We start from the raw sequence: 72,089 nt of genomic DNA on the forward strand, positions 1-72,089 counted from the left end.
ATGTATGCATGCAGGGTAATTACTGGTTCCTCTGTATATATCCCACACATGCTGGGCAGCTTTATTATTACACTGCATGGAGCACATACATGTATTATGTGTGCATGCAGGGTAATTAATGGCTGCTCTGTATGTATCCTACACATGCTGGGCAGCTTTATTATTACACTGCAGGGAGCACATACATGTATTATGTGTGCATGCATGGTAATTACTGGCTGCTCTGTATGTATCCCACACATGCTGGGCAGCTTTATTATTACACTGCAGGGGGCACATACATGTATTATGTGTGCATGCAGGGTAATTAATGGCTGCTCTGTATGTATCCCACACATGCTGGGCAGCTTTATTATTACACTGCAGGGGGCACATACATGTATTATGTGTGCATGCAGGGTAATTACTGGCTGCTTCTGTATGTATCACACACATGCTGGGCAGCGTTATTATTACACTGCAGGGGGCACATACATGTATTATGTGTGCATGCAGGGTAATTACTGGCTGCTCTGTATGTATCACACACAAGCTGGACAGCTTTATTATAATACGGCAGGGAGCACATACATGTATTATGTGTGTATGCAGGGTAATTACTGGCTGCTCTGTATGTATCCCACACATGCTTGGCAGCTTTATTATTACACTGCAGGGGGCACTTACATGTATTATGTGTACATGCAGGGTAATTACTGGCTGCTCTATATGTATCCCACACTTGCTGGGCAGTTTTATTATTACACTGCAGGGGGCATATATATGTATTATGTGTGCATGCAGGGTAATTACTTGCTGCTTCTGTATGTATCCCACACATGCTGGCCAGCTTTGTTATTACACTACAGGGGCACATACATGTATTATGTTTGCATGCAGGGTAATTACTGGCTGCTCTGTATGTATCCCACACATGCTGGGCAGCTTTGTTTTTACACTGCAAGGGGCATATATATATGTATTATGTGTGCATGCAGGGTAATTACTGGCTGCTCTGTATGTATCCCACACATGCTGGGCAGCTTTATTATTACACTGCAGGGAGCACATACGTGTATTATCTATGCATGCAGGGTAATTACTGGCTGCTCTGTATGTATCCCACACATGCTGGGCAGCTTTATTATTACACTGCAGGGAGCACATACGTGTATTATGTGTGCATGCAGTGTAATTACTGGCTGCTCTGTATGTATCCCACACATGCTGGGCAGCTTTATTATTACACTGCAGGGAGCACATACGTGTATTATGTGTGCAAGCAGTGTAATTACTGGCTGCTCTGTATGTATCCCACACATGCTGGGCAGCTAAATTATTACACTGCAGGGGGCACATACATGTATTATCTATGCATGCAGGGTAATTACTGGCTGCTCTGTATGTATCCCACACATGCTGGGCATCTTTATTATTACACGGCAGGGAGCACATACATGTATTATCTATGCATGCAGGGTAATTACTGGCTGCTCTGTATGTATCCCACACATGCTGGGCAGCTTTATTATTACACTGCAGGGAGCACATACGTGTATTATGTGTGCATGCAGTGTAATTACTGGCTGCTCTGTATGTATCCCACACATGCTGGGCAGCTAAATTATTACACTGCAGGGGGCACATACATGTATTATCTATGCATGCAGGGTAATTACTGGCTGCTCTGTATGTATCCCACACATGCTGGGCAGCTTTATTATTACACTGCAGGGAGCACATACGTGTATTATCTATGCATGCAGGGTAATTACTGGCTGCTCTGTATGTATCCCACACATGCTGGGCAGCTTTATTATTACACTGCAGGGAGCACATACGTGTATTATGTGTGCATGCAGTGTAATTACTGGCTGCTCTGTATGTATCCCACACATGCTGGGCAGCTAAATTATTACACTGCAGGGAGCACATACATGTATTATGTGTACATGCAGGGTAATTACTGGCTGCTCTGTATGTATCCCACACATGCTGGGCAGCTTTATTATTACACCACAGGGGGCACATACATGTATTACATGTGTAAGCAGGGTAATTACTGGCTGCTCTGTATGTATCCCACACATGCTGGGCAGCTTTATTATTACACTGCAGGGGGCACATACATGTATTATGTGTACATGCAGGGTAATTACTGGCTGTACTGTATTTATCACACACATGCTGGGCAGCTTTATTATTACACTGCAGGGGGCACATACATGTATTATGTGTGCATGCAGGGTAATTACTGGCTGCTCTGTATGTATCACACACATGCCGGGCAGCTTTATTATTACACTGCAGGGGGCACATACATGTATTATGTGTGCATGCAGGGTAATTACTGGCTGCTCTGTATGTATCCCACACATGCTGGGCAGCTTTATTATTACACTGCAGGGGGCACATACATGTATTATGTGTACATGCAGGGTAATTACTGGCTGTACTGTATTTATCACACACATGCTGGGCAGCTTTATTATTACACTGCAGGGGGCACATACATGTATTATGTGTGTATGCAGGGTAATTACTGGCTGCTCTGTATGTATCACACACATACCGGGCAGCTTTATTATTACACTGCAGGGGGCACATACATGTATTATGTGTGTATGCAGGGTAATTACTGGCTGCTCTGTATGTATCACACACATGCCGGGCAGCTTTATTATTACACTGCAGGGGGCACATACATGTATTATGTGTACATGCAGGGTAATTACTGGATGCTTCTGTATGTATCCCACACATGCTGGGCAGCATTATTCTTACACTGCAGGGAGCACATACATGTATTATGTGTGCATGCAGGGTAATTACTGGCTGCTCTATATGTGTCCCACACATGCTGGGCAGTTTTATTATTACACTGCAGGGGGCACATACATGTATTATGTGTACATGCTGGGTAATTACTGACTGCTCTGTATGTATCCCACACATGCTGGACATCAATATTATTACACTGCAGGGAGCACATACATGTATTATCTATGCATGCAGGGTAATTACTGGCTGCTCTGTATGTATCCCACACATGCTGGGCAGCTTTATTATTACACTGCAGGGAGCACATACGTGTATTATGTGTGCATGCAGTGTAATTACTGGCTGCTCTGTATGTATCCCACACATGCTGGGCAGCTAAATTATTACACTGCAGGGGGCACATACATGTATTATGTGTACATGCAGGGTAATTACTGGCTGCTCTGTATGTATCCCACACATGCTGGGCAGCTTTATTATTACACCACAGGGGGCACATACATGTATTACATGTGTAAGCAGGGTAATTACTGGCTGCTTCTGTATGTATCACACACATGCTGGGCAGCATTATTCTTTCACTGCAGGGGGCACATACATGTATTATGTGTGCATGCAGGGTAATTACTGGCTGCTTCTGTATGTATCCCACACATGCTGGGCAGCTTTATTATTACACTGCAGGGGACACATACATGTATTATGTGTGCATGCAGGGTAATTACTGGCTGCTCTGTATGTATCCCACACATGCTGGGCAGCTTTATTATTACACTGCAGGGGGCACATACATGTATTATGTGTGCATGCAGGGTAATTACTGGCTGCTCTATATGTATCCCACACATGCTGGACAGCTTTATTATTACACGGCAGGGAGCACATACATGTATTATGTGTGCATGCAGGGTAATTACTGGCTGCTCTGTATGTATCCCACACATGCTGGGCAGCTTTATTATTACACTGCAGGGAGCACATACATGTATTATGTGTACATGCAGGGTAATTACTGGCTGCTCTGTATGTATCCAACACATGCTGGGCAGCTTTATTATTACACTGCAGGAAGCACATACATGTAATATGTGTGCATGCAGGGTAATTACTGGCTGCTTCTGTATGTATCCCACACATGCTGAGCAACTTTATTATTACACTGCAGGGGGCACATACATGTATTATGTGTACATGCAGGGTAATTACTGGCTGCTCTGTATGTATCCCACACATGCTGGGCAGCTTTGTTATTACACTGCAGGGAGCACATACATGTATTATGTGTACATGCAGGGTAATTACTGGCTGCTCTGTATGTATCCCACACATGCTGAGCAACTTTATTATTACACTGCAGGGGGCACATACATGTATTATGTGTACATGCAGGGTAATTACTGGCTGCTCTGTATGTATCCCACACATGCTGGGCAGCTTTATTATTACACTGCAGGGGGCACATACATGTATAATGTGTGCATGCAGGGTAATTACTGGCTGGTCTGTATGTATCCCACACATGCAGGGCAGCTTAATTTTTGCACTGCAGGGGGCACATACATGTAGTATGTGTGCATGCTGGGCGATTATTGGCTGCTCGGTATGTATCCCACACATGCTGAACAGCTTAATTATTGCACTGCAGGGGGCACATACATGTAGTATGTGTGCATGCAGGGTAATTACAGGCTGCTCTGTATGTATCCCACACATGCTGGGCAGCTTTATTATTACACTGCAGGGGGCACATACATGTATTATCTATGCATGCAGGGTAATTACTGGCTGTTTCTGTATGTATCCCACACATGCTGGGCAGCTTTTTTATTACACTGCAGGAGGCACATGCATGTATTATGTGTGCATGCAGGGTAATTACTGGCTGCTCTGTATGTATCCCACACATGCTGGACAGCTTTATTATTACACGGCAGGGAGCACATACATGTATTATGTGTGCATGCAGGGTAATTACTGGCTGTTCTGTATGTATCCCACACATGCTGGGCAGCTTTATTATTACACTGCAGGGGGCACATACATGTGCTATGTGTGCATGCATGGTAATTACTGGCTGCTTCTGTATGTATCCCACACATGCTGTACAGCTTTATTATTACACTGCAGTGAGCACATACATTTATTATGTGTACATGCAGGGTAATTACTGGCTGCTCTGTATTTATCCAACACATGCTGGGCATCTTTATTATTACACGGCAGGGAGCACATACATGTATTATGTGTGCATGCAGGGTAATTACTGGCTGTTCTGTATGTATCCCACACATGCTGGGCAGCTTTATTATTACACTGCAGGGGGCACATACATGTGCTATGTGTGCATGCAGGGTAATTACTGGCTGCTTCTGTATGTATCCCACACATGCTGGGCAGCTTTATTATTACACTGCAGGGGACACATACATGTATTATGTGTCCATGCAGGGTAATTACTGGCTGCTCTATATGTATCCCACACATGCTGGACAGCTTTATTATTACACGGCAGGGAGCACATACATGTATTATGTGTGCATGCAAGGTAATTACTGGCTGCTCTGTATGTATCCCACACATGCTGGGCAGCTTTATTATTACACTGCAGGGAGCACATACATGTATTATGTGTGCATGCAGGGTAATTACTGGCTACTCTGAATGTATCCCACACATGCTGGGAAGCATTATTATTACAATGCAGGGGACACATACATGTATTATGTGTGCATGCAGGGTAATTACTGGCTGCTTCTGTATGTATACCACACATGCAGGGCAGCTTTATTATTACACTGCAGGGGGCACATACATGTATTATGTGTACATGCAGGGTAATTACTGGCTGCTCTGTATGTATCCCACACATGCTGCGCAGCTTAATTATTGCACTGCAGGGGGCACATACATGTAGTATGTGTGCATGCAGGGTGATTATTGGCTGCTCGGTATGTATCCCACACTTGCTGAACAGCTTAATTATTGCACTGCAGGGGGCACATACATGTAGTATGTGTGCATGCAGGGTAATTACTGGCTGCTCTGTATGTATCACACACATGCCTGGCAGCTTTATTATTACACTGCAGGGGGAACATACATGTATTATGTGTGCATGCAGGGTAATTACTGGCTGCTCTATATGTATCACACACATACCGGGCAGCTTTATTATTACACTGCAGGGGGCACATACATGTATTATGTGTGTATGCAGGGTAATTACTGGCTGCTCTGTATGTATCACACACATGCCGGGCAGCTTTATTATTACACTGCAGGGGGCACATACATGTATTATGTGTACATGCAGGGTAATTACTGGATGCTTCTGTATGTATCCCACACATGCTGGGCAGCATTATTCTTACACTGCAGGGAGCACATACATGTATTATGTGTGCATGCAGGGTAATTACTGGCTGCTCTATATGTGTCCCACACATGCTGGGCAGTTTTATTATTACACTGCAGGGGGCACATACATGTATTATGTGTACATGCTGGGTAATTACTGACTGCTCTGTATGTATCCCACACATGCTGGACATCAATATTATTACACTGCAGGGAGCACATACATGTATTATCTATGCATGCAGGGTAATTACTGGCTGCTCTGTATGTATCCCACACATGCTGGGCAGCTTTATTATTACACTGCAGGGAGCACATACGTGTATTATGTGTGCATTCAGTGTAATTACTGGCTGCTCTGTATGTATCCCACACATGCTGGGCAGCTAAATTATTACACTGCAGGGGGCACATACATGTATTATGTGTACATGCAGGGTAATTACTGGCTGCTCTGTATGTATCCCACACATGCTGGGCAGCTTTATTATTACACCACAGGGGGCACATACATGTATTACATGTGTAAGCAGGGTAATTACTGGCTGCTTCTGTATGTATCACACACATGCTGGGCAGCATTATTCTTTCACTGCAGGGGGCACATACATGTATTATGTGTGCATGCAGGGTAATTACTGGCTGCTTCTGTATGTATCCCACACATGCTGGGCAGCTTTATTATTACACTGCAGGGGACACATACATGTATTATGTGTGCATGCAGGGTAATTACTGGCTGCTCTGTATGTATCCCACACATGCTGGGCAGCTTTATTATTACACTGCAGGGGGCACATACATGTATTATGTGTGCATGCAGGGTAATTACTGGCTGCTCTATATGTATCCCACACATGCTGGACAGCTTTATTATTACACGGCAGGAAGCACATTCATGTATTATGTGTGCATGCAGGGTAATTACTGGCTGCTCTGTATGTATCCCACACATGCTGGGCAGCTTTATTATTACACTGCAGGGAGCACATACATGTATTATGTGTACATGCAGGGTAATTACTGGCTGCTCTGTATGTATCCAACACATGCTGGGCAGCTTTATTATTACACTGCAGGAAGCACATACATGTAATATGTGTGCATGCAGGGTAATTACTGGCTGCTATGAATGTATCCCACACATGCTGGGAAGCATGATTATTAAAATGCAGGGGACACATACATGTATTATGTGTGCATGCAGGGTAATTACTGGCTGCTTCTGTATGTATCCCACACATGCTGAGCAACTTTATTATTACACTGCAGGGGGCACATACATGTATTATGTGTCCATGAAGTGTAATTACTGGCTGCTCTGTATGTATCCCACACATGCTGGGCAGCTTTGTTATTACACTGCAGGGAGCACATACATGTATTATGTGTACATGCAGGGTAATTACTGGCTGCTCTGTATGTATCCCACACATGCTGAGCAACTTTATTATTACACTGCAGGGGGCACATACATGTATTATGTGTACATGCAGGGTAATTACTGGCTGCTCTGTATGTATCCCACACATGCTGGGCAGCTTTATTATTACACTGCAGGGGGCACATACATGTATATTGTGTGCATGCAGGGTAATTACTGGCTGGTCTGTATGTATCCCACACATGCAGGGCAGCTTAATTTTTGCACTGCAGGGGGCACATACATGTATTATCTATGCATGCAGGGTAATTACTGGCTGTTTCTGTATGTATCCCACACATGCTGGGCAGCTTTTTTATTACACTGCAGGAGGCACATGCATGTATTATGTGTGCATGCAGGGTAATTACTGGCTGCTCTGTATGTATCCCACACATGCTGGGCAGCTTTATTATTACACTGCAGGGGGCACATACATGTATTATCTATGCATGCAGGGTAATTACTGGCTGTTTCTGTATGTATCCCACACATGCTGGGCAGCTTTTTTATTACACTGCAGGAGGCACATGCATGTATTATGTGTGCATGCAGGGTAATTACTGGCTGCTCTGTATGTATCCCACACATGCTGGGCAGCTTTATTATTACACTGCAGGGGGCACATACATGTATTATGTGTGCATGAAGGGTAATTACTGGCTGCTCTATATGTATCCCACACATGCTGGACAGCTTTATTATTACACGGCAGGGAGCACATACATGTATTATGTGTGCATGCAGGGTAATTACTGGCTGCTCTATATGTATCCCACAGATGCTGGGCAGCTTTATTATTACACTGCAGGGGGCACATACATGTATTATGTGTGCATGCAGGGTAATTACTGGCTGCTCTATATGTATCCCACACATGCTGGACAGCTTTATTATTACACGGCAGGGAGCACATACATGTATTATGTGTGCATGCAGGGTAATTACTGGCTGTTCTGTATGTATCCCACACATGCTGGGCAGCTTTATTATTACACTGCAGGGGGCACATACATGTGCTATGTGTGCATGCATGGTAATTACTGGCTGCTTCTGTATGTATCCCACACATGCTGTACAGCTTTATTATTACACTGCAGTGAGCACATACATGTATTATGTGTACATGCAGGGTAATTACTGGCTGCTCTGTATTTATCCAACACATGCTGGGCATCTTTATTATTACACGGCAGGGAGCACATACATGTATTATGTGTGCATGCAGGGTAATTACTGGCTGTTCTGTATGTATCCCACACATGCTGGGCAGCTTTATTATTACACTGCAGGGGGCACATACATGTGCTATGTGTGCATGCAGGGTAATTACTGGCTGCTTCTGTATGTATCCCACACATGCTGGGCAGCTTTATTATTACACTGCAGGGGACACATACATGTATTATGTGTCCATGCAGGGTAATTACTGGCTGCTCTATATGTATCCCACACATGCTGGACAGCTTTATTATTACACGGCAGGGAGCACATACATGTATTATGTGTGCATGCAAGGTAATTACTGGCTGCTCTGTATGTATCCCACACATGCTGGGCAGCTTTATTATTACACTGCAGGGAGCACATACATGTATTATGTGTGCATGCAGGGTAATTACTGGCTGCTCTGAATGTATCCCACACATGCTGGGAAGCATTATTATTACAATGCAGGGGACACATACATGTATTATGTGTGCATGCAGGGTTATTACTGGCTGCTTCTGTATGTATACCACACATGCAGGGCAGCTTTATTATTACACTGCAGGGGGCACATACATGTATTATGTGTACATGCAGGGTAATTACTGGCTGCTCTGTATGTATCCCACACATGCTGCGCAGCTTAATTATTGCACTGCAGGGGGCACATACATGTAGTATGTGTGCATGCAGGGTGATTATTGGCTGCTCGGTATGTATCCCACACTTGCTGAACAGCTTAATTATTGCACTGCAGGGGGCACATACATGTAGTATGTGTGCATGCAGGGTAATTACTGGCTGTTTCTGTATGTATCCCACACATGCTGGGCAGCTTTTTTATTACACTGCAGGAGGCACATGCATGTATTATGTGTGCATGAAGGGTAATTACTGGCTGCTCTGTATGTATCCCACACATGCTGGGCAGCTTTATTATTACACTGCAGGGGGCACATACATGTATTATGTGTGCATGAAGGGTAATTACTGGCTGCTCTATATGTATCCCACACATGCTGGACAGCTTTATTATTACACGGCAGGGAGCACATACATGTATTATGTGTGCATGCAGGGTAATTACTGGCTGCTCTATATGTATCCCACAGATGCTGGGCAGCTTTATTATTACACTGCAGGGGGCACATACATGTATTATGTGTGCATGCAGGGTAATTACTGGCTGCTCTATATGTATCCCACACATGCTGGACAGCTTTATTATTACACGGCAGGGAGCACATACATGTATTATGTGTGCATGCAGGGTAATTACTGGCTGTTCTGTATGTATCCCACACATGCTGGGCAGCTTTATTATTACACTGCAGGGGGCACATACATGTGCTATGTGTGCATGCAGGGTAATTACTGGCTGCTTCTGTATGTATCCCACACATGCTGTACAGCTTTATTATTACACTACAGGGGGCACATACATGTATTATGTGTAAATGCAGGGTAATTACTGGCTGCTCTGTATGTATCCCACACATGCTGTACAGCTTTATTATTACACTGCAGGGGGCACATACATGTATTATGTGTACATGCAGGGTAATTACTGGCTGCTCTGTATGTATCCAACACATGCTGGGCATCTTTATTATTACACGGCAGGGAGCACATACATGTATTATGTGTGCATGCAGGGTAATTACTGGCTGCTCTGTATGTATCCCACACATGCTGGGCAGCTTTATTATTACACTGCAGGGAGCACATACATGTATTATGTGTACATGTAGGGTAATTACTGGCTGCTCTGTATGTATCCAACACATGCTGGGCAGCTTTATTATTACACTGCAGGGAGCACATACATGTATTATGTGTGCATGCAAGGTAATTACTGGCTGCTCTGTATGTATCACACACATGCTGGGCAGCTTTATTATTACACTGCAGTTTACGCTAGGACACATCTTACCTCTGCCCAGAATTGCCAACTCTCCCGCAATACCCGGGAGGCTACCAAAGAATGGGTTCCACTCCAGGTCCCCCCCAGGGGATGGCAAGTCTCAGGGTTCGGGGGCCACTGGATGATATTCCCTCCTGGCAGCCATCCACTTTAGAGTGATAGTGAGCGGTCTATCGAAGTGGGTTCAATGACGCAATTCGCCCTGAATCACGTTGTAGTAGCACCCCCCCTGATTTACAATGCCGGAAGTGTCAGCGTCACTAATAGTCATACATTACTAATAGTCATACATTGCTAATAGTCATACTTTACTAATAGTCATACATTACTAATAGTCATACATTACTAACAGTCATACATTACTAATAGTCATACATTACTAACAGTCATACATTACTAATAGTCATACAGTACTAACAGTCGTACATCACTAATAGTCGTACATTACTAACAGTTGTACATTACTAACAGTCATACATTACTAATAGTCATACATTACTAACAGTCATACATAACTAACAGTCGTACATCACTAATAGTCGTACAGTACTAACAGTCATACATTACTAACAGTCATACATTACTAATAGTCATACAGTACTAACAGTCGTACATCACTAATAGTCGTACATTACTAACAGTCATACATTACTAACAGTCATACATTACTAATAGTCATACATTACTAATAGTCATACATTACTAACACTCATATATTACTAACAGTCATACATTACTAGTAGTCATACATTACTAACACTCATATATTACTAACAGTCATACATTACTAACAGTCATACATTACTAACACTCATATATTACTAACAGTCATACATTACTAATAGTCATACATTACTAACAGTCATACATTACTAACAGTCGTACATCACTAATAGTCGTACATAACTAACAGTCATACATTACTAACAGTCATACATTACTAACACTCATATATTACTAACAGTCATACATTACTAATAGTCATACATTACTAACAGTCATACATTACTAACAGTCATACATTACTAATAGTCATACTTTACTAATAGTCATACATTACTAACAGTCATACATTACTAACAGTCATACATTACTAATAGTCATACTTTACTAATAGTCATACATTACTAACAGTCATACATTACTAATAGTCATACAGTACTAATAGTCATACATTACTAATAGTCATACATTACTAACAGTCATACATTACTAATAGTCATACATCACTAATAGTCGTACATAACTAACAGTCATACATTACTAACAGTCATACATTACTAACACTCATATATTACTAACAGTCATACATTCCTAATAGTCATACATTACTAACAGTCATACATTACTAACAGTCATACATTACTAATAGTCATACTTTACTAATAGTCATACATTACTAACAGTCATACATTACTAACAGTCATACATTACTAATAGTCATACAGTACTAACAGTCATACATTACTAATAGTCATACATTACTAATAGTCATACATTACTAACAGTCATACATTACTAATTTGAGCCCAAGAAAAACTAAAATGATTTCAGAATCTTTTTGCTAGCTCTATATTTTGAGCTACACTACTTGCACTATACTGTATGTACATTGGTAATATAGTCATAGTGAAAAGCTATTTTAAAATAATCTGATATTTTGTTCAAAACGAAACAAACATACAGCATACGAAGCAAAAATACAGCATAGGAAACAAACATACAGCATACAAAACAAACATACAGCATAGGAAACAAACATACAGAATACGAAACAATCATACAGCATACGAAACAAACATACAGCATATGAAACAAACATACAGCATACGAAACAAACATACAGCATACAAAACAAACATTCAGCATAGGATACAACCATACAGCATAGGACACAAACATACAGCATAGGAAACACACATACAGCATAGGAAACAAACATACAGCATAGGAAAGAAACATACAGCATAGGAAAGAAACATACAGCATACGAAATGAACATACAGCACATGAAACAAACATACAGCATAGGAAAGAAACATACAGCATAGGAAACAAACATACAGCATAGGAATGAGACATACAGCATAGGAAACAAACATACAGCATAGGAAACAAACATACAGCATAGGAAAGAAACATACAGCATATGAAACAGCCATACAGCATAGGAAATAAACATACAACATAGGAAACAAACATACAGCATAGGAAACACACATACAGCATAGGAAACAAACATACGGCATAGGAAAGAAACATACAGCATACGAAATAAACATACAGCATACGAAATAAACATACAGCACATGAAACAAACATACTGCAAAGGAAACAAACATACAGCATAGGAAAGAAACATACAGCATACGAAACAAACATACAGCATACAAAACAAACATACAGCATAGGAAACAAACATACAGCATAGGAAACATACATACAGCAGAGGAAACAGACATACAGCATAGGAAACAAACATACAGCATAGGAAACAAACATACAGCATAGGAAACAAACATACAGCATAGGAAACAAACATGCAGCATAGGAAACAGACATACAGCATACAAAACAAACATACAGCATAGGAAACAAACATACAGCATAGGAAACAGACATACAGCATAGGAAACAAACATACAGCATAGGAAACAAACATACAGCATAGGAAACAAACATACAGCATAATAAACGAACATACAGCATAGGAAACAGACATACAGCATACAAAACAAACATACATACAGCATAGGAAACATACATACAGCATAGGAAACAAACATACAGCATAGGAAACAGACATACAGCATAGGAAACAAACATACAGCATAGATAACAAAAATACAGCATAGGAAACAAACATACAGCATAAGAAAGTACTATGTAATATAGAGGCCTATACATGGGGGTGCTTTCTCTTTGCTTGTCGCTTGTACTCCTCTTCTGGGGCGTCTCTTGTCATTGTCACCTGCCCTGATATCTTTGTTCCATTGCTGAAATGTCTTGGTGGAATCGCTCCCTATGCTGTCACTCAGTGCACCACAGGTATCTTGTGTGGGTAATCCCGTGAATTGCATATAATTGAATAGGGGAGGGGACAAATAATTGATTCATTTAATTGGGTCATTAGACCCCGCCCCCTCTGTGCAGAACGCAGATTGCTGGTAAGATTCTCTCCATTCTGCCAACGTCACTAGGAATACCCCTACATCGTCATAAATGGGCTATATCTCGGAACTCAGAGCTAATTGAGAGTTTTAAATGTCATATTTATTCTTTGCATGCTGACATCAATTAGAAGTAACTTCACATCGGAAACATTTTCATTGTTGTGCAGTGTAATAGATACTATATGGCATATCCTTAATGATCTATTGCTTCCTCAAAGACAGGGATCTGGAGCATATTTGAGAATAGACTTAAAAAAGGAACATTTTATTTACAAAGGAATGTTTAGTTACAGAAATTATGTAACTAAAAAGGATCTTAGATTACATACACAAACAACCAAAACTTCCACAGAATTTAAACTCCACTGAGTCTGGCCTGAGGGTTATCTGCAGGAAATGCAGATCCCGGCTTCAACTTAGAATTCATCCCCCAAGTCTGACACTGTGCAAATTGCTCCCATAACTTTTATCAGCTTTTCTCACACTATGTGATGCCATGAACAAGTTCCTGATGACTGGCTGGCTTGTTAATTAACCCTGGGGTCCATACCAGGGCCGCCCACATAACTTTATACCTACAGTAAGTACAAATAACTGTACATTGTTTCCCATGAGTAATTGTCACATGAAATTTGGTATGTTCACATTAATCTCTATTATTTCAGCTTTACAATAAAAGCAAATATTACTGCTTGGGGGGGTGTGATTGGTTTGATTTCTAATTCTCCCAAACCATACCTTCTTGATGCGCCCGAATCACACCAGTCCAGCAACAGACTTTAGGTTATTTTCTATGATTTTGGGAACGCCTAGGGGTAAATGAATACCGCTTTTATACCTAAATTCTGGGTCTGACCCAGAGGTTGGAACAGGGTTCCAATCCGGATCAGACCTGGAATTTCACTGGCACGACCCAGGATATTCCCGAGTTGGCACCGTTCACACCGGAGACAGGTCTGCAGTGACCCGGCTCTTCCGACATTGAAGTGGATGCTTGTCGATGACGTTATCTCCAAGCACCACTTTAGCCGGGCAATCGGAAGCCATGCGGCACGATTCAGGTTATCGTGACCCGGATCACAACGTTTACACTGCATTCCCATGTTAAACCTTCCAAGATACCTGGGTTGGATTGCCAGGTAATTCGACCCGGTAATCCAAGCCTGTCCCCTTTTACATCAAGAAGCTACCCAGGTTTATCCTGCAATAACCCGGGTTTTAGCTCTGGTGTAAAAGGGGTTTTACTAAAGTCAGAGTCTTTAGAAGTGGAGATGTTGCCCAAAGCAACAAATCAGATTCTACTTAACATTTAACTAGCACCTTCTAGAAGATAATAGCAAGAATCTGATTGGTTGCTATGGGCAACATATCCACATCTAATAACTCTCACATTAGTAAATGTACTCCCTAGCTGTTACAGAAATATCAAATTTATATAAAAACCAAATAAAATATGGTGAGGTCTTTGATCCCTGCTTATGCTAATTCACACCTTTTGACCAGACTGCTGTTTGAATACCCCTCGCTGTTTTAGTGCCAAAAGACCATTCTCAAGTAATCTACAGTATATGCAGATGTAGACAAATGCCTTTTGCTTGCCAATCTCCTCTCCCAGGAGTGCCTGGACTGCACAGGTAATTGCTTTCCTGCTCACAGGTTCATAAAAGATGTACTGTACATGTTAATGAAACTACACCAGCCCCGATCTGGTTTCCTGAGTGTAATTAATATTGCATTGACCTGTGTAGGCAGAATTATAACCTAACCTCAAAAGAACATAATGTGCAATATGCCCCAATACTGTATATCTATGTATATCTATAATCTCTACATGTACTGTATTAATTGATATTCCATGTACGGACTGGTATTCATGTCATAATGGGGATGTTTATTCTTCTCTCCATTTCTCACAGGTTGCAGAATGATTGTCATCATGTCTCTTATTAACGGACTGGTAAGACCCCACAACACGAGCAGTAACCACAGCATGGACCATATAGTATTAGATGGGGGTGGGGGGATTACACTGCGGATGTGTAGAAAAAGTAGGTACAGTAAATTGTGCTTAAACTAGAAGTAAATTAACTCCATATTCTGTAAATATATCATTAGGACTATTCCCTCCACTTTGTCCTTCCTACATATTTATACATTATTCCTTACAGGCTCTTACACACATATACAATCACACATACACACTCTCTCGCTCACACACACACTAACACACACACACACACACACACACACACACACACACACACACACATACAATCACACATACACACTCTCTCGCTCACACACACACTAACACACACACATACACACACACACATACAATCACACATACACACTCTCTCGCTCACACACACACTAACACAATCACACATACACTCAATCACACATACACACTCTCTCGCTCACACACACGATCCCCTTACACACACACTCACACACTGACACACACACAATCACACATACACACTCTCTCGCTCACACACACACTAACACACATACACACTATCTCGCTCACGCACACGATCCCCTAACACACACACTCACACACTGACACACATACATACTCTCGGACTCACACATATACACTCTCTCGCTCACACACACACTAACACACACACACACAATCACACATACACACTATCTCGCTCACACACACGATCCCCTAACATACACACTCACACACTGACACACACACATACATACTCTCGGACTCACACATAAACACTCTCTCGCACACACACACCACGCACACACACACACACACACACACACACACACACACACACACACACACACACACACACACTGCCATTATCTCCAGTTATCAGCAGTAATCACCTTTTATCATGTTTCCTTAGATCTTATTGGTACTGTACCCGTTCTGTATTTTGGGTTTCGCAATCAAATTCATTCTGTCTCCGATAAGCAGAACAACCAAACAATGTGGAGCTAAGTAATCTGTCTACCGTATGGTCTTATTATAGAGGATGGAAACCGTCACCCGAACCAATGACTGTAATGAATTTCTGCTAATTGGACTAATACTGGCTGCTGTGTATAACGTTATAGAAGAGCATCATTGTGACGCTATAAACCCCCTGTGACAGGAGGATCTGCATGTGATTCAGGAGACATTCTCTCATCTCCCGTTTCCATATTCCCATAGAATTGGGGCGTGAATGTAAACTGCGGCAAATAAGGACCCTGGCGCAGTCTGTCCATCAGTCTGTGTCAGTAAGAGCCACAGCCTGCACCAGTTACATATACACTTCAGACTGAAGGATTATGTATTGGGAAGAGGTGAGTTTTTTAAATAACTATTCCTATCAAATTTGGGGTACATGAAAATGGGGGTAAGCATATTTTTAAGTCCCTAAAGGGCATTTTTAAAATTCTGCAAAAATGCACCTGCTGCTACCACCCACATTCTTTTAAACACCTGCCGCATACTTGGGAACCCCCCTGAATTAATTTTGTTATTTAAAAATGTGTTCCCCATTTTTTTAATTTTTTTTACTCCAGAATTAAATAAAATTTTTTGGGGTGTCCCTATTTTTTTACTTTTTTTGACACAGTTAACTTTTAAATGACATTTCCCAGAGGTGCACCGGCGAAAAGTCTTTGAAATTGAATAAGGGGATAATTGAAACATGCGAAAATGACTTTTTCACAGCCTAATTGAATATGGCCCTATGAGCCATAGGAAATGGGGCTCCCGTCTCTGCCAGCCAATCATAAGTACTTGATACCTGAGAGAGGTGAGAAGTGACTGACTTCACAAGGAGAGAGAGAGAGAGAGATAAGGAGGGAGAGAGAGAGAGAGAGAGAGAGAGAGAGAGAAGGAGGGAGAGAGATAGAGAGAGAGAGAGAGAGAGAGAAGGAGAGAGAGGGAGGGAGAGAGAGAGAGAGAAGGAGGAAGAGAGAGAGAGAGAAGGAGGGAGAGAGAGAGAGAGAGAGAGAGAGAGAGAGAAGGAGAGAGAGAGGGAGGGAGAGAGAGAGAAGGAGGGAGAGAGAGAGAGAGAGAGAGAAGGAGAGAGAGGGAGGGAGAGAGAGAGAGAGAAGGAGGAAGAGAGAGAGAGAGGGACGGAGAAAGAGAGAGAGAGAGAGACAGAGAGACAGAGAACTCATATGCAAAGTCAGTTTACTGTGCTGTAAGTCTTTCTCTGTCTCTCACTCTCTCTCAGTTTCTCTCTTTCTCTCCAACTTATCTCTCTCTCTCTCTCTCTCTCTCTCTCTCTCTCTCTCTCCTTCTCAACCTACTGTATCTATTCCATCTCCCTGTCTCTCTCAACCTCTCTTTATCTCACACACACACACACATATAAACACACACGCGGACACACACACATATAAACACACACACAGACACACACAGACACACACACAGATAAACACACACACAGACACACACACATATAAACACACACACACACATAAACACACACACACACACACACACACACACACACACACACACACACACACACACACAGACACACACACATATAAACACACACACACACATAAACACACACACAGACACACACACATATAAACACACACACACACATATAAACACACACAGACACACACACACACATATAAACACACACATATAAACACACAGACACACACACATAAACACACACACAGACACACACACACATATAAACACACACATATAATAAGCACACACACTGGCACACACACACTCATAAAAACACAGACACAGTCTCACAAACAGTTATTTTTTAAAAAACAATAAACTACAGTGAATCTTATGCTGGGTACACACTGACAGATATATAGGCCAATCAATTGGTCGGCCAACATATCCGCTGCCCGTCGGCCAGTGTGTACCAGCGATATGTCTGTGAATGGCGTTGTTCACCGACATATCGCATTGGCTGCGCTGCACAGCCGATGGACACACAGCTTCAGCCACGGGGAGGGGCGGGACATGCCCCCCGCCCACCGGGACACGCCCCTGACACCTCCCCACGACCCACCGCAGCATGCAGATTATGGTCGTTCAGTGTGTATGAAGGACCATTATCTGCAGATATATCCCTTAGGTATGTACCCACCTTTAGGGTATGTGTTTGTTCAAAATACACCAGGAATATTTTCAAACACAACTTAATTAATAAAGAATGAATTATAAATATTTATTGGTGGTGGTAAACACACATTGGCTTTTATTTCGCTGTCTTTCATTATAAACAAAACACTTTTTTGACAATTTTGGGCAGATCAGAAAATCCAAAGGTCAGGGGGGAGTTATGTAGCCTCTCTGCGCCCTGTATCATGTCATCATCGCCACATGAGGCTGTTGATAATTTGCAGAATTATCAGTCATTAATTGTATTCTAAAGAAACAAATCTAAGAAAATGGTAAATACCAGCAAGTAATATCCTTTTCAGACTATAAAAATAACCCACCCAGGTCACGTCCTAAAAAAAAACCGAGGTCGAGCATTTCCTCCCGGGTAGTGACCAGGGTTGGACCATGGTGTGACGCGGGTCACGGTGCAGTGCGATACCCTTTCACACCAAAATCCTCCTTATGAACCAGTAAAAGAAAAACTTGATACTGGCAAATAAAAAAATAAATTTGTCAGTAGTCCAATTATAGGGATCTCTGTGGGGAAAGTCAGGTCATATACTGTATGTGTGTAATAAGGTAAGTACAGTACAGTAGGTTACAGAAAGACATCTCCTCAATAATACTCACTACTTATAACTCTTCCTCTGATTCCAGCCACAGCCAGTGACAAGAGGGAGCTCCGATAATGTGACTCTGTCACTATGAAGATGACACTGGGCTGTATACGCCATGTAGGGTGGGAAAACAAAGGGCCTGACTCATCTTGGTTTGCAGTTACAAATCCGCACACGATCGGCCGATTGTTGCATTCTGCGCATGTGTATGTATCGCAGTGTACGTGCGTGAACTAGCAACTGCAAACAAAATTGTGATGCAGAGGCTACGCAGAGTGATTGACAAGAAGTGCCGTTTGTGGGCGGTGACGGGGGGTGGTCGGGTGAACGCAGGCGTGTCTGTATTGCAACAAGTTTCCAGGGGCGTGCATAAATTAGCCACTGCGTGGCCAAAAGCAGCAATAGCGCTAATAGCGTGCGTGGATACTAACAATTTCTGAGTAAGGTCAGGGCTTGTGCAAGTGTGCATATGGGTCCGATGTTACTGATTGTTTCGCTCTGTTCCCCCAGTATACAGATGTGAGGAAGGGGTAGTGGGCGTCCTTATGTCAGGCTGCGTTCGCAATGTGAATGCAAACATTTAAATATCACCGCTGATATAAACGCCTGCAGTGCGTGTGTATAAGCAGAATTCTGTTCCGTAGTGAATCAAGCCCCATAGTTCCATGATCTCTTACGGTAATCCAGCCAATTGGCACAGGTAGTATCCTCAGTGAGTTAGGCCACACCGGCCATCCAGAGTGAGAGTCTGCGTGCAGCCAATAGTGATCACCAGTGAGTCTCCAACAGCCGGACAATTCAGAGCAGGAGGTAGCTTCAGTACTAAGCATTGCTACGGATGGAGGTGAGCACCTGTAACCTTTAACGTGTTTCTCCGTACCTAGACGGCTATCTCAAGAAGCAGGCATACATCTAAATCAAACTCTTACCTTTACCTAGTATTGGAGAATATTATTATATTGTGTGGATTTATAGACACAGGGTCTGATTCAGACCCACTCGCGAGCGCTATGCGGGTCGATGTTTGGCCACAGCGCATTTGCACGCCTGAGCCGGCTCCGATTTTCGCAAGCACAAGATCCGGCTAGCTCCGTTGCTACGGGTCTTGCACCAAAGGGGGCGAGCTGTCGATGGTGATTGACGGCTCGCCCAATTTGGGAGGCGGGCAGGGGGGGTGGCTGGCCAAACGGAGGCATTCCCTTGCGAACCCCTGCCATTTGAGGGTGGCCCCACTGACATCATGAGTGATGTCAGTGGGAGAGCTTCTGGCTCTATTAGAGCCGGAAGCTCTCAGGGGCTTGCGGCCACAAGCCCCTACCACAAGGTCTTGACCATCGCGACCATCAACCTGGCCGCTTACAATAGCTATGGGTGGTCACCCACAGCTATGCGAGCGGCCAGGAGGCCGCACAAAAATAAAACAAAAACGCCCTGATTCAGAGCGAGCGCTCTTTCAGAGCGTCCGGCTCTGAATCAGGCCCCCTGTGTGCTACATTTACATTGGAGAAACAATATTACAATTGTGTATTCTTATGCTTGTACTTTAGAATTAAGAATTGTCATATATTAGTCACTCTGGAGCTGCGTGTGTTTAATATGTGAGATTAATATTTTTATATACTCCCGAGAGCAATTAGATTTTTTCATTATTTTTTCATAAATGATTCTTATAAAGTTAATGATGTACTGTGTGAGGTTCTACGCGCCACTGCACAAATTTTGTTTTACCCATTTACTCTGCACCTTTGACCTGAGTTATTCCCAGGTAAGCCCCATTCACATGAAACCCAGGTCTGCCCTGATTAACTTGTGAGGTCATAAAAAGTGGTTGGCGACTGCTCCACACCCGCCAATCAGCTAAATTTAGGCATAACCTGGGTCAGATAACCTGGGTCAGACTGTGCACACTGTGCCGTGACCTGGGTCGATCCCGTATCCAACCCAGTCAGCCCATCAGGAGCAGTTATAACACTAGTGCTGGTGATCAGGATCAGGTTGGCTTGGCAGAACAGCCATCCCGTACCTTACGGTGGTGAAATCTTTTCTCCGGTGACTTGTATGACTTGGTGAGATACAGTACTCTCTCTTGGAACATTGGACAACAAAGGATGAATATAAATCTCCTAAGGTGAAAACATGTCACACCTGGACTACAGACAGTCTCTTCCCACCTGATCTTCAGGCATCAAACCTGGGATGGCAAGTTGACCAGGCCGGTCTCCTGCATCCCCCACTTCCCGACTATAGTGGGTGGTCTGGGGTTTTAATGACACCATTTGCATTGCATCACATTATCATAGCCACACCCCTGCTTTATAATGCCACAAATCACAGCTTGGCATGGAATGGAACAGGGCCACAGTCAAACAAGTGTGACACCTACTTCCTGGCTGCTTCCTCCAGGATTCTAGTGGAGGGGGATCACTGAATGGGGGTAATGCAATTAAATATATCTATGCATGCAGGATATACTGTACATCCCAAATATTGAGGGACTCCTAGTACGATGGTGGGATGGGAGCACAACTGCGCAATTCTCAGCAAAGCCTGTCGTTATAGACCCAACCCCTCTGTTTTTATTTTTTTATTTTTTGGGGAAAAAAAGAAAGAAAAAAAATCAAGAAATTATTGTAATTAAATTTCTGTTTCCTTTTCAGAACAGAATGTGTCTGACATTGATTCTTCGCATCTGGAACACACTTATCAGGAATTGTTCATCTCTTCCATACAAACTTCTTAGAATACAAATAAGAAAAACTAAAGTTGTTGGGATACTTTCCCGGGAAGGAGCGAGTAGTTACGGTTTTCTCCAAGACTTTCTCACATCATCGCGTAGGGTGGTCGGAGAAGTGCGGCCATTCATCATAACTAACAATGGTCAACGGGAGTTCTGCGCGGAGGTGCAGAGGTGCGATGTCGCCATCCTGTATCACTCCAAGAAGAGAGGGAGAGTGAATATCACAGATGTGACGGACTGTCTGTATACTCAGGAGCTGGACTATCTGCACAGGATACTGGGTAAGAGAGACTGAGGCACATCACACACATGAGGTAGGACAGGTTGTGTTATGCATTTGCTGTTTATCGAGTCATCTCCAATTGATAAGTCACATTATTTATAGCTATTCATTAAGTGGATCCAACCAAAGACACTGAGGGGTACATTTACTAAGAATCGTGTTTTGCTTGAGTTTGCCTGAATTACATGCTCCGAATCGCAGGCACACGGAGAGATTTGTCAGCCGAAACTACCAAATTTACCAAGAATCATGTTTTTGTTGAATCGATTTTTCGATGGTGTGTGAGATTGTGTTTCCTGCTCATGTTCCCTGTGTCTGACCATAGCCAAACACTCCCAAACATGCAGCCTGCACATATCAGTGAGATCCATGTAGGCTAGTACATGTATATAGTGTAAACATTTATGGTAAAAAACAAATAGCATGGAGTCCCACCTCCCAAGCATTACTAGCTTTGGGCTTTGTGACCCAGTCCTAGTTCAGGAAATAGGGGGGAAAATGGCATGGGGCTCCCCATATTTCAATGAACCAGCACCTGGCTCCTAAAGCAGTCCTGACTGAGGAAATATGGGGGAATTGGCTGATATTTATTTCTATTTGTGTTTTCACCCATGTTTTACAGAGAGAATCATGATTTCACACCCAATATTGCCAAACACACCCCTGAATGTGATCTCAGACCATCACGATCCTTAGTAAATTTACCCGATACTCTATGCTCTAATCCATCCACTGTATTCTCACAGTGTAACAGCTATAGCAAGTTACAATGTAAGCAGCAATTCACAGCACATGAAGTGGGAAGGGTTTATAAGCAGTGGGAGACAGACAGACAGACAGATAGTTCTATACAGTTATATTTATATGTATATATATATATATATTAGGGGTGTGCACCGGCCACTTTTCGTGTTTTGTGTTTTGGTTTTGGATCTGGATCTTTCTTCGTGTTTTGGATCTGGATTGGTTTTGCCAAAACCACCCTTCCGTGTTTTGGGTTCTGGGTTTTGTGTTTTGGATCTGTATTTTTTTGAAAAAAAGCATAAAAACAGCTAAAATCACAGAATTTGTAGGTTTTTCTGCTCCTATGCTATTATTAACCTCAATAACCTTAATTTCCACTCATTTCCAGTCTATTCTGAACACCTCACACCTCACAATAGTGTTTTTATGTCCAAAAGGTTGCACCGAGGTAGCTGGATGACTATGCTAAGCGACACGAGTGGGCGGCACAAACACGTGACCCATCTAGGAGTGACACTGCAGTGGCAGGCAGGATGGCAGTTAGAAAAACTAGGCCCCAAACTGTACATAATGCAAAGAAAAAAAGAGGTGCAAGATGGAATTGTCCTTGGGCCCTCCCACCCACCCTTATGTTGTATAAACAGGACATGCACACTTTAACAAATCAATCATTTCAGCGCCAGGGTCTGCCACACAACTGTGGCTGAAATGATTGGTTCGTTTGGGCCCCCACAAAACAAGCTGGCAATTAATGTGTCCCTGCACAAACTGGCTCTACGGAGGCAAGATGTCATCCTCATCCTCCTCATCCACCGATTCCTCACCCTCTTCAGTGTGTACATCCTCATCCTCACAAAGTATTAACTCGTCCCCACTTGAATCCACCACCACAGGTCCCTCTGTACCTTCTGGAGGCTGGTCTCCCTGGAAGAGCTGATAATTCATTTTGATGAACATCATCTTCTCCACATTCTGTGGAAGCAACCTCCTACGCCTTTCGCTGACAAGGTTCCCGGCTGCACTAAACACTCTTTCGGAGTACACACTGGAGGGGGGGCAACTCAGGTAAAATAGAGCCAGTTTGTACAGGGGCCTCCAAATTGCCTCTTTTTCCTGCCAGTACAGGTATGGACTGTCTGACATGCCTACTTGGATGCTGTCACCGATGTAATCCTCCACCATTCTGTCAATGGTGACAGTATCATATGCAGTGACAGTAGACATGTCAGAAATTGTTGCCAGGTCCTTCAGTCCGGACCAGATGTCCAAACTTGGTCCTGCCTGCCCTGCATCACCGCCAGCGGGTTGCTTAGGATACCTAAGTTTTTTCCTGGCAGCCCCAGTTGCGGGAGAAAATGAAGAAGGAGCCGTTGACGTGTCACGTTCCGCTTCAGCTGACAGTGTGTTCACCAGCAGGTCTTTGCACCTCTGCAGGCTTGTGTCGGCCGGAAAGAGAGACACCACATAGGCTTTAAACCTAGGATCGAGCACGGTGGCCAAAATGTAGTGGTCTGATTTCAACAGATTGACCACCCTGGAATCCTGGCAAAGCGAATGAAGGGCTTCATCCACAAGTCCCACATGCCGAGCGGAATCGCTCCGTCTTAGCTCCTCCTTCACTTTCTCCAGCTGCTTCTGCAAAAGCCTGATGAGGGGAATGACCTGACTCAAGCTGGCAGTGTCTGAACTGACTTCACGTGTGGCAAGTTCGAAGGGCTGAAGAACCTTGCACAACACGGAAATCATTCTCCACTGCGCTTGAGTCAGGTGCATACCCCCTCCTTTGCCTATGTCATAGGTGGATGTATAGGCTTGTATGGCCTTTTGCTGCTCCTCCATCCTCTGAAGCATATAGAGGGTTGAGTTCCACCGCGTCACAACCTCTTGCTTCAGGTGATGGCGGGGCAGGTTCAAGAGTGTTTGCTGGCGCTCCAGTCTTCGGCACGCAGTCGCTGAATGGCGAAAGTGGCCAGAAATTTTTCGGGCCACCCAAAGCGTCTCCTGCACGCCCCTGTCGCTTTTCAGAAAATTCTGCACCACCAAGTTTATTGTGTGAGCAAAACATGGGACGTGCTGGAATTTGCCCAGATGTAATGCCCGCACAATATTGGTGGCGTTGTCAGATATCACAAATCCCCAGGAGAGTCTAAGTGGGGTAAGCCACTGGGCGATGATTTCCCTCAGTTTCTCTAAGAGGTTGTCGGCGGTGTGCCTCTTACTGAAACCGGTGATACACAGCGTAGCCTGCCTTGTAACGAGCTGGCGTTTCTGAGATGCTGCTACTGGTGACGCTGCTGCTGTTGCTGCGTAAGGTGATACATCTACCCAGTGGGCTGTCACAGTCATATAGTCCTTAGTCTGCCCTGTTCCACTTGTCCACATGTCCGTGGTTAAGTGGACATTGTGTACAACGGCATTTTTCAGGACACTGAGGACACTTTTTCTGACGTTTCTGTACAGTCTCGGTATCGCCTGCCTAGTGAAGTGGAATCTAGACGGGATTTGGAACCGGGGACACACTACCTCCATCAATTGTCTAAATCCCACTGCACTAATGGCGGATACCGGACGCACGTCTAACACCAACATAGCAGTCAAGGCCTCAGTTATACGTTTTGCTTCAGGATGACTGCTGTCGTACTTCATCCTCCTCGCTAAGGACTGTTGGAGGGTCAATTGTTTAGTAAAAGTAGTGGTGTTCCTACTTCCTCTCTGGGATGATGAACGACTCCCAGCAGCAGCAGCAACAGCAGCAGCGGCAGCAGTAGGCGTAGCAATGCAGGATCCTCCGGAGGAATCCCGGATAGGAGAGTCAGTCATGCCAGTGATATGGCCTGCAGGACTACTTCCGATCCTGACTAAGGAGGAAATTGACGAGGAGGGAGTTGACGGTGTGGTTTGCAGGCACTTGGATACAACAGGACAACGGGATTTAGGTGTCCCTGGACTGCTTACGGTCTGAGCCAAAGTTTCTGAACTTGACAGTAACTTTTTATGAACGCGCTGCAGGTGCCGTATAAGGGAGGATGTTCCTAGGTGGTTGACGTCCCTACCCCTACTTATTTCACCTTTACATATGGTACATATGGCAAGACAGTTGTTGTCCGGATTTGGATAGAAATATTGCCAGACCAAAGAGGTGGAATGTTTGGTCTTCTGCCCAGGCATGACCGTGATGGGCTTTTTCATCCCACGGACAACAACTGTCTCCCCCGGAGCCTGATTTAAACAAACCACATCACCATCAGAATCCTCCTCACCAACTTCCTCCTCAGCGCCAGCTACACCAGTATCCTCATCCTGTTGTACTTCAACAGTGACATCTTCAATTTGCATATCAGCAAGTGGACTGTGGGTGCTCCTTTCAGCACTTGCAGGGGGCGTGCAAATGGTGGAAAGAGCCACCTCTTCCCGTCCAGTGCTGGGAAGGTCAGGCATCGCAACCACCACCACACTTGGACTCTCTTTGGGGATTTGTGATATCTTCTTAGAAAGCACAGTTCTTCGCTGTGCTTTTGCCAGCTTAACTCTTTTGATTTTTTTAGTGGGAGGAGTGCTTCCATCGTCATGTGAAGCTGAACCACTAGTCATGAACATACTAGGGATCGACCTTAGCCGTTCCTTGCCACTCCGTGTCGTAAATGGCATATTGGCAAGTTTACGTTTCTCTTCAGCTGATTTAAATGTCTTTTTCAAGGTCATTTTCCTGAACTTTGCCATTTGGGATTGTATGTGCCCTCTACTATGACATTGGGCATCGGCCTTGGCAGACGACGTTGATGGCATGTTATCGTCTATGTCATGACTAGTGGCAGCAGCTTCAGCACTAGGAGGAAGTGGTTCTTGATCTTTCTCTATTTTATTTTTATCGGAGAAAGTTTGGTCCTCCATTTATGTTATATCGATTTGATATATACGTGCGGCTAAACACAGAAAATAAATTTTTTTTTGGTTCGGACTGGAGTGTACTTTGTGGGTTACAGCACCCTTTAACGGTCAAGCCAGCCGGCCCTTTACTTATGACACAGGCGCACGCTTGGCACTACTTTGTTGATGCACGTGCGGCTACTGCGCACACAATTCACAAACACAGAAAATAATTTTTTTTTTGGTTTGGACTGGAGTGTACTTTCGGGGGTTACAGCACCCTTAACGGTCAAGCCAGCCGGCCCTTTACTTATGACACAGGCGAACGCTTGACACTACTTTGTTGATGCACGTGCGGCTACTGCGCACACAATTCACAAACACAGAAAATAATTTTTTTTTGGTTTGGACTGGAGTGTACTTTCAGGGGTTACAGCACCCTTTAACGGTCAAGCCAGCCGGCCCTTTACTTATGACACAGGCGCACGCTTGGCACTACTTTGTTGATGCACGTGCGGCTACTGCGCACACAATTCACAAACACAGAAAATAATTTTTTTTTGGTTTGGACTGGAGTGTACTTTCGGGGGTTACAGCACCCTTTAACGGTCAAGCCAGCCGGCCCTTTACTTATGACACAGGGGCACTCTTGGCACTACTTTGTTGATGCACGTGCGGCTACTGCGCACACAATTCACAAACACAGAAAATAATTTTTTTTTAGGTTTGGACTGGAGTGTACTTTCGGGGGTTACAGCACCCTTAACGGTCAAGCCAGCCGGCCCTTTACTTATGACACAGGCGCACGCTTGGCACTACTTTGTTGATGCACGTGCGGCTACTGCGCACACAATTCACAAACACAGAAAATAATTTTTTTTTGGTTTGGACTGGAGTGTACTTTCGGGGGTTACAGCACCCTTTAACGGTCAAGCCAGCCGGCCCTTTACTTATGACACAGGCGCACGCTTGGCACTACTTTGTTGATGCACGTGCGGCTACTGCGCACACAATTCACAAACACAGAAAATAATTTTTTTTTAGGTTTGGACTGGAGTGTACTTTCGGGGGTTACAGCACCCTTAACGGTCAAGCCAGCCGGCCCTTTACTTATGACACAGGCGCACGCTTGGCACTACTTTGTTGATGCACGTGCTGCTACTGCGCACACAATTCACAAACACAGAAAATAATTTTTTTTTTGGTTTGGACTGGAGTGTACTTTCGGGGGTTACAGCACCCTTAACGGTCAAGCCAGCCGGCCCTTTACTTATGACACAGGCGCACGCTTGGCACTACTTTGTTGATGCACGTGCGGCTACTGCGCACACAATTCACAAACACAGAAAATAATTTTTTTTTTGGTTTGGACTGGAGTGTACTTTCGGGGGTTACAGCACCCTTAACGGTCAAGCCAGCCGGCCCTTTACTTATGACACAGGCGAACGCTTGACACTACTTTGTTGATGCACGTGCGGCTACTGCGCACACAATTCACAAACACAGAAAATAATTTTTTTTTGGTTTGGACTGGAGTGTACTTTCAGGGGTTACAGCACCCTTTAACGGTCAAGCCAGCCGGCCCTTTACTTATGACACAGGCGCACGCTTGGCACTACTTTGTTGATGCAAGTGCGGCTACTGCGCACACAATTCACAAACACAGAAAATAATTTTTTTTTGGTTTGGACTGGAGTGTACTTTCGGGGGTTACAGCACCCTTTAACGGTCAAGCCAGCCGGCCCTTTACTTATGACACAGGTGCACTCTTGGCACTACTTTGTTGATGCACGTGCGGCTACTGCGCACACAATTCACAAACACAGAAAATAATTTTTTTTTAGGTTTGGACTGGAGTGTACTTTCGGGGGTTACAGCACCCTTAACGGTCAAGCCAGCCGGCCCTTTACTTATGACACAGGCGCACGCTTGGCACTACTTTGTTGATGCACGTGCGGCTACTGCGCACACAATTCACAAACACAGAAAATAATTTTTTTTTGGTTTGGACTGGAGTGTACTTTCGGGGGTTACAGCACCCTTTAACGGTCAAGCCAGCCGGCCCTTTACTTATGACACAGGCGCACGCTTGGCACTACTTTGTTGATGCACGTGCGGCTACTGCGCACACAATTCACAAACACAGAAAATAATTTTTTTTTAGGTTTGGACTGGAGTGTACTTTCGGGGGTTACAGCACCCTTAACGGTCAAGCCAGCCGGCCCTTTACTTATGACACAGGCGCACGCTTGGCACTACTTTGTTGATGCACGTGCGGCTACTGCGCACACAATTCACAAACACAGAAAATAATTTTTTTTTTGGTTTGGACTGGAGTGTACTTTCGGGGGTTACAGCACCCTTAACGGTCAAGCCAGCCGGCCCTTTACTTATGACACAGGCGCACGCTTGGCACTACTTTGTTGATGCACGTGCGGCTACTGCGCACACAATTCACAAACACAGAAAATAATTTTTTTTTTGGTTTGGACTGGAGTGTACTTTCGGGGGTTACAGCACCCTTAACGGTCAAGCCAGCCGGCCCTTTACTTATGACACAGGCGCACGCTTGGCACTACTTTGTTGATGCACGTGCGGCTACTGCGCACACAATTCACAAACACAGAAAATATATTATTTTTTTAGCACTTGGGGGGAGCACCCCTGATGGACAGAGCACCCCCTGGACAACACTACAGCACCCCTTTAGGACTGGGACACTGCACAGGACTTTGGAGTGGACACAGCCCCTATGGAGAACTGACTGCACAACACAGTCCAGCCAGCCCCTATGGACTTTGAAGTAGTGGACACAGCCCCTATTAACAACAGCAGCACAGCACAACACAGCCAGCCCCTATGGACTTTGAAGTAGTGGACAACAGCAGCACTACACTACACTACACTACACAGCACTAACTCCCACCCTCCCTCTTCACTGTCCACAGCCGAGTGAGAAAATGGCGCCGACGTGGGTACCTTATATAGGATCCAAAACCCGCGAGACTCGGAAGGCGGGATGATGACGTTTTGCCTCGATGTCAGATCCGAGTCAGGCGGGAAAAGTCGAGCCTGACTCGGATCGGACTCGGATCGGGGGGGCTCGGGGGGGTTCGGATTTCAGAAATCCGAACCCGCTCACCCCTAATATATATATATATATATATATGACATATTTTGGTATTGAGATGAAGTGTTTTATGTTGCACTGTAAGAATAGACTTGTGTTTCTTTGAGCTATCTATCTGTAATAGTGAGGCTATTTAAACAGTTTATACTGTATAAATTTTTTTGTTATATGAAAAATTGTTTGATGCTTTTGTTATGAAATATCACAAAGTAGAGTAATATGGAATCCTCTCCTCCGGGAACGGTGTGCCGTACAGTGTATTGGGGTGACTGGTGTAAGTGGCAATATGGTAATAGCAGCTCTATTCTTTATAGGGAAGAGTAAGGTGATTGTAGTGGCCGATGACTTGGATTCCAGCTCTACATTGGAAAAGCAGAGGATACTCCAAGATCAGCCTCAGATTCAGCAAATGGCCCAAGATCTCTTTCTCTTCAGCGAGGAGGAGAAACAGGAAAGTGCACGTGACCACATGAATGAGAAGCTGCAAGACATATTATCTATCATTAACCAGGCTTTCTACATCGATATAGGTAAGTGCTGTCTAACCATTCATGTATAGCGTCCTGTGTTTCATGTTGCTAAACAGCCGGTGCGGTCACGGAAACTTAATGGTGAGAGAAGCCGCTTGGCCCGACAGCCTCATACAGCTCCGATGCGGTGAAGTTATCTTGTCACTGATTCTCACTCCAAGGTTCTTACTAAGACAAGACTGAAGCTACAGTAATGTACCAGATAGGTTCATCCTCCGAGCCAGGGCCGGTGCAAGGTTTCTTGGCACCCTAGGCATTTCTTCACCCTTGTATAGCTTCACAAGCTTTTATACAGTGCCCCCAGTAGTGGCCCCTATGCAGTGCCCCCAGTAGTAGTCCTCCTATGCAGTGCCCCTTATATAATGCAGTTGTAGACCCACCTACACCTACTGCAAAGGCATTGTAGTAGTGATCTCCCCCCCAGCCATGCCCCCAGTAGTGATCTCCCCCCAGCAGTGCCCCCAGTAGTGATCTCCCCCCAGCAGTGCCCCCAGTAGTGATCTCCCCCCAGCAGTGCCCCCATTAGTGATCACCCCCCAGCAGTGCACCCAGTAGTGATCTCCCCCCCAGCAGTGCCCCCAGTAGTGATCTCTCCCCAGCAGTGCCCCCAGTAGTGATCTCCCCCCCAGCAGTGCCCCCAGTAGTGATCTCCCCCCCAGCAGTGCCCCCAGTAGTGATCTCCCCCCCAGCAGTGCACCCAGTAGTGATAACCCCCCAGCAGTGCCCCCAGTAGTGATAACCCCCCAGCAGTGCCCCCAGTAGTGATCTCCCCCCAGCAGTGCCCCCAGTAGTGATCTCCCTCCCAGCAGTGCCCCAGTAGTGATCTCCCCCCAGCAGTTCCCCCAGTAGTGATCTCCCCCCAGCAGTGCCCCCAGTAGTGATCTACCCAGTAGTGATCACCCCCCAGCAGTGCCCCCAGTAGTGATCTCCCCCCCAGGAGTGCCCCCAGTAGTTGTCTCCTCCCCAGTAGTGCCCCCCAGTAGTGATCTCCCTCCCAGCAGTGCCCCCAGTAGTGATCTCCCTCCCAGCAGTGCCCCCAGTAGTGATCTCCCTCCCAGCAGTGCCCCCAGTAGTAATCTCCCCCCCAACAGTGCCCCCAGCAGTGATCTCCCCCCCAGCAGTGCTCCCAGTAGTGATATCCCCCCCAGCAGTGCCCCTAGCAGTGATCTCCCCCCCAGCAGTGCCCCAGTAGTGATCCCTCCAGCAGTGCCCCAGCAGTGATCTCCCCTTTATCTCAGGAGCTCTCTCAGTTTAGATACTTATGGTCTAGGTAGAAATTAAGGAATCAGACATCAGTTTACCAAGATCTATAACATTTACAACCATCCAAAATGAAATAACCAAACACTTCCCAGTAACTACTGTATAACAACATGACACCAAGAGGGATGTGGGGAGGGAGCAACCTAGAAAGGAACATCCTGTGGGAAATTAAATGGTATTAATGATAAATTGTATGACAAAGTGGCAGGTTAATCTGGATTCTCCACAGCTATATATTAAATACATTTAGCTTGGAAAAGCTCCTGAAAGTTTAAATATATATTTGTGACTGTAGTTTAGTATTTATTCCTTTGTACTTTGGGTTTATTGGCCTATAAAATAGAATGTTTGTACCTAAAGTATAACTTACCTCAAAACTCAAATTTACCTGGATCACTCATTCAAGAGGTCTGGCAGCTTGTCCAACTGCTTGTTCTGTACTCTACAGAGCTCCATCTAGCTCTCTTCTCCTCTATCCTGCTCTGTCCTGATCCCACCTGCTCCCTCCTGCTCTGTCCTGATCCCACCTACTCCCTCTTTCTCTGTTCTGATCCCACCTGCCCCCTCCTGCAATGTCCTGAGCCCACCTGCTCCCTCCTGCTCTGTCCTGATCCCACCTGCTCCCTCCTGCTCTGTCCTGATCCCACCTGCTCCCTCTTGCTCTGTTCTGATCCCACCTGATCCCACCTGCTCTGTACTGATTCCACCTGTTCCCTCCCACTCTATCCTGCTCTGTCCTAATCCCACCTGCTCCCTCCTGTGTCCTCCTGCACACTCCTGTTTCCTCCTGCACACTCCTGTTTCCTCCTGCACACTCCTGTTTCCTCCTGCTCCCTCTTATTCCCTTCTGTTTTCTCCTGATCCTCCCTGCTTGCTATTGCTGACAGCATGTCACTGGCGAACCTTTTACTTCTTTAATGATCAGTACAAGATAGCCAATGTAATAAGAGCATACAGAGAACACGTAATATCTCATCCTATCTGGAGTCCTACTTTCATATCACAAATTTCCTTCTGATCTGTAGGTTCACAGAAAGCGGAAGAGATTCTTATCCTGGTGAGTATAGAAAACAGATGTATCACTTATCTATGTTGTTTAACTATTAATTCAGGAATATCCATAAATATGTACAGTAATATTTATATAAGTACCAGTCCAATACCGAACGTCTATATGTAGACATAGTGACTAGTGATGATGTCACCACATAACATATACTCAGTGATGCCATCAACTAATTTTTTATATATATACTTAGTGATGTCACCTAATGTATAATGAGGGGCACAGTTGAGAAGTTGCATATAGCAGCCAATCAGCTTCTACCTGTTATTTTCTAGCACAATGTGTAAAATGACACTTAGAAGATGATTGGTTGGTTCTGTACTGGCAACTTCACCACTTTATCTCTCTTCAAGATTTGATAAATCCCCCTCATTCGCCCTGACGTCACCAGCTAATATGTATAATCAATGATATAGTCAGTTAATATACTGGGATGTCACAGTGAGTAGGTTTTGGAATTAATGAAGAATTCACATAAATCTAAACTGGACGGACATTTCAATCATTACATAAATATTTAACTGAGCACTGTAACAAGTGACAGATAGGTAATAAGACAGCCTCCTTATCAGTTCTCCTATCTCCATCTGTGCTTCTGATATGTGCCCTGTGTGTGTACAATATGAAGTATCTGCGAGCCTGGTATGTGCCCTGTGTTTGTACCATATGAAGTATCTGCGAGCCTGGTATGTGCCCTGTGTTTGTACCATATGAAGTATCTGCGAGCCTGGTATGTGCCCTGTGTTTGTACCATATGAAGTATCTGCTAGCCTGGTATGTGCCCTGTGTGTGTACAATATGAAGTATCTGCGAGCCTGGTATGTGCCCTGATTATACCATATGAAATATCTGCGAGCCTGGTATGTGCCCTGTGTTTATACCATATGAAGTATCTGCGAGCCTGGTATGTGCCCTGTGTTTATACCATATGAAGTATCTGCAAGCCTGGTATGTGCCCTGTGTTTATACCATATGAAGTATCTGCTAGCCTGGTATGTACCCTGTGTGTGTACCATATGAAGTATCTGCGAGCCTGGTATGTGCCCTGTGTTAATACCATATGAAGTATCTGCAATCCTGGTATGTGCCCTGTGTTTGTACCATATGAAGTATCTGCGAGCCTGGTATGTGCCCTGTGTTTATACCATATGAAGTATCTGCTAGCCTGGTATGTGCCCTGTGTGTGTACCATATGAAGTATCTGCGAGCCTGGAATGTGCCCTGTGTTTATACCATATGAAGTATCTGCGAGCCTGGTATGTGCCCTGTGTTTATACCATATGAAGTATCTGCGAGCCTGGTATGTGCCCTGTGTGTGTACCATATGAAGTATCTGTGAGCCTGGTATGTGCCCTGTGTTTATACTAGGGGTGTGCGGGTTCGGATTTCTGAAATCCGAACCCCCCCGAGCCCCACCGATCCGAGTCCGATCCGAGTCAGGCTCGACTTTTCCCGCCTGACTCAGATCTGAAAACGAGGCAAAACGTCATCATCCCGCCTTCCGAGTCTCGCGGGTTTTGGATCCTATATAAGGTACCCGCGTCGGCGCCATTTTCTCACTCGGCTGTGGACAGTGAAGAGGGAGGGTGGGAGTTATGGCTGTGTAGTGTAGTGTAGTGCTGCTGTTGTCCACTACTTCAAAGTCCATAGGGGCTGGCTGTGTTGTGTAGTGTAGTGCAGTGTAGTGTTGTGCTGTGCTGCTGTTGTTAATAGGGGCTGTGTCCACTACTTCAAAGTCCATAGTGGCTGGCTGGACTGTGTTGTGCAGTCAGTTCTCCATAGGGGCTGTGTCCACTCCAAAGTCCTGTGCAGTGTCCCAGTCCTAAAGGGGTGCTGTAGTGTTGTCAAGGGGGTGCTCTGTCCATCAGGGGTGCTCCCCCCAAGTGCTAAAAAAATAATATATTTTCTGTGTTTGTGAATTGTGTGCGCAGTAGCCGCACGTGCATCAACAAAGTAGTGCCAAGCGTGCGCCTTTGTCATAAGTAAAGGGCCGGCTGGCTTGACCGTTAAAGGGTGCTGTAACCCCCAAAGTACACTCCAGTCCAAACCAAAAAAATAATTATTTTCTGTGTTTGTGAATTGTGTGCGCAGTAGCCGCACGTGCATCAACAAAGTAGTGCCAAGCGTGCGCCTGTGTCATAAGTAAAGGGCCGGCTGGCTTTAAAGGGTGCTGTAACCCCCAAAGTACACTCCAGTCCAAACCAAAAAAGAAATTATTGTAATTAAATTTCTGTTTCCTTTTCAGAACAGAATGTGTCTGACATTGATTCTTCGCATCTGGAACACACTTATCAGGAATTGTTCATCTCTTCCATACAAACTTCTTAGAATACAAATAAGAAAAACTAAAGTTGTTGGGATACTTTCCCGGGAAGGAGCGAGTAGTTACGGTTTTCTCCAAGACTTTCTCACATCATCGCGTAGGGTGGTCGGAGAAGTGCGGCCATTCATCATAACTAACAACGGTCAACGGGAGTTCTGCGCGGAGGTGCAGAGGTGCGATGTCGCCATCCTGTATCACTCCAAGAAGAGAGGGAGAGTGAATATCACAGATGTGACGGACTGTCTGTATACTCAGGAGCTGGACTATCTGCACAGGATACTGGGTAAGAGAGACTGAGGCACATCACACACATGAGGTAGGACAGGTTGTGTTATGCATTTGCTGTTTATCGAGTCATCTCCAATTGATAAGTCACATTATTTATAGCTATTCATTAAGTGGATCCAACCAAAGACACTGAGGGGTACATTTACTAAGAATCGTGTTTTGCTTGAGTTTGCCTGAATTACATGCTCCGAATCGCAGGCACACGGAGAGATTTGTCAGCCGAAACTACCAAATTTACCAAGAATCATGTTTTTGTTGAATCGATTTTTCGATGGTGTGTGAGATTGTGTTTCCTGCTCGTGTTCCCTGTGTCTGACCATAGCCAAACACTCCCAAACATGCAGCCTGCACATATCGGTGAGATCCATGTAGGCTAGTACATGTATATAGTGTAAACATTTATGGTAAAAAACAAATAGCATGGAGTCCCACCTCCCAAGCATTACTAGCTTTGGGCTTTGTGACCCAGTCCTAGTTCAGGAAATAGGGGGGAAAATGGCATGGGGCTCCCCTCATTTCAATGAACCAGCACCTGGCTCCTAAAGCAGTCCTGACTGAGGAAATATGGGGGAATTGGCTGATATTTATTTCTATTTGTGTTTTCACCCATGTTTTACAGAGAGAATCATGATTTCACACCCAATATTGCCAAACACACCCCTGAATGTGATCTCAGACCATCACGATCCTTAGTAAATTTACCCGATACTCTATGCTCTAATCCATCCACTGTATTCTCACAGTGTAACAGCTATAGCAAGTTACAATGTAAGCAGCAATTCACAGCACATGAAGTGGGAAGGGTTTATAAGCAGTGGGAGACAGACAGACAGACAGATAGTTCTATACAGTTATATTTATATGTATATATATATATATATATATATATATGACATATTTTGGTATTGAGATGAAGTGTTTTATGTTGCACTGTAAGAATAGACTTGTGTTTCTTTGAGCTATCTATCTGTAATAGTGAGGCTATTTAAACAGTTTATACTGTATACATTTTTTTGTTATATGAAAAATTGTTTGATGCTTTTGTTATGAAATATCACAAAGTAGAGTAATATGGAATCCTCTCCTCCGGGAACGGTGTGCCGTACAGTGTATTGGGGTGACTGGTGTAAGTGGCAATATGGTAATAGCAGCTCTATTCTTTATAGGGAAGAGTAAGGTGATTGTAGTGGCCGATGACTTGGATTCCAGCTCTACATTGGAAAAGCAGAGGATACTCCAAGATCAGCCTCAGATTCAGCAAATGGCCCAAGATCTCTTTCTCTTCAGCGAGGAGGAGAAACAGGAAAGTGCACGTGACCACATGAATGAGAAGCTGCAAGACATATTATCTATCATTAACCAGGCTTTCTACATCGATATAGGTAAGTGCTGTCTAACCATTCATGTATAGCGTCCTGTGTTTCATGTTGCTAAACAGCCGGTGCGGTCACGGAAACTTAATGGTGAGAGAAGCCGCTTGGCCCGACAGCCTCATACAGCTCCGATGCGGTGAAGTTATCTTGTCACTGATTCTCACTCCAAGGTTCTTACTAAGACAAGACTGAAGCTACAGTAATGTACCAGATAGGTTCATCCTCCGAGCCAGGGCCGGTGCAAGGTTTCTTGGCACCCTAGGCATTTCTTCACCCTTGTATAGCTTCACAAGCTTTTATACAGTGCCCCCAGTAGTGGACCCTATGCAGTGCCCCCAGTAGTAGTCCTCCTATGCAGTGCCCCTTATATAATGCAGTTGTAGACCCACCTACACCTACTGCAAAGGCATTGTAGTAGTGATCTCCCCCCCAGTCATGCCCCCAGTAGTGATCTCCCCCCAGCAGTGCCCCCAGTAGTGATCTCCCCCCAGCAGTGCCCCCAGTAGTGATCTCCCCCCAGCAGTGCCCCAATTAGTGATCACCCCCCAGCAGTGCACCCAGTAGTGATCTCCCCCCCAGCAGTGCCCCCAGTAGTGATCTCTCCCCAGCAGTGCCCCCAGTAGTGATCTCCCCCCCAGCAGTGCCCCCAGTAGTGATCTCCCCCCCAGCAGTGCCCCCAGTAGTGATCTCCCCCCCAGCAGTGCCCACAGTAGTGATCTCCCCCCCAGCAGTGCACCCAGTAGTGATAACCCCCCAGCAGTGCCCCCAGTAGTGATAACCCCCCAGCAGTGCCCCCAGTAGTGATCTCCCCCCAGCAGTGCCCCCAGTAGTGATCTCCCTCCCAGCAGTGCCCCAGTAGTGATCTCCCCCCAGCAGTTCCCCCAGTAGTGATCTCCCCCCAGCAGTGCCCCCAGTAGTGATCTACCCAGTAGTGATCACCCCCCAGCAGTGCCCCCAGTAGTGATCTCCCCCCCAGGAGTGCCCCCAGTAGTTGTCTCCTCCCCAGTAGTGCCCCCCAGTAGTGATCTCCCTCCCAGCAGTGCCCCCAGTAGTGATCTCCCTCCCAGCAGTGCCCCAGTAGTGATCTCCCTCCCAGCAGTGCCCCCAGTAGTAATCTCCCCCCCAACAGTGCCCCCAGCAGTGATCTCCCCCCCAGCAGTGCCCCCAGTAGTGATATCCCCCCCAGCAGTGCCCCTAGCAGTGATCTCCCCCCCAGCAGTGCCCCAGTAGTGATCCCTCCAGCAGTGCCCCAGCAGTGATCTCCCCTTTATCTCAGGAGCTCTCTCAGTTTAGATACTTATGGTCTAGGTAGAAATTAAGGAATCAGACATCAGTTTACCAAGATCTATAACATTTACAACCATCCAAAATGAAATAACCAAACACTTCCCAGTAACTACTGTATAACAACATGACACCAAGAGGGATGTGGGGAGGGAGCAACCTAGATAGGAACATCCTGTGGGAAATTAAATGGTATTAATGATAAATTGTATGACAAAGTGGCAGGTTAATCTGGATTCTCCACAGCTATATATTAAATACATTTAGCTTGGAAAAGCTCCTGAAAGTTTAAATATATATTTGTGACTGTAGTTTAGTATGTATTCCTTTGTACTTTGGGTTTATTGGCCTATAAAATAGAATGTTTGTACCTAAAGTATAACTTACCTCAAAACTCAAATTTACCTGGATCACTCATTCAAGAGGTCTGGCAGCTTGTCCATCTGCTTGTTCTGTACTCTACTGAGCTCCATCTAGCTCTCTTCTCCTCTATCCTGCTCTGTCCTGATCCCACCTGCTCCCTCCTGCTCTGTCCTGATCCCACCTACTCCCTCTTTCTCTGTTCTGATCCCACCTGCCCCCTCCTGCAATGTCCTGAGCCCACCTGCTCCCTCCTGCTCTGTCCTGATCCCACCTGCTCCCTCCTGCTCTGTCCTGATCCCACCTGCTCCCTCTTGCTCTGTTCTGATCCCACCTGATCCCACCTGCTCTGTACTGATTCCACCTGTTCCCTCCCACTCTATCCTGCTCTGTCCTAATCCCACCTGCTCCCTCCTGTGTCCTCCTGCACACTCCTGTTTCCTCCTGCACACTCCTGTTTCCTCCTGCACACTCCTGTTTCCTCCTGCTCCCTCTTATTCCCTTCTGTTTTCTCCTGATCCTCCCTGCTTGCTATTGCTGACAGCATGTCACTGGCGAACCTTTTACTTCTTTAATGATCAGTACAAGATAGCCAATGTAATAAGAGCATACAGAGAACACGTAATATCTCATCCTATCTGGAGTCCTACTTTCATATCACAAATTTCCTTCTGATCTGTAGGTTCACAGAAAGCGGAAGAGATTCTTATCCTGGTGAGTATAGAAAACACATGTATCACTTATCTATGTTGTTTAACTATTAATTCAGGAATATCCATAAATATGTACAGTAATATTTATATAAGTACCAGTCCAATACCGAACGTCTATATGTAGACATAGTGACTAGTGATGATGTCACCACATAACATATACTCAGTGATGCCATCAACTAATTTTTTATTTATATATATATATATATATATATATATATACTTAGTGATGTCACCTAATGTATAATGAGGGGCACAGTTGAGAAGTTGCATATAGCAGCCAATCAGCTTCTACCTGTTATTTTCTAGCACAATGTGTAAAATGACACTTAGAAGATGATTGGTTGGTTCTGTACAGGCAACTTCACCACTTTCTCTCTCTTCAAGATTTGATAAATCCCCCTCATTCGCCCTGACGTCACCAGCTAATATGTATAATCAATGATATAGTCAGTTAATATACTGGGATGTCACAGTGAGTAGGTTTTGGAATTAATGAAGAATTCACATAAATCTAAACTGGACGGACATTTCAATCATTACATAAATATTTAACTGAGCACTGTAACAAGTGACAGATAGGTAATAAGACAGCCTCCTTATCAGTTCTCCTATCTCCATCTGTGCTTCTGATATGTGCCCTGTGTGTGTACAATATGAAGTATCTGCGAGCCTGGTATGTGCCCTGTGTTTGTACCATATGAAGTATCTGCGAGCCTGGTATGTGCCCTGTGTTTGTACCATATGAAGTATCTGCGAGCCTGGTATGTGCCCTGTGTTTGTACCATATGAAGTATCTGCTAGCCTGGTATGTGCCCTGTGTGTGTACAATATGAAGTATCTGCGAGCCTGGTATGTGCCCTGATTATACCATATGAAATATCTGCGAGCCTGGTATGTGCCCTGTGTTTATACCATATGAAGTATCTGCGAGCCTGGTATGTGCCCTGTGTTTATACCATATGAAGTATCTGCAAGCCTGGTATGTGCCCTGTGTTTATACCATATGAAGTATCTGCTAGCCTGGTATGTACCCTGTGTGTGTACCATATGAAGTATCTGTGAGCCTGGTATGTGCCCTGTGTTTATACCATATGAAGTATCTGCAAGCCTGGTATGTGCCCTGTGTTTATACCATATGAAGTATCTGCTAGCCTGGTATGTACCCTGTGTGTGTACCATATGAAGTATCTGTGAGCCTGGTATGTGCCCTGTGTTTATACTAGGGGTGTGCGGGTTCAGATTTCTGAAATCCGAACCCCCCCGAGCCCCCCCGATCCGAGTCCGATCCGAGTCAGGCTCGACTTTTCCCGCCTGACTCAGATCTGAAAACGAGGCAAAACGTCATCATCCCGCCTTCCGAGTCTCGCGGGTTTTGGATCCTATATAAGGTACCCGCGTCGGCGCCATTTTCTCACTCGGCTGTGGACAGTGAAGAGGGAGGGTGGGAGTTATGGCTGTGTAGTGTAGTGTAGTGCTGCTGTTGTCCACTACTTCAAAGTCCATAGGGGCTGGCTGTGTTGTGTAGTGTAGTGTAGTGCAGTGTAGTGTTGTGCTGTGCTGCTGTTGTTAATAGGGGCTGTGTCCACTACTTCAAAGTCCATAGGGGCTGGCTGGACTGTGTTGTGCAGTCAGTTCTCCATAGGGGCTGTGTCCACTCCAAAGTCCTGTGCAGTGTCCCAGTCCTAAAGGGGTGCTGTAGTGTTGTCCAGGGGGTGCTCTGTCCATCAGGGGTGCTCCCCCCAAGTGCTAAAAAAATAATATATTTTCTGTGTTTGTGAATTGTGTGCGCAGTAGCCGCACGTGCATCAACAAAGTAGTGCCAAGCGTGCGCCTGTGTCATAAGTAAAGGGCCGGCTGGCTTGACCGTTAAAGGGTGCTGTAACCCCCAAAGTACACTCCAGTCCAAACCAAAAAAATAATTATTTTCTGTGTTTGTGAATTGTGTGCGCAGTAGCCGCACGTGCATCAACAAAGTCGTGCCAAGTGTGCGCCTGTGTCATAAGTAAAGGGCCGGCTGGCTTTAAAGGGTGCTGTAACCCCCAAAGTACACTCCAGTCCAAACCAAAAAAAAATTATTTTCTGTGTTTGTGAATTGTGTGCGCAGTAGCCGCACATGCATCAACAAAGTAGTGGCAAGCGTGCGCCTGTGTCATAAGTAAAGGGCTAGCTGGCTTGACCGTTAAGGGTGCTGTAACCCCCGAAAGTACACTCCAGTCCAAACCAAAAAAAAAATTATTTTCTGTGTTTGTGAATTGTGTGCGCAGTAGCCGCACGTGCATCAACAAAGTCGTGCCAAGCGTGCACCTGTGTCATAAGTAAAGGGCCGGCTGGCTTGACCGTTAAGGGTGCTGTAACCCCCGAAAGTACACTCCAGTCCAAACCAAAAAAAATATTATTTTCTGTGTTTGTGAATTGTGTGCGCAGTAGCCGCACGTGCATCAACAAAGTAGTGCCAAGCGTGCACCTGTGTCATAAGTAAAGGGCCGACTGGCTTGACCATTAAAGGCTGCTGTAACCCCCAAAGTACACTCCAGTCCAAACCAAAAAAAAAATTATTTTCTTTGTTTGTGAATTGTGTGCGCAGTAGCCGCACGTGCATCAACAAAGTAGTGCCAAGCGTGCGCCTGTGTCATAAGTAAAGGGCCGGCTGGCTTGACCGTTAAAGGGTGCTGTAACCCCCAAAGTACACTCCAGTCCAAACCAAAAAAAAAATTATTTTCTGTGTTTGTGAATTGTGTGCGCAGTAGCCGCACGTGCATCAACAAAGTAGTGCCAAGCGTGCGCCTGTGTCATAAGTAAAGGGCCGGCTGGCTTGACCGTTAAGGGTGCTGTAACCCCCGAAAGTACACTCCAGTCCAAACCAAAAAAAAAATTATTTTCTGTGTTTAGCCGCACGTATATATCAGATCGATATAACATAAATGGAGGACCAAACTTTCTCCGATAAAAATAAAATAGAGAAAGATCAAGAACCACTTCCTCCTAGTGCTGAAGCTGCTGCCACTAGTCATGACATAGACAATAACATGCCATCAATGTCGTCTGCCAAGGCCGATGCCCAATGTCATAGTAGAGGGCACATACAGTCCCAAATGGCAAAGTTCAGGAAAATGACCTTGAAAAAGACATTTAAATCAGCTGAAGAGAAACGTAAACTTGCCAATATGCCATTTACGACACGGAGTGGCAAGGAACGGCTAAGGTCGATCCCTAGTATGTTCATGACTAGTGGTTCAGCTTCACATGACGATGGAAGCCCTCCTCCCACTAAAAAAATCAAAAGAGTTAAGCTGGCAAAAGCAAAGCGAAGAACTGTGCTTTCTAAGAAGATATCACAAAGTCCAAGTGTGGTGGTGGTTGCGATGCCTGACCTTCCCAGCACTGGACGGGAAGAGGTGGCTCTTTCCACCATTTGCACGCCCCCTGCAAGTGCTGAAAGGAGCACCCACAGTCCACTTGCTGATATGCAAATTGAAGATGTCACTGTTGAAGTACAACAGGATGAGGATACTGGTGTAGCTGGCGCTGAGGAGGAAGTTGGCGAGGAGGATTCTGATGGTGATGTGGTTTGTTTAAATCAGGCTCCGGGGGAGACAGTTGTTGTCCGTGGGATGAAAAAGCCCATCACGGTCATGCCTGGGCAGAAGACCAAACATTCCACCTCTTTGGTCTGGCAATATTTCTATCCAAATCCGGACAACAACTGTCTTGCCATATGTACCATATGTAAAGGTGAAATAAGTAGGGGTAGGGACGTCAACCACCTAGGAACATCCTCCCTTATACGGCACCTGCAGCGCATTCATAAAAAGTTACTGTCAAGTTCAGAAACTTTGGCTAAGACCGTAAGCAGTCCAGGGACACCTAAATCCCATTGTCCTGTTGTATCCAAGTGCCTGCAAACCACACCGTCAACTCCCTCCTCGTCAATTTCCTCCTTAGTCAGGATCAGAAGTAGTCCTGCAGGCCATGTCACTGGCATGACTGACTCTCCTATCCGGGATTCCTCCGGAGGATCCTGCATTGCTACGCCTACTGCTGCCGCTGCTGCTGTTGCTGCTGCTGGGAGTCGTTTGTCATCCCAGAGAGGAAGTAGGAACACCACTACTTTTACTAAACAATTGACCCTCCAACAGTCCTTAGTGAGGAGGATGAAGTACGACAGCAGTCATCCTGAAGCAAAACGTATAACTGAGGCCTTGACTGCTATGTTGGTGTTAGACGTGCGTCCGGTATCCGCCATTAGTGCAGTGGGATTTAGACAATTGATAGAGGTAGTGTGTCCCCGGTTCCAAATCCCGTCTAGATTCCACTTCACTAGGCAGGCGATACCGAGACTGTACAGAAACGTCAGAAAAAGTGTCCTCAGTGTCATGAAAAATGCAGTTGTACACAATGTCCACTTAACCACGGACATGTGGACAAGTGGAACAGGGCAGACTAAGGACTATATGACTGTGACAGCCCACTGGGTAGATGTATCACCTTACGCAGCAACAGCAGCAGCGTCACCAGTAGCAGCATCTCAGAAACGCCAGCTCGTTACAAGGCAGGCTACGCTGTGTATCACCGGTTTCAGTAAGAGGCACACCGCCGACAACCTCTTAGAGAAACTGAGGGAAATCATCGCCCAGTGGCTTACCCCACTTAGACTCTCCTGGGGATTTGTGATATCTGACAACGCCACCAATATTGTGCGGGCATTACATCTGGGCAAATTCCAGCACATCTCATGTTTTGCTCACACAATAAACTTGGTGGTGCAGAATTTTCTGAAAAGCGACAGGGGCGTGCAGGAGACGCTTTGGGTGGCCCGAAAAATTTCTGGCCACTTTCGCCATTCAGCGACTGCGTGCCGAAGACTGGAGCGCCAGCAAACACTCTTGAACTTGCCCCGCCATCACCTGAAGCAAGAGGTTGTGATGCGGTGGAACTCAACCCTCTATATGCTTCAGAGGATGGAGGAGCAGCAAAAGGCCATACAAGCCTATACATCCACCTATGACATAGGCAAAGGAGGGGGTATGCACCTGACTCAAGCGCAGTGGAGAATGATTTCCGTGTTGTGCAAGGTTCTCCAGCCCTTCGAACTTGCCACACGTAAAGTCAGTTCAGACACTGCCAGCTTGAGTCAGGTCATTCCCCTCATCAGGCTTTTGCAGAAGCAGCTGGAGAAAGTGAAGGAGGAGCTAAGACGGAGCGATTCCGCTCAGCATGTTGGACTTGTGGATGAAGCCCTTCATTCGCTTTGCCAGGATTCCAGGGTGGTCAATCTGTTGAAATCAGACCACTACATTTTGGCCACCGTGCTCGATCCTAGGTTTAAAGCCTATGTGGTGTCTCTCTTTCCGGCCGACACAAGCCTGCAGAGGTGCAAAGACCTGCTGGTGAACACACTGTCAGCTGAAGCGGAACGTGACACGTCAACGGCTCCTTCTTCATTTTATCCCGCAACTGGGGCTGCCAGGAAAAAACTTAGGTATCCTAAGCAACCCGCTGGCGGTGATGCAGGGCAGGCAGGACCAAGTTTGGACATCTGGTCCGGACTGAAGGACCTGGCAACAATTTCTGACATGTCTACTGTCACTGCATAAGATACTGTCACCATTGTCAGAATGGTGGAGGATTACATCGGTGACAGCATCCTAGTAGGCATGTCAGACAGTCCATACCTGTACTGGCAGGAAAAAGAGGCAATTTGGAGGCCCCTGTACAAACTGGCTCTATTTTACCTGAGTTGCCCCCCCTCCAGTGTGTACTCCGAAAGAGTGTTTAGTGCAGCCGGGAACCTTGTCAGCGAAAGGCGTAGGAGGTTGCTTCCACAGAATGTGGAGAAGATGATGTTCATCAAAATGAATTATCAGCTCTTCCAGGGAGACCAGCCTCCAGAAGGTACAGAGGGACCTGTGGTGGTGGATTCAAGTGGGGACGAGTTAATACTTTGTGAGGATGAGGATGTACACACTGAAGAGGGTGAGGAATCGGTGGATGAGGAGGATGAGGATGACATCTTGCCTCCGTAGAGCAAGTTTGTGCAGGGACACATTAATTGCCAGCTTGTTTTGTGGGGGCCCAAACGAACCAATCATTTCAGCCACAGTTGTGTGGCAGACCCTGGCGCTGAAATGATTGATTTGTTAAAGTGTGCATGTCCTGTTTATACAACATAAGGGTGGGTGGGTGGGAGGGCCCAAGGACAATTCCATCTTGCACCTCTTTTTTGTCTTTGCATTATGTACAGTTTGGGGCCTAGTTTTTCTAACTGCCATCCTGTCTGCCACTGCAGTGTCACTCCTAGATGGGTCTCGTGTTTGTGCTGCCCACTCGTGTAGCTTAGCATAGTCATCCAGCTACCTCGGTGCAACCTTTTGGACATAAAAACACTATTGTGAGGTGTGAGGTGTTCAGAATAGACTGGAAATGAGTGGAAATTAAGGTTATTGAGGTTAATAATAGCATAGGATCAGAAAAACCTACAAATTCTGTGATTTTAGCTGTTTTTATGCTTTTTAAAAAAAAAATACAGATCCAAAACACAAAACCCAGAACCCAAAACACGGAAGGGTGGTTTTGGCAAAACCAATCCAGATCCAAAACACGAAGAAAGATCCAGATCCAAAACCCAAACACGAAAAGAGGCCGGTGCACACCCCTAGTTTATACCATATAAAGTATCTGCGAGCCTGGTATGTGCCCTGTGTTTATACCATATGAAGTATCTGCTAGCCTGGTATGTGCCCTGTGTGTGTACCATATGAAGTATCTGCGAGCCTGGTATGTGCCCTGTGTTTATACCATATGAAGTATCTGCTAGCCTGGTATGTGCCCTGTGTGTGTACCATATGAAGTATCTGCGAGCCTGGTATGTGCCCTGTGTGTGTACCATATGAAGTATCTGCGAGCCTGGTATGTGCCCTGTGTTTATACCATATGAAGTATCTGCAATCCTGGTATGTGCCCTGTGTTTGTACCATATGAAGTATCTGCGAGCCTGGTATGTGGCCTGTGTTTATACCATATGAAGTATCTGCAATCCTGGTATGTGCCCTGTGTTTGTACCATATGAAGTATCTGCAAGCCTGGTATGTGCCCTGTGTTTATACCATATGAATTATCTGCTAGCCTGGTATGTGCCCTGTGTGTGTACCATATGAAGTATCTGCGAGCCTGGTATGTGCCCTGTGTTTATACCATATGAAGTATCTGCGAGCCTGGTATGTGCCCTGTGTTTATACCATATGAAGTATCTGCTAGCCTGGTATGTGCCCTGTGTGCGTACCATATGAAGTATCTGCTAGCCTGGTATGTGCCCTGTGTGTGTACCATATGAAGTATCTGCGAGCCTGGTATGTGCCCTGTGTTTATACCATATGAAGTATCTGCTAGCCTGGTATGTGCCCTGTTTATACCACATGAAGTATCTGCTAGCCTGGTATGTGCCCTGTGTTTATACCATATGAAGTATCTGCTAGCCTGGTATGTGCCCTGTGTTTATACCATATGAAGTATCTGCGAGCCTGGTATGTGCCCTGTGTTTATACCATATGAAGTATCTGCGAGCCTGGTATGTGCCCTGTGTTTATACCATATGAAGTATCTGCAAGCCTGGTATGTGCCCTGTGTTTGTACAATATGAAGTATCTGCGAGCCTGGTATGTGCCCTGTGTGTGTACCATATGAAGTATCTGCGAGCCTGGTATGTGCCCTGTGTTTATACCATATGAAGTATCTGCAATCCTGGTATGTGCCCTGTGTTTGTACCATATGAAGTATCTGCAAGCCTGGTATGTGCCCTGTGTTTATACCATGTGAAGTACCTGCTAGCCTTGTATGTGCCCTGTGTGTGTACCATATGAAGTATCTGCGAGCCTGGTATGTGCCCTGTGTTTATACCATATGAAGTATCTGCTAGCCTGGTATGTGCCCTGTTTATACCATATGAAGTATCTGCTAGCCTGGAATGTGCCCTGTGTTTATACCATATGAAGTATCTGCTAGCCTGGTATGTGCCCTGTGTTTATAGCATATGAAGTATCTGCGAGCCTGGTATGTGCCCTGTGTTAATACCATATGAAGTATCTGCGAGCCTGGTATGTGCCCTGTGTTTATACCATATGAAGTATCTGCGAGCCTGGTATGGATTGACACCAAGATAGCAACAATAACAAATTACATTTCTTAGGACATTTATTTATATGGGATATATACTGTAATATACTGTTATGTTCTGTATAGAAGCAAAGATCTATCATTGTTGTGGGAGGGTCATGGGCGTGTTGTGGGAGGGTCATGGACATGTTGTGGGAGGGTCATGGGTATGTTGTGGGCGGGTCATGGGTGTGTTGTGGGAGGGTCATGGGTGTGTTGTGGGAGGGTCATTGGCATGTTGTGGGAGGGCCATGGGCATGTTGTGGGAGGGTCATGGGCATGTCTGGAAATGCTGCTGTGTTAGCAATCTCCAATACACTGCATCAGTGTATACAGAACATGTCTTACTAACACAATGGACAATTATAATTATAATCACATTAAATTTCCAATTTTCTTATTGTGTTGTTTAGACTCCATTGGCTGTGTTCATACTACAATTTATTTTTTGTGGGCTAAAGAAGACAGGTAAGTAACAAGTGTACTGTATGATTCAATATAGGCTTTATGAGTTATTTTCTTCTATGTATTATCTAATTTGTGTGACTCCTTTTGTATAGTGCTCTGTAAAGTTATCAGTTGTTCATATACTGTGTATGTGACCCCAGGAGTGTGTGTATGTGTATGATGAGAGAAACACAGGTGAAGAGCTAAATGGAGTATACATGTGTCCAAGGTTTCAGACCTATGTCTTTTAAACCCCCAGGAAAAGTCTGATTCTGATTTGTTGGAGTTCTTGGCTTGCCAGACAAAAGGGTCCTGGTGGTGTGGATGTTAGAGAGAAGGGAGGGCTCTATCCACAGGGCCATTTTAGGCATTTGAACCTTTCAGCTTGGGAGCAGGCTGCATAGTGATTGCACCTGGAAGAGGCTCATATAAGCTGTGTCAGGCTCAGTGTCCCTCACTTGGGGGAAGAACAAGCAGGAAGGCTTGTTCAGAGATATTGTGATATACTTCTTGTAAGTAATGTGCATATGCGTATGTTTGTGGTGAAGGCAGTAGGCTCTACAATTTTGAGAGAGGGAAGTTTTGTCTAGTTAGTGCACAGATGGGCTAGGATTTATGTTTATGATTTTCATTTTATTTCTTCACAATAAAACTAATTCTGGTCTTACCACAGTATATATATACATACACACACATAATATATATATATTCTGTGTATAGGGATCACCTTGTTACGCTCAGTTTGCTCTTCTTAACACCGTGTTTCACGCTCTGTTACCGTTTCTGTCTTATCTGTTTTGTAAAGACTGTATGTCTGTAAGATGGGCAGGAATAGGCTGAGCACATCCAGACGTGAACAGTTATAATTTATGAGGCTACATAAGGCAGAGGCCATGTATTGTACATGTTATTTATTCTTGGGATGATTGTAATCGCTGAATATTAAGGAGCTTCATGCAGAACAATATTTATTTGTCACCAGATATTTATATAACGCACACACATATTCCGCGGCGCTTTACAGATAATATTTGTCCATCCGCATCAGTCCCAGCTCCAGTAGAGCTTACAATATACAGAGGCGCCAGAGTCATATTTACCACATACGGAATTGCAGCCACAGGCAGAAACATGCCTGGAAAACGGTCATGACACACCGGCATTTGAGTCCCCAACCCCCCTCTCCTGTTGCTGCCCATAAACGCTCCCTGCCTGTCAATCACTTTGCAAATAAATCATTACTGTGTGTGACATTGGTGATGGAACTTGCCACATTCGTAGTGAGACTCGGATGCATGCGCAGACAACCGATAATAGCTCAATGTCATACATATCGGCAATGCATCCGTCTCTGAATCAGGCCTGTGTCGTGGGACGGAGCTGCCACTATCAGTTGCCTAAAGAGGTCCTTAACCTTTATCACTGATGGAGCTGTTAGGCATTGATAGTATGGCTTGGGCATGGGATCCCGACAGTCAAAATACTGATATATGTTTGTAAGTCAGAGGTTCCCAAACACGGTCCTCAAGGCTCCCCAACAGTTCAGGTGTTAGAGATATCCGTGGTTGAGCACAGGTGACTTTCTTAGTACCTCAGTCAATTTGATTTAACCCCTTGTGCTCAACCATGGATAACTCTAACACCTGAACTGTTGGGGATCCATGAGGACCGTGTTTGGGAACCTCTGTTGTAAGTATTATAACCCTTACCCTAACCCACCCTTACCCTAACCAACCCCTCTCACAGCCTATCACAAACCCCCCCCCCTGACAGCGCAATCTGTCGGCATCCTGTCTGTCGGGATGCTGACTACATCCTGATAGGATGCCCACACAATATCTATAATACACAGTAAATGCATCATTGTCTGATAAAGATATTAAGGTTCCATTAGTCTTAGCTACCAGAGGACACACAAGAAAGTGAAAACCTTTATGTACCAGAATTGTTAGTTCTATGTGTCCAAAGGCACAATATATCCCAGCCTGATTAAAATATTTTGCAAGCATGAGCCTTGATGGCTGTATTGTAGAGTTATGCGCAGATGCAAGGGTTTTATTTTTTTTAAATAAATAAAAAAATAGCTAAAATCATGTGACGTGGACCTGTTTACATGCAATCCAAAAGTTTGGTTTGTAAAACTGAGTTCTGAGCTGACCACAAAACCGATCCAGAAGTTGGTTCAACTTCGAACCCCAAAGTGATTCAGAACTTGCACTTGGTTCGACTCAGTACCCCTAAACTCGGATATTCCCAGTTTTCTGTACTGTAAAGTAACACAATGCAAAGGGCTGACGGTGGGAGGAGGGAGTCTGTATAATGAACTCATCTTCTTTTGGCTACCAGACAAATTCAAATTCTTGGGTGTTAACATTGGAATTAAGATGGAAAATGTGTCTGTGATTCAAGATAATGGGTCAGTATGTGCCAAGTGGAAATAATGTCATATTTTCTGTCTTTTAGATTTCTGGAAAAGGTTCACAATCTGAATCTTCGCTGATGGAACGTGCTGCGTTGGACGAGTTTATACCATTCAACATTACAGAGAACAAAGGAAACCACATCATTCATAAGACCAACTGCTTTACATGTTATGTTGGACTAATCATTGGCTTATTATCCACAGAACAACATGTATATATTGTGATCATGTATCGATCAGAGACAATACAACACATCCCCTGTAATATTCTATATATCTGAATGATTTGTGAAGAAAACATTATTTTAAGGGAATGGGATTGAAATAACGGTGGCTCAAATCCCGACAGCGGCTGCCCGACAGGCTGAAAATCCCGACAGAGCCTGGTAGGTATGCTAACCTCTCCTGGCTCCCCTAACCCTAATCCTCCCTTAGTGGTGCCTAACCCTAACCTCCCCCTGGGAGTGCCTACCCATAACCCTCCCTTAGTGGTGCCTAACCCTAACCTCCCCCCGGGAGTGCCTAACCCTAACCCTCCCTTAGTGGTGCCTAACCCTAACCTCCTCCCGGGAGTTCCTAACCCTAACCCTCCCTTAGTGGTGCCTAACCCCTCCTCCCTAGTGCCTAACCCTAACCTCCCCCCGGGAGTGCCTAACCCTAACCCCCACTTTCCGCTCCCTTAACCTAACCTCTCCCTTGGGGTGCCTAACCCTTTCCCCCAGGGGTGCCTAACCCTAACAACCCCCCCAAAACCTCAAAAACCTAACGTTAACCCCCGCTAACTGCCCTAAAACAAACCCTCCCCGCGGCAAACAGGACGGGCACTCTGGACTCCTGGGGTCGGGATTAAGATTGGCGTCGGTGTTTCGACATCTATCATAAATCCCTAGCCGGCATTCTGCTGTCGGGATTGTGACCGGCGCAGGTGACCTTCTTGGAAACAGGAATATAATATAATATAATGTGTCAGTGTTTTGATCTTGTTCTCTTTTTTTTAAAGACAAATAACATATTTTGTTAGGGATTATTTAGGAAATGATTTACTGTTGGCAGCACATTGAGCTGTGCGGGTATATGTACTATCAACATATATTATGTGTAGGACGTCACAGTATTAACCATAATCCCTACTTTAGCCATCAAAGATCACACCCCAAGAGATGAAACATGTTTGGGCTTGGCTTATGATGGAGGCGCTGTGACATCATTGGTCCAGGAAGCGTTGGTGGATTGGAGTGGACGCCAGGGGTGCTGGCTGATGTGGGGTGACCAATGGTCCTATTTCTACTTCAGGGTCCATAGGGTATCCACAGGATACCTTGGGGTATAGGTGATGACGTCAGTCTTCAGGCACCACAGAGTTAAAGTTTTCAGCCTCCCAGGATGCATCTGGGTCCCTCTCCTATACCCCGCCCCCGAGCCAAGGCATCTCAGTTTCGTCGGTGCCTGGCCGGAGTCGGAGGCACTGTGCAGAGGGGGGCTATGAAGATCCCCTGAAGTTTCTTTTAAAGGCAGCGCTGGCTGCACATATGGGAGTACAGCATGGACAGTCAGTACTGACGTCCATGCCGTCTCCCCTACACCCCGCCAGTACCAGAACGCCGGTACTGATCCGGTAGACATCTGGGGTCACGGCTAGCGGTGTCCCCAGATGTTTTGGACCATGGCCGGATCCAAGGGGATGCAGGTAAGCAGCGGGGTCCCGCGGTGGGTCCCTGCTGGTCACATGGTCCTGAGTCCCCAGGCAGGGGGCTCCCTGGGGACTGGCTGCAGCGTGGAGCCAGGCGACCAACCTGCGCTTCCACTACCCCCTGGGACAGCAGGCCGCTGCTGAGCGGCATGCGCTGCGGCGTCCCAGGGGTTAAATGCATGCCAGGGGAATGCGCTTTCCCTGTCTCACAGCCGGCGCCTCCCCTGCTGCACACAGCCTCTCTGCTCTGCCTGATTGGCCACAGTGTGTCAGCTGTCCTCCCCAGGCCGGCCTCCTTCATCTTCTGCTCCTCGGTGGCCATCTTTAAAGCATGGTGAACACTGCTGGAAGCCTGTGAGCGGTGGCATTGCGGTCTGGGTCCCCCAGCATACCTCTCCTCTGTTTGTCACAGGTCAGTGTATGCAGCGCTGAGTCCTACCAGCCTGAGGGTCTGAGTAGTTGAGAATCAGCGCTAATAGTGCAGGGATTTGTTTCTTCTGCATTGTATGTGACTGAACTGCTAGCCTGCTGTCTGTACTTTCACTTTCTACTGTCAGCTTTATTACTGTCCCTGATCTTGCTCTGCTCAAAGCCCTTGCGGTGCGCGGTGTGCAAGATGTTATTCACACTATACCAATACGTATAGGTGTGAGTGTCACATACTTACCATCATGTCTGAGACTGATTTTCCTCTCCAGCTCATGTGTACTAAATGTAAGGTACCAATAGCGGAGGGAGAGGGTAACGCGGAGGGGTTATGCCCCCAGTGCCTGGCACTGTCACGGCCGATTATGGTCACGGTCCCGGTACAGGAACCTCCCTGGGCTTGTTTCGCTAAGGCGCTTACAACCCTTGTGGGCCAGCTAGCTCCGCCACCTGCGTTTACCCAGACGGGTTTGTCCCAGCAGTCAGTGGTGTCGTCACCCATGCGGGAGTTCCCGAGACAATTGATGGTACCCCACAGTCTCCCTGTCCCTTCCCAGGTTTCTCCGGAGCCTGAGTGGGTTAATACTCTTAACTACATCGGTTCAGCCTTTGTCCGATGTTTTACAGGGGGAGTCTGTGTTGCGGCCTCATAACGGCCGGTGGCGTCTTTATCTGCTCCTTATGGGGATGACGATGAGACGTCAGATCATGGGGAGATTCTGGATCTATCTGACCAAGAACCTCTCCGTACCAAAGAGCCGGACGCTAAGTCCAAGGTGTATATCCCTGGTCTTATTCGAGCGGTCCGCTCGGCTTTAGTTATTGAGGATATTGATCCTTTGGTGGCCACATTCATATATGCCTTTTTAAGGATATTAAGGGTGAGGCTACGGTGTTCCCTCTTTCTGATCAATTAGTGGATCATTTAGAGGAGGCGTGGAAAAATCCAGGTAAACGGTTCAGCCCCAGAGACGCTTAGCCGTGGCTTATCCGTTTGCGGTCAATTATTTTTCTAAGCGGGAATCCCCTACGCAAATGGATTCACATGTCACACGCCTAGTCAAAAGTGCCACATTGCCTATGCCTTCGATGTCATCCTTGAAGGATGTCACTGACCGCAAGGTGGAGATCTGCCTCAAAGCCGTTTATTCCCTTGCAGGGAAGCATCCAGACCGGCTCTGGCCGTGTGTTGGGTAGCCAGAGCTATGGAGCGCTGGGCGGATAATTTGGAGGTGTCTTTGGACTCTGACTGTTCGGCTGAACAGACCGAGTTGGTGGGCAATCTCCGAGACTCGGCCACTTACATTAATGAAGCGGCCTTAGATATTTGTATGCTCACCTCTAGGATCTCCTCTGCAGCCGTGGCTGCTCGTCGCACCTTATGGTTGCGTTCTTGGAAAGCGGACGCGGATTCCAAAAAGGGATTAGAAGGTCTGGACAGGTACTATTTGGTCCAGATCTGGACAAAATTGTAGTTACGTTGGCAGCAGCAAAATCTGCATGTCTTCTGTCTGCTACGATTCTTTCTAGTGCTGGTGGGTCGTCCTTTTGGCCTCACAGGGCCCAAGGTAGGCCTAAAGTACAGTCCTGTCCATGGCAGGCTGGGGCCAAGAAATTGTCCAAGCCCAAGAATCAGGTCTGGAGTACCAGATGTCCGGCTCCTAGGTCAGATAACAAACCTGCGGCCTGACGGTCCAGGTCTCCTTTTGGAGGACCCCAAAGTGGGGGGCGCCTGCTTCAGTTCGCCCGGTGCTGGTCGCAGTGCATGTTCCAATTTCCCAGAGGGGCCTGGGTTTCTATTCCATTCTATTTTTGGTGCAGAAACCCAATGGGTCTTACCATTCAATACTAAACCTAAAGGCCCTCAGCAAGTCCTTGAGGGTGCCTCTGTTTCGGATGGAGACCCTGCGGTCCATTATTCTGGGGACTACATGGTGTCATTGGACATCCAGGACGCTTACCTGCATGTCCCTATTTTTTTGTGCCATCAGCAGTTCCTCAGATTGGCAATCTGCAACGAACATTTCCAGTTCCGGGCACTGCCTTTTGGCCTGGTGACTGCTCCTCGGGTATTCACCAAGGTCATGGCGGTCATGGCGGCTCTCCTGCGGACGCAGGGAGTCCGACTGTTGCCTTATCTGGACGACCTCCTGTTGATAGCGGGGTCTCCAGAGTTTCTTTTACACCATCTGGATCTGACAATTGCGGTACTGCAACGTCACGGCTGGTTGACAAACTGGCAGAGGTCCACTCTCACCCCGTCTCAGAGGATCCTGCAACTCGGGGCCTTATTGGACTCCAGGCAGCAGTGGATCTTTGTGACGGAGGAAAAGATCCTTGCTTTGTAGTTGAGGGTGTGCAGTTGTCTGCAGTGTCGTCGAGTGTCGACACACTTGGCAAAGAGATTATTGGGCTCAATGGTGTCGGTATTCGACATGGTGGAGTACGCCCAATTTCACTCCAAACCTCTGCTGCTATTGATCCGGTCCAGATGGAATGGATTGCCTCAGTGTCTCAAGTCCCAGACGATGGGGCTCACTCCGGATGTTCGCCTGTCTCTAACCTGGTGTTTGCAGACGCCCGTTCTGGGTGGCGAACTGGGTCCTGTTAACAACGGACGCCAGTCTCCGGTGCTGGGGAGCTGTCACGGGTCCACACTTGTTTCAGGGCAGGTGGACTCGGGCGGTAGCGGAGCTTCCAATAAACATTCTGGAGCTCCATGCGATGTCAAGAGCTCTCCAGCGGGCACAGCCGGTTCTCCAGGGTCACCCTGTGCAGGTCCCGTCGGACAACGCCACCACGGTGGCCTATTTAAACCAGCAAGGAGGAACCGGGAGAGTGGTCTTTATACCAGGACGTCTTTCGGAGTCTGGTGGACAAGTGGGGTCTTCCAGAGATAGACCTCATGGCGTCCCGGCACAACAACAAGTTGCCGGTGTACGGGTCTCGAACATGAGACGAAAAGGCGTCTCTGGTGTATGCCCTGTCCGTCTAGTAGATGTTCCAGTTTGCCTACCTTTTCCCTCCGTTTTCCCTTCTTCCGCGGGTATTACGGAAATTCAAATCAAGAAGGAAGTACGCTACTGTTGATAGCTTCCGAGTGGCCCAGACGGCACTGGTTCTCCGACCTCCAGAGTCTGTCAGTAGACGTTCCTCTGAGGTTACCATTACGACCGAATCTGCTGTCATAGGGTCCTTGTCTTCACCCGGACCTGACTCGGTGTGGCTGTTGAAACGGTCATGCTAAGGTCCAGAGGGTTTTTCTAGCTCCGTGGTGCAAACCATACTAAGAGCTTGTAAACCTTCCTCGGCAAGAATCTACCATCGTGTGTGGCATACTTTCTTCCGGTGATGTAGACCTAGAGGTTATTCCCTTAGGGAGTTCCGCCTGTCTAGGGTGTTGGCTTTCCTACAGGCTGGACTGGATCATGGGCTTCGCCTGGCTTCTCTGAAAGTGCAGGTGTCTGCCCTGTCAGTCTGGTTTCATCGTAGGATTGCTGCGCTCTCTGATGTGCACACCTTTATGCGAGGTGTTCTTCGCATTCAGTCACCTTTTGTTCCACCGGTGGCGCCTTGGAATTGGGCTGTGGTCCTGAGAGTTCTCTAGGGACCGCCGTTTGAACCACTGGACTCAGTGGACTTTAAATGGCTTACAGCTGAAACCATATTCCTTCTGGCCATTGCCTCGGCCAGACGGATGTCGGATTTAGGGGTTCTCTCTTGTAGACCCCCTTTTCTGAATTTTCATAGGAATAGGGCGGTGCTTCGCACTCGTCCGGGATTCCTTCCCGAAGTGGTATCCAGTTTTCACATCAATGAAGAAATTGTTGTGCCGGCTTTCAATTCACCTGGACTTTCAGTGGGTGACGCCACTTGGGATGTTGTGCGGGCATTGAGAATTTATGTTGTTTGCACTTCTTCTTTTAGGAAGTCGGACGCCTTGTTTGTCCTCTATGGCTTCCGTAAAAAGGGTTGGCCTGCTTCAAAGTAGACTTTGGCAGGCTGGATTCGTATGGCAATTTCAGAAGCTTATCTTCATGAAGGTCTTCCAGTTCCCTCCTTGGTGAGGGCTCATTCCACTAGGTCTGTGGGTCCTTCGTTTGCAGCTAGACGTGGTGCCTCTGCAGTTCAGATCTGCAAGGCTGCTACGTAGTCTTCTGTCAATACCTTTGTGAGGTATTACGCTTTTGACATCTTTGCCTCTCAGGATGCTTCCTTCGGGCGGCGGATTCTCCTCTCAGCACAGGAGCGTCCCCACCCTTAAAGGATACTGCTTTGGGACACCCCCAAGGTATACTGTGGATACCCTATGGACCCTGAAGTAGAAAATATGAGATATGGTAAGAACTTACCCTTGTTATCTCTATTTCTACGAAGTCCATAGGGTTCCACAGGACTCCCGCCCTGTCGCACCTGTACTGCAGATGGGCTTTATTCTGGTCACCGTTTTTTCCGTCTCCCTATGGTGAGAATGTGATTCTTGTGAGTGTCCTGATTTTTTTTTTTCTTCTCTCTCTTTCTTCTCCTCCGGCCTATGGCTTGTGACATAACTGAGATGCCTTGGCCCGGGGGCGGGGTATAGGAGAGGGACCCAGATGCATCCTGGGAGGCTGAAAACTTTAACTCTGTGGTGCCTGAAGACTGACGTCATCACCTATACCCCAAGGTATCCTGTGGAACCCTATGGACTTCGTAGAAATAGAGATAACAAGGGTAAGTTCTTACCATATCTCATATTTTATGCACTGTTTGTGATGTTTCCTTGTCTCACAACGTTATATGTGAGTGGTTCTTATTTGTGGTCAGTAAAGAATTAGGTTTTAAATGTACTTCACCCTTGTGCACCTCCTATTCTTTTTATTCATGCATTAAAGGAAAGCACTACATAAATCTTCCCCCACACTAAACGACACAGAAATATATACAAAATGTCAAAATAATACACACAAAAAAAATCTGAGTTTTGGTAAGTCATCCATTTGTTTTATTATTCCCTTTTGTTAACTTAACTTAATCCTAAACCTAGAAATAAACACAATGACACATGTATATGGAATTCAAAGAGGTCACAGCCAGAATTTATTGATCAAATTGAAATTTTAGAATAGGTGACAAGAAGAAAGCAGTGCTCCAAGGCCACAGCCCGATGGATACCAATACTAAATAATAGGGGCGGATCCCCGCCCTGCGCAGGCTGACCTGGGGCAGTACCATCCTTCCCTAATTGGCACAGCACTGGTCCCTCCCTTGGAACAATGACCATGCCCCCCTTTTAGGCGGTGACAAACTGGCTGCTCTCAATGGAAGAATGCTACCACAGGCACTCCTGCGCTAATAATAGGCCGCCCAAGAGCACTGCTTCCCGCCAAAGCCCGGTTCGCAGAACCAGGCCCGCCACCAAAACTGTGACCTTCTTAATGAAATTGAAAACTGCAGAGGTCATCGGTCAACCGCTCTAGCCGTGCGCTCGTGAGATGTACCCCGTTGGGCCTATGAAAGCTCTCTGCCCCGTGACATAAACTTGGGTATTGTATGACGCGTCCACCAAACGCTAAATGACAAGCGTGCAATGGCCATATCTGTTCAATACCCACGAACGCGACCAAATCATTGCCTCCCAAGTCTGGCCCCAAACTTCTCCTCTGCTGCCCATGGGGCATCTAGCAGGTACTTACAGTGCATTTCTCGTAATCACGACCAAAATTGGGCATGTAACTCCAAAGGGTGCTGGCTAGCCCAGTAAATATAGGAATTTTCCCACACCCGACAATTAGCACTCCCGGACAACCCTATCCAAAAGTTCACCTAGACAGAATTGGCATTTATACTGGCAGATATTGGTATTTAATACAAACAGAAGTTGCTATGTATAATAACAACAACAACCAAGGAAAGAGAAACAAATAGTTGGGTGACCCATCTGAAGATGAAAAACAGCAAAACCTCCTTGAGGGCAAAAGCTGAAAATCCTTTCAGAATCCCTAGCGGCAGTAGGCATAAGGCCCCTGGGTTTCCCAACAAACTCGCAAGGAGCGCAACTACTTAATGCTACTTGTTTTAATACGACTTCCACTGCCCTAGCTATAATATAATTCTGAAACACCCTCGTGAACTACGAACTGGACAAAGGGAGTTAGATTAACATGGATAACCACTGCCCGCCACCTGGAGGGCAAACCCTATTAAAGTACCCCAAAGAGCAACTGGCCAAATCACTGGATCTGCATGCATCTGAATAGAAATCCCTCGCTCCCTGCCAGTTAATCTGTCTTAGACTCATCTATTCAGCACAAGCTCAATACCGGTTTGATAACCACCTTATTTTAACATCAAACCTGATAGCGCAGAAATCTTAGTAGCAGCAACTAGCTCACCCATTCTAAAAGCCCTAAAGTAAGCTAATGAAAATGCTAACCAAAAAGGGGGGGGGGAAGGCGCCTAGCACTTGACCGAAGCCACTCCTTTACTGGCCCAATCAAATCCTGTAATAGGGCTGCATTGATGGGGTTCCGCGCAACGCCTTTGTTAGGACGCTCCCTTGCCCACCCTATTAAATGTCTTTGTTAATACTCTCTTGCCCACCCTTTTAAATGCCTTGTTTAATACAAATAATTTGTCAGGATCCGCCAAATGTGCAACTTGGAAAATTATACTGGGTAACGCTGGAGACAAAGCCGCCTTGGAACGACCCCTGTCATAGTAGCTACAGACAAACTCTGCCATACAATCATTAACCATCTGAAACCGCCTGCTCTTGGAAGCTAAACACCTTGCCAATCGCACAAAACTAGCGTGTAGGTCTTAATGTACTTGGTGCCCATGACTTCCGTGCTAGTCCCCTGGATGCCGGCGTGACGATCTGCCAGGCATGGAAGGGGAAGGATAAACCATGTAAATTAGCAGGAGGCGCGAGCGAATGAAACATGTCCCACTGAACGATATAAGATGTCCGCTATCTTGGTAGCAACGCATGAAAACATGCCGTGCCCTAAACTCAATATTCCTTAAACAAATAGATGCCTAACCACTGCGAGGCCGGATCCAAGTCCGTCCTAGATTAGAGCCTTCTTATACCACACCTAAGTTATCACCAAACAGGATTTGCCTAATGCAAGGCTTGCTGGACCACAGTTCAACTGCCACTACAATTGAAAAATTCTCAAGAATAAGGATGTTCCTGTCTCGGCCCTGAAACCCACAGGAAACCGGCCAAGGCTCCGTGCCACACTCCCCTTCAAATGCACTGCTTAAGGAACAGGACGCATATGTAACGGTCTAAGTTCGGACTTGGCTACGGGTGACGCGTGCAGAACTGTACTCCGTTGAATTTGCGCATAAAAAACAAACAAATGCGCAGCATGTCCACTCCGCTCCAGAGAGACGCATATGAGGTGACGAGGCTTCCTAACCCCTGCTGTGGCTCCTTCTAGCCGTCTACTGAAAAACCGACCCCTATGTATGACTCTAAATGCCAAACTGAGGGGGCCCGATAGCGACTGCAACTGTAGTAGCGAAATTTTTTATTTTTTTTTGCCAAAATTAAATGCTACTAGCAACTCCCCAAAACGCCACGCCTTCGCCCTAGGCAAGCGGCATAATCCTATCAAGGTATCGATTTCTATCCGCAAATAAGATAATGCGCATAACTGAACCTTCTTACCTGTCACGAGCCACCGGGGCTCCCATAACGACTAAACTAAGGAAATTAATTAAATACTGGCAAACTCTGGTATCTACTAGCCCCATAACATGAAAACATCCAGGTAGCGGGACACAACAGTATGTCCCAATACCCACATGGACAACTACTGCAAAAAGTAACTGAAACCTTCAAATAAAGTACAGGAAATGAAAAGGCCAATTGGCCGGCATGTAAAAACAGTCATCTTAACCACAAGGTCATAAGGGCTTTCCCTCTGTGTAACATAATTGAGCCCTGCAACTCCAAACCCCAAATATTTAAAGGACTCGGGGTGAAATGGACAGCAGTCAAAAAGCAGATGCGATATCTGCCTTAGCTAGTAGAGCCCTCCCCCGTTTGTTAAACGACGCAGTGATCTGACAGATATTTTGTGTGATTGCCGAACCCTTCCATTTATGGAAGAGACTCTGTAACAACCCCAATTTACCCAATTCCTTCTACGACACCCCCTTGAAGGCGGTGCACCTAAACCCTACAAAAAGTGGGTGGAGCAAAAGGGGCCACGCATGGGCCCCCACCCAACTTCCACTTTCAGATTCCTCTCAGAAACCACGGATATTCCTGTGTCAAAGATAAATGCAAACCCATGCCAAAAAACCCCAAATTAATCAATGACGGTTCTTTTCTGAACACCCCTGCGCTGCTGCTGCAATATTCTCCTTGACCCTGTGTGGCAGACCAACCCGCACACCTTGGCTGGATGAATGCTCCCGCAGAGCATGCAGATATGACTGTATCCACAGCCTGCCCCATATGACCCTGCGTGTTATTACACGCGTAGCACTACCAGCGGCTGATGCCCACAGATCTGGGCAGGCCAGAAAGGGCTGCTTCCGACCAACCAAGGATTCCGCAGGCAAGCTAGGCCAAACCTCAACATCCTTGAAACCTAATTGAAAACACTGCCTGTCCCTCCTGTTGTGTCTGGACTCAAGGTAGCACGTCGCAAAAAACATAACATACCCGAAGGCCCCTGCCATTACTCCTGCTGACTTAGCCTGAACTAAACCTACGTGCGTCAGCCGTAATCACAAACATTTCCACAAATTTACTCTTCCCTAACCGCTCCCTACTTTAAAACTTTAAACCTTTAAGGATAGCCGTATTCGCTCAGTGAACCATAACCCGCACTTCATCCGGTACCTCAATTGCCGACACTGTGTTAAATCTCTAAGGGCACCCCTGCTTCCCATTAAATTTGCACTAAGTAACGCATAAGCTTGCGCGGATTTACAAATGAACTGGAAGAATCGCTAGAAACATTAGTGGAAGGGGAATGTGTGCTGATCCTGATGTGGAAGGCCCAGCCACTGGCTCCTTTGTGTTCGCTAACAGTCCCTCGCTGCACGGTGCGCCCACCACGACTTGATTCGACATCAGCACCATCTGTCCGCAGGACTTGGACAATGGGCCTAGACGCTCAAAAAACTGTGACCTGGGGGCTCGAAAAAATATCCGGTGAAACCCACGCAACAAAGTCCCTCCGCAGAAGAAAGAGCAGGAGATGCTGTAGCCAGCGGGGGTACGGGATCAGGTTTTGGGGGGAGGGGTGTGAGGGGGGGTGGAAACATGTATGGGTTCAGGAAAAAAGCTGTAGTGGCATGCGGCTGGAAGGGCATAGCTATTGCGCCTTGTAGTGAGGCGCCAATCCCTGGAAAAAAAAAAGGGGGGGGGGGGCCGCGTTAGCAGTGGAGGGGGCAAACTGGTGGAGAGTGGGGGGCAGTGGCTGGCAGTGCAGAAGCGGGGCGGATGATAAGGGGCTGAAAATTGCATTGGGCTTATGTGCAGCATCCCGGTGGAAGGGAAATAAGGGGGGGGGGCAGCCCGACGGCGCGTCATTGTAGGCTTGAATGGGGCAGGATTATTGTGCTGTGCACCAGCTGCCCCTAAATGCAAGGGGGGGTGTAACCCCCACCCCAGGGTGCGGGGGGGAAGCGGGGACAAGTTGGTGGGTGGCGTGCTAGGGGACAACGCACCAAGGGGGGTCTCTGGTGCTGGGAGAGCAGGGGGGGGGGCTGTGCAGGGAGGTGCCCCCCTGTTCTTAAGTAGTGGGGGCATGGGGGGGAGGGGTGCGGCAGAGCACCGTGCGATGGCCGCCGTGGCCCTGTGGGTGGAGCTTGCCACCGGTGCAGGGAGCGGGATGGCCGCGCTTAGCGTGAGGAGAGACGGGGAGTGGGGGCCGTCTAGCTAATATCGCTGCCGCTTGAGAGCAGGCGGCCGCGGCGGAAGGGGCGGTCGATGTGGGGGGGGCGGCAATCGAGAGCCGGCAGGGGGAGTGCAGGCAGGTGGAGCCTTGCGCCTGAGCGGACCATGGCCCTCGCCTGGCTGGGGAAGCAGCCACGGAGGTGAGATTCCTGGCAGCCGGGGGCGGGGGGGGACGCGGGGCCTGTGTATCTGGAAATGACAGGGAGGGAGGGCACTGGCAGGTAACAGGGACTATATGGAAACACAAGCAGGGGAAGGGGGAGGAAAAGTATGGAACATGTGCAGAAAGGAAAGGACAGGGGGGAAATTAGAAAAAGGAAGGTAGTAAAAGATAAAATTAACAGGAGACAGAGAGGGTGATAGACCAGGGGAAATAAATGGGGTGTGAAATGTGAAAGAAGAAGAGAAAGACAGACATATAAAATACAATACATATGCCACTTAGCCAGCCTGGTTGAAATAAACTGGAAAGAGGAAGATAGCTCCCCTCACCAGGCTGTTTATATGGAACCTCTAAGCCCTCCCTTAAATCCTACCATAGGCTTATACTCCTCAAGTGACGAATACTAACCACATCCCCCTCCAGCTTTTAACCCTTAACTTACCTAACAAAATATACATATCAAACAGGGTGCTTATCTATCCTCAAACTTATTCAAGTATTCGGATGCATTTATCATTACTGGTAGTTTTGGCAATCAGCTCTTAATCACAATTAGGCCCCTATTAGTAATGTCTGGGCTGCACCATGTGATTACTCACTGTATATAGGGTTATACAGAATGATTTCAGTTATCACAGTGTGCAATGGATATTCGTATATGTACATATAAGCTCATTATTAGTGATGGTGAGGGTATTAAGAATAGAGCATTTCGTCAAAACTACAATTATTCTGGCAGGTATGAGTTTCATAAATTGATAATAAAACATCAATCATAAATATTGTGGTTAATTGAATTACTGTATAAGGGCAACAATAAGTGTTTCTGGTGTATATAATGAATCACAGTAAAGATTGTACTTGAGAAGGGTTAGATAATGTACATACCGTAGACCCATTTATCATACGCAATGTGTTTTATCTCTCTTTGTGAATAATAAAACTCATCGATAAATAGGCCCCTTTGTTTGCAAGCGCTACCGATGAACATCCCCTCCCTCATTCCTGTCATCTCTCCCTTCCTGTGTTGTATTTTTGCATAACTCAGCTAAAAAGTGTATTTATAAAAAGGAAATGAGTAAGTAAATACTGATCCCGCACCTTCAGCTGAACCCTCATTTTCCACACCAGGGGCTCTATTTACTACAATCCGCATTTGTAATGCAGATTGCAGTGTGATATTACCGACTGGATTTGCATTGCGAATTCAGGCAATATCACAGGGATTTACTACAAATCCCTTGCAGGGACAGAGCTTGCGATAAAGCTCTGTCCCTGCGAATCCCCTTCGGAGCCTTATCACGGTATTTTCGCAAAACATACCGTGATTAAGTGCCCGCACATGCGCCGACTGGTCGCCGCTGCTACCCCCGATGCTAAGCCCCGCCCCCTGGTGCTAAGCCCCGTCCCCTTGATTGTGGACCCCCCCGCGACCCCCCATTCCCTTACTTACACTTACCTGCATGCTCCAGGCCTCCGGTGATGTTCTCCATTCCTCCGGTCAGGTGATCTCCCATACTGCACTGGGACCCGATCACCTGATGACCAGGCAGAAGTGCACTATGGGAGACCAGCTGACCGGAGGGGAGTCATCACCTGAGCCCCGATCACCGGTCCCTGGAGTCAGGTAAGTAATTTTCTTTTTTTACTATTTTTTTTACAGCAATCAGCTTGCGGTCTGTTTAGACCACACAGCTGATTACTGGGACCGACTCCCGGCTCTGCTCTCCCCATTACAGCAGGCCAGGAGTAAGGTAACCGGGGGAGACCCTGGATAATGCCACCTCCAGGTGGCATTATTATCACAGGGCTTTCCCCGGTATTTTTTCACATTTTATTTTTAGTAACTCTGGTCGGATCACATTTCCCATTACAATTATGGGAAATGCGATCTGATTACTAAAAATAAGTGATAATTACAGTAGGTGTTGGAGTAGAATTTTACGAATTCTACTCCAATTGCCCTGTAATAACTACAGGGGAAACTACAATAATGTGAAAAGGGTGTGACAACACAAAACAGCATTTATCACTTTATTTTAGTAAAAATAATGTTCAGAAATAGAGCCCCAGGTATTGCTTAGTGATGCGGCAAATTATTTCTGATCCAATTTCTTTAAATTTGGCAAGAAGTTTGGCAACTGCACTGTGAGTAATGGGTGGCTTATTTGGGTGATGTTGGTTGGAATCATTTGCCATAGCAGGTGTGCTCCATTCTCCAGATATCAAGACAATCTTAACACATTCTGTTTGTGTTAGTGCCATTGTCATTAATGTCACTACCTGCAAAAGAAAACTCCAGAAAGAATAAATTGTTTTTCTTATGAAATTCTGTATCTCTTTGATATGTCAGATTACAACATTCCTATTCAAAAGATATAAAGTTGCATCCAAGATGGCTCACTTCAAGATGGCCACCGTACTGTTGACATACCCTGAAAAGTTTTCCCCCACTCCAATAGCCCGTCCCTCAGGATTCTTTTTGTTTTATGAAGTGACGGGCTGCTACATGAAACAAAGAGTATTTAATGCCTTCATTTTGAGGGGGGGAAGGTATTTATTATTTAAATGTATACAATACTTTATTTAGGAAGGACAGAATGGGAGGAATAGGAGCAGGAGTAGCCATTAGAGATGTGCGGTTCGGTTTTACTGAGATTTATTCGGATATGTTCGGATCTCAAAAACGGCATCATATTGGCTCTCCGGCTGTCACGTGTTTTGAATAGCCAATAAGAGAAATCCAAACTAATCCGAACTTGTCATAATTTGGTGATAAGAACCATATAGAACTGAACCCGCACATCTCTAGTAGCAATGTATGTCACGGAAAGCATAAATACTACATTAATATATAGTACTGAAGAAAAAACCGAGTCCCTTTGGGTGACTATAGAAACAGGGGAGAAAGTGATTCTTCGTATTGGGGTGATCTACAGACCACCAGGTCAGGAAGACGAACTGGACAATAAACTACTGCAGGACATCAATAAAATGGCATTAAAAGGAGAGGTTATAATCACGGGAGATTTTAATCTGCCCAAATAAACTGGGAGGTGTCTGTGGCAAGTTCCACTAGAAGTAGGGACATCCTGAATTCATTGAATGGAGCCTCCCTCCAGCAATTGGTGAGGGAGCCCACTCGGAAAGACGCAATATTACACTTAATATTTACAAATGGAGACAGAATATCTGATGTAAAAGTGGGTGAAAACTTGGGATCCAGTGATCATTAAGCAGTATGGTTCAGAATAAAGACCGATACTGACTCACCCATACAAAGGTTAGATGTTAGGAAGGCTGATTTTGCTGGGATAGGAAGATGTATAAGCGAATCTTTGGCAGAGTGGAGGAACGTGAAAGGAGAGCAGGAGAGGTGGGAAAATGTAAAAAGTGCCATATTAAAGGCAACAGACCTTTGTATCAAAAGGGTTAGGAAAACCACCAGGAAAAGGAAGCCAGTGTGGTTTGGGAAAGAGGTAGCAAGTATTGTGACAGCAAAAAAGATGGCCTTTAGGAAATACAAGCAGACGCAAAATAATGAAGACAAAGGGGTAAATTTACTAAAGGTCAATTTGCAGCACGATTTGAGGAGTGATTTAGCACTTCTCAAATCGACTCAAATCGCATGCAGTGAAAACCGTTTTTTCACTGCATTTACTATGAGTCGATTTGTTTGGCGATTTGCAAAACAAATTCGATTTGAGTCGGTTTTGAAGAGTGATTTGCTGTTCGATTTGGCAAGTTTCTGATTCTGGTTAGAATGATTATTACTTAAAGCGATGGTCGGGTTTCTCGTTTTATTATTTTAACCCATGGATGCCTACTGGAGAAGGGGACCACTGGAGATAAGATAGGTGAGTATTGTGTCAGTGTATGTATGTATTAAACTTATACTTTGTAAGGTGTGTGTGTGCTTCTTGCAAACTTTCTTTACAGGTGAACTACAAGTCCCAGTGGGCCTGTAATGCCCCGCATGCTGGTACTTGTAGTAGAACTGCAGGTCCCAGCAAGCCTCCCCACATGCTGGTACTTGTAGTTCTCCAAGTACCAGCGTGTGGGGAGGCTTGCTGGGACCTGCAGTTCTACTGGAAAGACAATGTTTAATTATATCTCTTTTTACACCACACCTACACAATTAACCCGCCACCCACCGCCCAGTGGTGGCGGGGATAGCCCCGGGCTATCAGCCCAGGGTATGGGTGCCCTGGAGAGGGAGACCCCTTTTTTGAAGGGGTCTCCAACTCCCCAGGGATCCCTGGCCTGGGCTGACTAACCATCAGGGCTGATGCTACGGGTGGGGGGCCCGGTGATAGGGCTCCCCTGGCTGTGGCATCAGTCCCCCATTAGAAATGGTCCAGGGCTGGTTCTGGATCTTACAGGGGAACCCTAAGCAAATTTTTCCCTGTAAATCCAGAACCAGCCCTTCTTCCCATAGCCCAGTGCTGGTTGTACTGAGTACAGGGGACCCTACGTCATTTTTTCCCTGTACTTAGTCAACCAGAACTGGGTTAGCAAAGTCCAGGGCTGGTTCTGATTAAGGGGGGACCTCACAAATTTTTTTTTCTTAATTTAACTTTTTAATTCTTTTTACAGTGAGATACATGCAGGCATCTCACTGATGTCTGCATGTATCTGTGTCAATCTAACCTGCTCATGCTCAAATCAAAAGCATGAAGCAGGTCTATTGTATTGGGGATTTGAAGAGTGATTTGAAGTCCGATTTTGAGGACAATTTCAAATCGAATGATAGTAAATAAGGGTTTTATGTGTTGGGCTATGTAAAAGTACCAATGTTTTTTCGATGGTCGATTTGAGAGTGATTTGAGTCCAAAGTCGATTTGAAGTCCGATTTTACATGTGATTTGGCACTTAGTAAATACTCAAAACCAAAATCGAATCCGAAACGAATGAAAATTGCACCTCAAATCACTCAAAATACTAAATCGACATCAAGTAAATTTACCCCAAAGAGTATCTTGTAAAACAGAAGGAGGCTAAGAAAGTAATCAGATGTGCAAAGGCAAAAGCTGAGGAGAAAATGGCACAGTCAGTGGGTAAAGGGGCAAAAAAATTTTTATGTATATAAGTGAAAAGAGAAAAACAAATGCTGGAATAAAAATACTAAATACAGAAAGAGGGAGACAATGTAATAGCTGATCATCTTAATGTTTATTTTTGTTCAGTAATCACTACTGAGAGAGAGGGCAAGGGGCCACAGTTACTGAGAGAGAGGGAAAGGGGCCACAGTTACTGAGAGAGAGGGAAAGGGGCCACAGGTACTGAGAGAGAGGGAAAGGGACCACAGTTACTGAGAGAGAGGGAAAGGGGTCACAGTTACTGAGAGAGAGGGAAAGGGGCCACAGTTACTGAGAGAGAGGGAAAGGGGCCACAGTTACTGAGAGAGAGGGCAAGGGGCCACAGTTACTGAGAGAGAGGGAAAGGGGCCACAGTTACTGAGAGAGAGGGAAAGGGGCCACAGTTACTGAGAGAGAGGGAAAGGGGCCACAGTTACTGAGAGAGAGGGAAAGGGGCCACAGTTACTGAAAGAGAGGGAAAGGGGCCACATGAAATATAATACGAATAGGACAGGGTGGGGCTTATGCAATCCAAAACACGCGAGAAACAACATTTCCCACAAAATTATTTTTTGCCTCATTTTGAGAACCAAAGCGAGCCGTGCCTTAATTAGACTCAGAACCCCAAAATTTGGTTTTGTCAGATTTCACAGATTACGAACTGCTCATCTCCAGGTTTTTACTCCCTCTGCTGTTACCTTACTGCTCCCATCCTTACACACTGGCCCCATCCAGTGAGCAGCAGACATTGCTGTGTGCTGTTTATGACTCCTAGGGGTACATTTACAAAGATGGGAGTTCTTTTAGGAAGTGATGTTGCCCATAGCAACCAATCAGATTCCAGGTATTATCTTGTAGAAGGTGCTAGATAAATGAGAAGGAAAATCTGATTGGTTGCTATGGGCAACATCACTTCTTACATAGAACTCCCATCTTAGTAAATTTACACCCCAGCGTCACTGGTTGCTCATTTAGAGTCAGAGTTTGAAGCTCTCTCAGAAAGGGACGGCGATACCACTAGGCAAACTTAGGCAGCTGCCTAAGAGCACCGGCCCTGTAGTGCAGTAGTGAGGACGGCACATAAGTGCAGGCCGCACTACACTATTAGTATAACAAACACACAGCCGCCAGCGCTGGCAGCTCTGTGTTTGTGTTAGCAGCCGATGAGAGTCAGACAGATTGTCATCGGCTGCTGCGCCCACCCGGCTCCCGCAGTGAGTGATGGGAGAGACGTCATGATGTCTCTCCCATCATGCAGATCGGTCCAGCCTGGGAGGACGCCGGAGCAGGGATTAATGTAAGTAAGTGGAGTTTTTTTTTCTTCGTGCGTGCTTGTGTGTGCCTGTGTCTGGCCGGGGAGGGGGGGTATGGGGGCTACTAATACTACTACTAAGGGCACTGCTGGGGGGGACTACTACTACTAAGGGGACTACTACTACTAAGGGCACTGCTGGGGGGGACTACTACTACTAAGGGGACCACTACTGCTAAGGGCACTGCTGGGAGGGACTACTATTACTAAGGGCACTGCTGGGGGGGACTACTACTAAGGGAACTGCTGGGGGGGACTACTACTGCTAAGGGCACTGCTGGGGGGGACTACTACTACTAAGGGCACTGCTGGGGGGGACTACTACAACTAAGGGGACTACTACTGCTAAGGGCACTGCTGGGGGGGACTACTACTACTAAGGGGACTACTACTGCTAAGGGCACTGCTGGGGGGACTACTACAACTAAGGGGACTACTACTGCTAAGGGCACTGCTGGGGGGGACTACTACTACTAAGGCGACTACTACTACTAAGGGCACTGCTGGGGGGAACTACTACAACTAAGGGGACTACTACTGCTAAGGGCACTGCTGGGGGGGACTACTACTACTAAGGGCTCTGATGGGGGGGACTACTACTACTAAGGGCACTGCTTGGGGGGACTACTACTACTAAGGGCACTGCTGGGGGGACTACTACTACTAAGGGCACTGCTGGGGGGACTACTACTACTAAGGGCACTGCTGGGAGGACTACTACTACTAAGGGCACTGCTGGGGGGGACTACTATTACTAAGGGCACTGCTGGGGGGGACTACTACTATTACTAAGGGCACTGCTGGGGGGGACTACTACTAAGGGCACTGCTGGGGGGGACTACTACTAAGGGCAGTGCTGGGGGAGACTACTACTAAGGGCACTGCTGGGGGGACTACTAGTGGGGGCACTGCTGGGGAGAATACTACTACTACTGGGGGCACTGCACTGGTGGGACCACTACTGGGGGCACTGCATAGGGAGGGATTACTGCTGGGGGGACTACTACTAGAGGCACTGCTGGGGGAGCGCTGGTTACTGGGGGGAATACTAATGGGGGCACTGCTACGAGGAGCACTGCATCCTCGGGAACCACTACTGGTGACACTGCAAAGGGAGGTTTACTACTGGGGACACTATCTAAAGGGCACTGCATAGGTGGGGGACTATTGGGGCACTATATTGGGTGCACTGCATAGGGGGACCACTACTGGGGCACTGCATAGGTGGACCACTACTGGGGCACTGCATAGGGGGACCACTACTGGGGCACTGCATAAGGGGAACCACTACTGGGGCACTACTGGGGCACTGTATAAGGGCTTGTGTAGCTATCGAGGGCAGGGGGGGCATAAGGCTGAAGAAATGCCTAAGGTGCCAAGAAACCTTGCACCAGCCCTGCTCTCAGATCTTGCACAGCAGCTCACACCCTCACCAGCTGTTCCAGAAACATAACACAGGATGTACGTGAGGTGGAGCAGTGACCACAGACACATACTGACTGCAATTTACCCACACGACACTGAAACTGAAATATAAACTGATTATTAATTAACTGGAACAAATTGATGCAATATGAGCTTAGTACAACACAGTAGAAATACAACAGAGTAAGATTCCTTACAGATTACTTACAACAAGAAAGGCAGATACAGAACCATATGGTGACGTTACGGAATGTGTTACAGAATACATGTAATGATTCGCCCCAAGATCCTGCTTCCATGTGTAGAACTATCTTATTGCATTGAACTTTGCACTGATCAGTATAAAGATAAATAAACCAGGTGCAGCTCCGAAACCTTCCCGGCTTTGCAGTTAATATGTAGCCTAAGATAAAAGTCTGGTGTGGCTGTACAGAGGTGACACAATCCTGTCTACGATTAACACTCAACCTGGTATCATTACTCTTTGCTTGGTCTATACATATTCGTGTGTGTGTGTGTATATATATGTGTGTGTGTATATGTGTATATATGTGTGTGTATATATGTGTGTGTGTATATTTGTATATATGTGTGTATATATGTGTGTGTATATGTGTGTGTGTATATGTGTATATGTGTGTGTGTATATGTGTATATATGTGTGTGTATATGTGTGTGTATATATGTGTGTGTATATATGTGTATGTATATGTGTGTGTATATATGTGTGTATATATGTGTGTGTATGTATGTGTGTGTGTGTGTATATATGTGTGTGTGTATATGTGTGTGTGTTGTGTGTGTATATGTGTATATGTGTGTGTGTGTATGTGTATATATGTGTGTGTATATGTGTGTGTATATATGTGTGTGTATATATGTGTATGTATGTGTGTGTGTATATGTGTGTGTATATATGTGTGTGTTTATGTATGTGTATATATGTGTGTGTATATGTATATATGTATGTGTATATGTATATATGTGTGTATGTATGTATGTGTATGTATATATATATTAGGGGTGTGCACCGGCCACTTTTCGTGTTTTGTGTTTTGGTTTTGGATCTGGATCTTTCTTCGTGTTTTGGATCTGGATTGGTTTTGCCAAAACCACCCTTCCGTGTTTTGGGTTCTGGGTTTTGTGTTTTGGATCTGTATTTTTTTTTTAAAAAGCATAAAAACAGCTAAAATCACAGAATTTGTTGGTTTCTCTGCTCCTATGCTATTATTAACCTCAATAACCTTAATTTCCACTCATTTCCAGTCTATTCTGAACACCTCACACCTCACAATAGTGTTTTCATGTCCAAAAGGTTGCACCGAGGTAGCTGGATGACTATGCTAAGCGACACGAGTGGGCGGCACAAACACGTGACCCATCTAGGAGTGACACTGCAGTGGCAGACAGGATGGCATTTAGAAAAACTAGGCCCCAAACTGTACATAATGCAAAGAAAAAAAAGAAGTGCAAGATGGAATTGTCCTTGGGCCCTCCCACCCACCCTTATGTTGTATAAACA

The 72,089-nt window shown here is 45.9% G+C and overlaps 1 protein-coding gene across 1 annotated transcript; it reads left to right on the plus strand.

The window, feature by feature from the left end:
* Window positions 1-15,767: 15,767 nt before the first annotated feature.
* On the plus strand, window positions 15,768-50,907 carry LOC148477396 (uncharacterized). The gene is made up of 9 exons (XM_088456820.1): window positions 15,768-15,803; window positions 22,243-22,603; window positions 30,661-30,876; window positions 33,165-33,196; window positions 35,451-35,811; window positions 36,983-37,198; window positions 39,516-39,547; window positions 48,111-48,165; window positions 50,608-50,907. The coding sequence occupies exons 1-9, from the start codon at window positions 15,771-15,773 to the stop codon at window positions 50,631-50,633; spliced, it is 1,332 nt and encodes a 443-aa protein (XP_088312946.1). The 5' UTR covers window positions 15,768-15,770; the 3' UTR covers window positions 50,634-50,907.
* Window positions 50,908-72,089: the final 21,182 nt, after the last annotated feature.

The sequence above is a fragment of the Taudactylus pleione genome, unplaced genomic scaffold (genome assembly GCF_031769625.1).
Source record: "Taudactylus pleione unplaced genomic scaffold, aTauple2 ptg000720l, whole genome shotgun sequence".
NCBI lineage: Eukaryota > Metazoa > Chordata > Amphibia > Anura > Myobatrachidae > Taudactylus > Taudactylus pleione.

Excerpts from the sequence above, each read along its gene's own strand:
- LOC148477396 (XM_088456820.1), top strand. The coding sequence starts at position 15,771 with ATGATTGTCATCATGTCTCTTATTAACGGACTG. Across the intron at positions 37,199-39,515 it reads GGCTTTCTACATCGATATAG|GTTCACAGAAAGCGGAAGAG; the intron begins GTAAGTGCTGTC and ends TCTGATCTGTAG. Across the intron at positions 39,548-48,110 it reads CGGAAGAGATTCTTATCCTG|ACTCCATTGGCTGTGTTCAT; the intron begins GTGAGTATAGAA and ends TGTGTTGTTTAG.